A 71,137-nucleotide genomic window follows, 5' to 3' on the forward strand; every position below is an offset into this window, starting at 1 on the left:
GGAGAACCGCAAGCTCCACCACCATGCCATCGTGCTACCAGAGCTCTTCCTCAACTTCTCCTCTCCCCTTGCTGGATCAAGAAAGAGGAGACGTCCCCGGGCTGTACGTGTGTTGAACGCGGAGGCGCCGTTGTTCGGCGCTTAGATCGGAATCAACCGCGATCTAAATCGCTGCGAGTATGACTCCTTCATCCGCGTTCTTGTAACGCTTCCGTTTCGCGATCTTCAAGGGTATGAAGATGCACTCCCCCTCTCTCGTTTCTACTATCTCCTAGATTGATCTTGGTGACACGTAGGAAATTTTTGAATTATTGCTACGATCCCCAACAATGGGGGCTCCCTTCTTAACGGTCTATAATGACACCGCCGCCAAGACTTCTTTGTCGCCACCCATCAACCACAATTAGTCTTGGGAGATGGTAGACCTCTCGCTTTTTGGTATCTTGATGCCGGGGGGTGTATGGGTCTAGACTAGCTTTGCGCCAGGAGTGTATTTTCTTGTGTTACATTGACCAACTACTTTGCTTCCTATCTTATTGGCATGTAATATATAAGTCTCATGTGGTCACCTAAACATGTATGCTACTTTTGCATTTACGTTTCATGTTTATGATTTACTGCATCTTTTGAGGTCATTGACATGTACATTGCGATTGTTTGTGCGTTAGTAATGAGCATATATATTATTTTATGGTTTTTATTATTTATGCCACTGGTTGTATCTCACTACTCAGTTTTGTCACTAGGAATTTCAACTGCTCAAAAATGCCATCTTCGTTAGGTGATGCTCAAAAATGCCACTCGACACCATGATTGTCAGCTCAAATCTCGTTTGCCATGTCATAATGACCAAAATACCTATAGACCAACATGTCGGCTCCCCCTCTTATCTCAGTACAATAAAGTGTGGGTCCCACTTGATCCCAACAGCGTTCTTATTTTCTCTAAAATTATTCGCTTGCTTACTCCTAACAAATGGGGTCCACACTTGTCATTGTGGGATAGAGAGAGCTGACATGTGGGTATAGGGGTATTTTTGTCATATAACATGGTCAACGAGTTTGACCTGACAATGACGATGTCTAATAGCATTTCTGAGCAAACTTCTAATGGAACGATGACATGTTTGAGACATCTAATGGCATTTTTGAGAAAACATCTCACGGAACGATGGCATTTTTGAGCAGTTGTAATTTCTAATGGCAAAACTGAATAGTGAGACATAACTAGTGGCATAAATGATAAAAACCCATTTTTTTTATTCTCTATGCACTCCACCGGATTTGCACACTATAGAAGAGTTTCTAATATACCCAAATGATCATGCATTTACATTCCACAAGAAAATTATTAATAATGCACAAATTTAAAGGGAGCTTTTGTATAGCACATGATTCTCAAGATCATGATTACATTTTGTGCGAAGATTTGATCTATATTGTAATCGATTACCAAAATGAGGAAGATTGAAAGTGCATCCTGATCCCCTAGATGGATTTTGTTAATTAATGTCACCATGCGCCTCAATGGACTTGATGGAATGGACGTGAGTGAGTTTTCTTTCAACCACCCCCAATTGGTAAGGCCCGCATGGATAGAATTGGGCCAAACAAGTCTCCTCCCCATTGTTGATGATGTGGCAAAGTGACAGGTCGCACATAGAAAGAAATGAGCCATGGGAGGCGACAACGAGGTGAAGACTTGACAAATACTTAGGCTATCGTCGCGCAGGGGCTTTAGTCCAATTTCTTCGCTGGAGTTGGTGGTACATCCATAATTTGAACAGGAGATGGATAGTGGCACAAACCTAATTTTTCCTTCTTTTTTCTGCACATCATAGTAATCTATATAAGGTTAGAACAAAAATTACAGACACACACTTCGTACACCGATGTACATGTAAAAGAAATTCGTAGTTTCCCAAAATATGAAAGCGAACAAAAGCAACCACTTTTTGTTCAAAAAAAAACCAGTTAGGTGGACAGTACATTTTCCGACTACAGAGCACACATTGGGTTCACTGCTTCGTTCGACTGAAATCATTGGGATAGTCAAGACAGAAGCATAGAGCACTATAACAGAATTCTACCGACCCATTGGCTGTTGATATCAAACAGCATATTCCTCGCATTTGTTTGACCATATTGGTCACATTACAGTGAACATAAAATGTGCCAGCATTCTTTCAAACACATTAAGAAAATGCTTGTTTAAGTGTAGTGACAGTAGGTAGGTTACATCTGTGATTGCATTGCACGTTCAGATATGTACAGCAACAAGCTAGTGCTAGGGCTACTCTGCTGACGCGATGTGTTGCAGCATGAACGACCTTGTCTTGCCATCTGGTGTTAGCCCAATGCTCCGCATTTTTGTGTACACCCTCCTGGCTAATCTGATCTTGCCACGCAAACAAAGCCCGTGTATGACCGTGTTGTAGATCGAAGAATCTGGAGCGACCTCCTGCAATGTTCAGAAACTTTCAGTATGGAAATGAATGGTGATTCTAAAGAACCAAGTTTGACAAAATCAAAAACATGAGCGCCAAATCTCAAACAGTTAGCTTAAATGGTTACATATATGACAGTTACTGCTGATATCCAGTATGCATAGCCAAAATGTCGAGTCTAAACTTCATTAAAGGTTTAATTCAATTGTAGCTTACGACCATGCAATCTATCAGTTCTTTTAGGCTAGCAAATGTGAATGCCAAAAAGTCAAGTAGAAAATAAAGCCATGTGTGCCGAAGTGAATTTCATTTGTGCAAAGAACAGAAGTCCACTTGGAACAACAAATTCAGAAATATAAGCACTCACACAGTTATGTGCGAGAGGACTTCCTTTCATATTGCGAATGAAGACTAAGAAAATCAAAGCCTAGGCAAGAAGCTATTTAAGATTTTCATTTGATATAACCCATACTCCTGAAACTTGCTGCTCACTCTCAGTATGGAAGAACCTTACTACAGCAGACAACAGACTTATATCTCAGCTTAACAGTGTTGATTTTCTTAGTCAATTGACCCTGGAGATTGCAACTTTTCCATAATGGTAATGTAGCTTTGAAGAATTGAGAATCGAAGCACCAAATGTTTAGATACTAGAACACTAGAGTAGTCCATAGTAATGCTATGGAAAATTCAAAATCATTACCAGCTAGCTCAACAGAAATAAAACAACAAAGAACAAAATAGTACCTCCAGTATATCCTCTACTTCGTCCCAAAGAGATCCCCAAATGCAAGCTCTTATAACAGATAAATGCGTGAATGTGTCCGGTGAGCACCTCTCATGAGTCATACGCCGGTACACTTTCAGAGCGACTTTTGGCTCACAAGCAACCTCACAAGCACGTATCACGTGATTGTAAGAGACCGCTGAAATTTGCAGTCCGCTTTTTTCCATCATCCACAGCAATTGCAAAGCATGCTCCCACTGACCAAGTCTTTCACAAGACATCAAAGCTATGTTGTAGAGATGACTGTTTAAGACAGACGGATTCTTGGATTTAATTCCTTGGAAAAGCTCTAGGGCGTCCCAGCATCGACCAGACCTATACAGTGCTGACAGCAATGCGCTCCATGTATATTGATCAGGCTCAAGTCCTGAAGATGTTAGAAGATGGTACATCCTAAAGGCGAGCTCGTCTTCACCAGCCTTCCCAAGTGAGTTGATAACCGAATTAAACACAATGATATTGGGCTTCATGCCAGCACTCAACATTCTCCTAAATGTGGCCAGCGCAAACTCCCACCTCCCTTCTTTGGTGCACGAGGCAATGATGGCCTTCATTATGTCTTCACTTGGATCAAGCCCCCCGCGGAGCATTTCCTCATAAGCAGCAATTGCTAACTCAGACTGTCCACATTGCACAAATGTGCTAACCAACAGATCGTAAGTCATCAAGGTTCCACTCAAAGAGTTCTCCGCTAGCCTTCCCCACAGTTTCTCCACTTGCCTCCAGTCTTTCGCTCTTCCGCACGCAGATATCATAGTGTTGTAAACAATCACATCAAGGGTTTCCCTCGATTCATTGCACTCTTCAATCTCACTGAACATTTGCAAGGCAGAGATATAGCCCTCGGTCCTGGCAACAGCCTTGAGTATCAAGGTGTATGTATGGCCAGTTGCCAACCCTTTCCCCTTCATGAACTCATACATCTTCATTGCGTCCACGGAGGAACCTCTGCGGACAAAACTGGCCAAAAGGGAGTTACAGGCGTGCGCGTTGGGCTGAAGGCCTGACGCAAGCATTGAATCAAACAGCTCTATGGCACTCCTGACCTTGTTGGATTGGCTCAGCTTCATCAGCCTTCTGGACAGCAGTTCCTCGTCCCTCTCTTCTAGGAAGTGCAGCCTTGATCCCTCACGCTCGAATTTATCCGCCGGCTCTGAAGCTGACGCTGATGGCACGCTTCTCGCGCCCACAGGGTCCTTCTCCACGGCAGCCGGCCTCGCCGGACGCCGCCGGAGCCCGTGCCTCTGGTGGTAATCGAAACCAGCAGCACCAGGTCGCTCGTCCTCCACGCCCCGGATCCCCAGGCCGGCCTCTTCCTTGCCGGTGACATCAGATTCGAGGACGCACGGGGCCGCTCTGCAAACACACGCCCCTCTCGCCGTCACCGTGCCGCCGCTTACCGGACGGGCGTCACCTCTGCTCCGGCCGCCGGTCGCTGGACGGACTCTCGTGCCCTGGCCGCCCTTCACGCTACGGCGAGGCAGCTCCTGGCTGAAGGAACCGCAGCTTGTGCTGCAGCCGCTCCAAACCGCAGCCATACCCGCGCCAAATGCAAATGGGATACAGGGCTTCCAATCACCAGACTCGAGCAGTGGACGGAGCACCTTGGGCAGACCCGGCAGCCGCGCCCGCCGCGCTGGCGAACCTCCGGCCGGAAGGGCTCGCAGCGCCGCCGCGCCGAGAATGAATCCGCGCTAGGGCTCAGAGAAAAGGTTGACGTCGATGCGCGTAGCTGGGGTGATGGGTGGAGATGAAGCTGCGGGAATGGAGGGGAATCAATCGAAGCCGAGGCCTCGCCGTCCCAACAGAGAAGCTCGCGCGCGAGGCGCCTCCGGTGAGGAGGCGGAGAAGGGGGAGTGTGCCTTATCCCCTTTTCCGTTTCTCTATCTCGCTTTACAGTGGGCCCCCCCGAACATATATCTTCCTTTTACCTCGGGTTTCTTTTGATTCCATTTCAAACATAGGAGTAGAATTTGAAGTTCTCTAACACTGCGTTTGGTTCCATTTCAAACGAGGTTCTGAATTGGATTTGGTATCCCCTAAATTCCAATTCGGTTGTATGGCATGCGCACTGAAACAGTCGCCGGAAATCACACGAATACAGGGACGAAATCGTTTGCACGCACGGAGTTTCCGAGCCCTTCGGCTTTGACTTGGCTGAAAATCTCCCCTTCCGCAAAAGGTAATGCTTCGCTCCTTCTTTTCCCCCGCTCCGCCGCTTGACCTGGAAAAGAGGAGGCGCCAAGCTAGCCGGCGACGGCGCCTTGGGACCTCTCCTCGTCGGCCCTCCTCCTCCTCCTCCTCCTCCTCCTACTACTACTACTACTACTACTCCGGCACATGCATCCCCGCTGCCGCAGCTCGTTCTCTTCATCCCTTTGGTTGTCCCATCTCCTCTGTCACCCCAGCTCCTCCATGGACGCCACGACCTAGTCCTAGTCTTCTGCCGCCGCTCCTCCTCCTCTACCCCTGCTCCGGCGTCCCTCCCATGCCACCAGGCCCTCTCCTCCTCAGCCTTCAGTTCCCATCTCCTATGCTCGTTGCCATCTCCTCTGCCGCCAGATCCCTTCCTATGCCCTCTCCTTCTTCCCCTTCCATTGCTCCACTTCTCCCTCTTTCTTTCCCAGACAATTCAAGTAGTTTGTCAGCACCCGAGTTTATCATATTTCCCCACTCCTTTTTGAAATTTGTTTTGTACAAGTGTTCTTCTTTGGTGAAATCTGCAACTTTTGTTTTGTACTCTGTTCTACATAGTTCTGTACAAGTTACTTCCTGTAATTGCTCACTCGAGAGGTCATGGTTAGTTCAGGTGGAGAGACGATAAAATGCTCGCGTACAGATGGACGATTCATTCAATAGTCACACATTGTACAAACATTGATTTGATGCAAAAAGAACAAAGCACTATGTAATTCCATAGTTTGCCATCCAAACAGGATTTGGTATTGAAACCTCACCAAGATTCCATGAGCCAATTCAATGAGCATCCAAACAAGCGAATTTGTATTCATGTCCATTACAATTTCCTTGTTGAATTGGTATTGAAACCAATTCAATACGAAGGCTTCCAATACAGACATCCAAACGCAGCGTAAGAAGGCTTTATATCTACTATTTCTCCAGAACAAATACATTGAGATATTTGGAATCTGCCATAGTACATGCAATTGTAATTATATTAAATTCGAACCGAAGCTTGCCCCGAATGGATAGGGAAACGAGGTGGACAGTGTGGTAGCGGCAATGGCACGGAAGCTGAGGGAGGCAATTACTGATGTTATTTGTTTGCGAGCCGGAGTCGCCGGTCAAGGTAGATGTCATCTTCAGAGTGGTTAGACTCATTGAAGTGATGACTTGTCGGCCACCGAAAGTGGGATGACCATGGACGGAGATAGGACCAACGATGGCTACAACTTAGGTAGGAAAAGGATGACGAGAGGTTGCCATGTTGTTCACCACGACCGAGGAAGACTATTGATGGGATAAGGTCGAGTGGGAGCTATCGAAAGGTATGTCAAAGCCAAGCGTGGGTTGAGAAAATATAAAGCTCCTCTTTGCATCGCGGCGACGTCCCGCCTTATCTGGTAGTTGTGGTTATGAAAACACCGGCTTTGTCTTCAATGGTGACATCCCATCACTCTGAAACCTTTGTGCATCTTCGCTTATTCCTATAGATTTAAGAGCCTCCCAATATCTCCATATATATTGTAAGATTCCAAACTTTGAAACTTGTACAACCATGACAAAATATCATCCAATAAATGTCCCTCGTCTAGTAAACTTTGAATGCATAGCAATTTGTACCATACTTGATGAAAGAAAAACTATACAGCTTGTCCAAGCACTGAAGCACGCCACCTATCTGAACTTCTCCAGCAAACAACTTCAAAGTCCTTGGATAGTATATAGTATCCAAACCTTTCCCTCGACGGCTAGAGAAACTCTCCCTTCCAAGCTTCATCGAAAAGTCTGTGGATTCGCCTCCACTTTGCTTGACGCTTTGATATCCCATCGCTGGGAGGGGAATCTCGACGCCTCCGCTTCTCTAGTAGTTTGGGTTAGGGTTTTTTAGCGCTTCTTCTTTGAGTTTGTCTTCCAAACTCCGGTCCTCCTCAAGTTCGTCTCGTGAATGTAGTCCACTAAGCTCCGATGAAGATTCCTATTATTAGGGATACAATGGGAAAAACAACACAACGAAGAATGAAAACAAGCAGGAGACACAAGATTTAACGTGGAAAACTCCTCCAACACGAAGAGGAAAAAACCACGGGCGCCAACCAGCAAAACTTCACTATATCGGGGGAGGTTACAAACGTCGGCGAATTTACAACTGATCAACTCATCCCCTGCAGCGGTTTACAAAGGATATATTTAACATAGGTGACCTAAGTCAATACTGATATGTAGACCCAAGCCTACTGGCGACGGGCCTCGCTGCTGGTCAGTAGTTAGCCTTTATCTTTACACTTGAATTTGGATCATAGCATAACACCTATTGTCTCCTTGAGGTGATGAGGTTAGGGTTTCTCGTCACACGTGTGTGATGGCGAGATTTGGTGTCAAATGCTTCAGATTTATTCAAGGGTTCAACGGCGATGATTACGGCTCTAGGGCGTCGACCCTTTACTTTGGCTTAAGGTGGTTTGAAGAAGTTATATAGTGCCTGAAGCCTAGCGTCACGCCAAGTCACTCATGCTGATTTTGAACTACCCTTGAAATCTTGGACGAGAATATGTAGGCTAGTGTGATATTGCTAAAACTTACTGTCTACTATAACGAGTTTTGCCCGGCTCTAGCGAGGAAGGGGCCATGATGGCGGTGCTCTTCTGCTCGCTCCAGTGATTGTAGTCGTCGCTAGTGGTCCACGGACCTGGTTGAAATTTTTATTACCTCTAGTGTTCTTTGTACTGTCATGATTGAGGATGAATAGATAGGAAATTTTATGCAAAAAGAATATATTGCTAAAATTTTTACGTAGTCAAAAACGTCAAAATTAGATGGGACTCACCACAAAATTAGAAGTTGCTAAATTCTCTATTCTTTCTCCTCATGGGCATTGGAGTTGTCACCTTTCCACTTCCACCCTAGGTGAGAGGTGGTAGCATGCATGGCATCAATATCTTTGGATTTGGCATCAGCGTACAGAGCTGCTCCGCTCCTGCATCCCTAATCCAAGGACTTTGAACTTGCTTCTCCGGTAAGTTTGGATAGGTAATCTGCTCGGACGAGTTGCAAAGAGCTCGTTTCCCGACTATAGTATGAACTGTCGCGCATTCGAACTCTGCTATGCGGAGGGGGGGGGGGGTATTTGATGATATGTTACTATGGTGTACAAAGTTTAGAAATTGTTGATGACAATTGTCAGTGTGTATCATGAGCTAATTTCATCTCCTACTTGCAAAATAAAAATATCACAATGACTTACAAGGGCATTAAATGTCGTGGACTCGATTCCTCCATGGAATCTCACAACCGTGATCTTTTGAGATCGAAGTCTTCCATCAACGTGGACGTACAATATCACCATCTATTGGAACCACAGGTCAAAAACCTTTCGTGTCACCACTGCGTTTCGAATCTCCTAAACTCTACTCCTTACATTCTTGCACTTGCATATTTTTTACATTCCACTGTCTATACTCTAGAAATGCATGTGTAAGGTGTGCTTGTAGTACCCTAGCCTTTGCCAAAATCTACCTAAATGCCAAACATGTTAAAATTGGTCACTAGCTCGCGCTAGTTGTCTATTCACCCCCCCCCCCCCCCCCCCCCGCACCCCCCTCCCCCCTCTAGACACTCCTTTGGATCCTAGAGAGGTGGTATCATTGGCCTCAGCGCACAGAGCAGAGCTGCTCCGCTCCTGCATCCCTAATCCAAAGACTTCGAACTTGCTTGTCAGATAAGTTTAGATAGATAATCTGCTGGGACGAGTTGCAAAGAGCTCGTTTTTCGACTATACTATGAATTGTCGTGTGATATTTTACTACGGTTATACAAAGTTTAGAGATTGTTGATTACAATTGGCAGTGTATCTTAATCTAATTTCATCTCCTACTTAAAAAGTAAAAATATGAAGAACTTACAAGGGTACATCAACTGTCGTGACTTGTCGCTTTTCTTTTGGTCTACTGGTCGTGTGCGTGCATCGTCTGGTGCAAAGGTGACGAGAGTTTGCTCTGCATTTTGTAACCTGGTAGCTCTTTTTCGAGAACAAAATCTTGGAAGTTGGAAATCGGAGCCCCTTCTTCGGACAGAAGGTACTAAAGAAAGGATCCTACCGCACTAAAGAAAGAGCAGAGTGGCAAATCTAGCATCCATGGAACAGATCCAGCACTGACGATAAAACAATTAAAAAAACAGAAACTTGAAAGGAACAGGCTCAACGTCGAACTGACACGTGTAACTGGCCAGCAAATTAGAATCCATTATCCAAAGAAAGTGTCCCATTAGCTATGTACAGAGCACGAGAATCATGCATAATTAGGCAGGGGTAATGCACGAGAAGATGCTAATTTGCATTAAGGAAAGCTGTTATTCCCAGGCTAGCTGTCATATTTGACTTGAGCCGAAGGCAGAAGGTGGGATTCTTCTTGGAGGGCAGCGCAAACCCAAAAGGGGATGGATTCTTGAAGGCTTCCATGAAGGTAAAGCAATCCCATCTCGAAGGCTCCAATACATATGCTCTTTGCCTGCCTCCAAGACAACAGTTCCCTTGCCCTCTTCCAACCATCTCCTCCCCCCTCTCGTCTTCCTCCCTTCACCACCTCCAGGTACAAGTAAGCCATAGTTAATGCAAGGCTTGGTGCCCCTTGGAGCTGCTGCTTCTCTACAAATACATTGCGCGCCATGGACGGCGACTTGAAGGCGCTGAGGTAAAGAACTGCGGCATCTAGAGCCGGGCCTGCTAAAAGCTTGGTTGATTAACTGTGAGCTTCTTCTGATCTTCTCCATGCTTAAGTTTGATTTCCTCTCGGAACAATAACTTTTATGTCTTTCTGCTCTCAAAAAAATATTTTATGTTCTTCGTCTTTTCAAGGGCTTCAAAGTTTTCCAGGCCAACATATTAGTTGATCCTTCCCTTTTATTCTACTAGTTTGCTTGTTCTTAGAATCATCCTTTTGTAGGGTTCAGTTTTCTGGAGTAGAAAAGAGAGACAAAGGTGGGGAAGCTTCTACAATACTGCCACAAGAAAACTCGGCTCCTGGAAGAGGTATGTGACCAGATTTGTTCTTTCAGCTTAATAAACATACAATTTGCAAAAGAATAATAATAGATTGTTATGTTATTTTTGTTCAGTAAGAAGTACATTCCACTTATATTCCTATCCTATAGCACTATGATCAAATCAGTTAATCCACACTGTAAAACATAAATTATGGAACCGTCAGATATTCAGATGCTATGAGCAAGGAAACTACTCTTCAAACATATTCATGTCAGAAACCAGCTATAGGTTTTTCCTAATTGAATTCGTGCTGAACTGAATTTTTGTTAGAAGAAACAAATCCATCATGATGAACCAAACAAACAAAAAAAAAGGTACAAAGAATCTGACTGGCATCCCACCTTCCAGCGCAAATGGATAGCGGAGACGAATACAACGCTATATTCGCAGCCACAATTGCCGCAGCGGCATACGCAATCGCAGCAGAAGAAGAGAAACAGAAGGCCAGCCCTGTTCAGCTGCCATCCAAGAGAGGTGAAAGCATAAGAAAGCCTACAGGAGGCAGCAAGATCTCAAGATGGTTCAGTGCCAAAGAGCGTGCAGAAGATGCTGACGAGGGACCAGGTATTCTTATCTATTTCCCACTTAACACAATCCCTTGTCACCTCTACTGTACCAAAACCTCTTATAACAATGTCGCATCGTGTTATCGTTTCAGCCAACGTATCGGTAAGGAGGCCGCTGAAACCAGAACAGAGGAAGCCCGGAGGCACGGGTTCAGACCAGAAGGTGCCATTGCCACTTCCACCAAAGATGCATGATTCTTCTGTGGGAGCAAAAAAGGCTCCAGGATCCTCCAGAAAATCACCAGAGAAGAAAGGAAGCAAGAGGTTTGAGCAGGAGCAGGCAGTTCAGAGGGTACCAACCGCTGTCAGGCCAGCAACATCATATCAGTCTAGGCGGAACGACGATGGCGCAGCAGGAGTAACTGCTATTGCCGGCACACAAAGCAAGGCTGATGCATGGGAGAAGGAAAGGCTTGCTAGAGTCAGGGAGGAGTGAGTATAAATATTTTAGTTTTTGCTAATTATTTGATGCAGCTACACCTAACATAACCGCCGAATTTAGGTACGAAAAGATGATGGAAACCATAGCCGAGTGGGAGACTGAGAAGAAGGTGAAGGCCAAGCGCCAAAAAGAACAGAAAGAGGTTTTTGTTGATTCGAAAGCATAATTTGATAGAGCAGAGCAGCATGTTTCTCTTTTTTTAGAAGAATAGGGCACTGTGTTTTTCATTGTTATTATTAATTATTTTATTTGCGGGGGTATAATAATCCTTTTGTGCAAAACCAAATCATTATCATGATTCATGATGCAATTAGTTACTAAAATGACGGGGCTGAAGGAACTGAGAATTTGCTAAATTGCAGGTTGCGTTGGACAGAAAGAGAGCGAAACAACTGGCAGAGTACAATCAGGAAATGACAAGGATCAACAAAATCGCTGGAGGAGCAAGGTCAATGGCAGGGGAAAGGAAATACGAGGATGAGAAAAAGATCAGAGAGAAGGCCAAGAAGATACGATCAACAGGAAAGTCTCCCCGTGGATGCTGCTTTTGAGACATTGCCATTCTACAAAATTTGAAACGAAATGGACGGCATGACTTGAATGTGATATAAGTCTCACAACAGCCATGTACTGTATCGTATTATAAAATGTATTTGGTTTGATGAGTGATAAGAGTGTAGAGTTGCATCCAACATGCAATTGCATTGTATCAGGATCAACATAAGAAAGTTTGAAGGGTGTGGATGATGAAAAGTACCATGGAATTATCTGTGCATGCATCTTCAAGATGAAGCAGGGACTGTAAGAAAATAAGCATTGCAACAGCACACGTTTAGGAGCTCCCCTGCATCCAAGGCCAATAACATACAAATAAACCCACCAGGATAGCAAATTCAAACCCAAGATTAAGAGCAGCATGCTTGTAACAAGTTTCAAACCAACACTCTTGTATTATAGAACTTCGTAAATCCAAGCCAACAAAAGCACACTTGGTTTTGTTTTCTTGGTGTCTCAATCGATTTACATTGAAATATAATTGAAAGCACTATCTGCATGAAGCCCCTTGGCTATGCACTGTAATAATCCAAACCTTTGGGCAAATGTTACTTCTCGCCACAAGAGATGCAACACGCAAGCTATACAAAAATACTCTTCACTAAATCCAGTTTCGGAGGAAAAAGAAAGAAGATTCCAGAACATTAATGAGAAAATTTGGCGATTCCGTAATATGTGCATATATAATCTACAATGGCTCATCCCGTGCCTTTTCATCTTCATCTTGAGCTAAATATGGTGAGTTACCTGCCTGTGGTGTAGTGGGATTGCCGTCCTGGAGAAGTATCACTGTTTCAAAAGCACCAACCAAAGCTTTTACCTTGCTTTTCCTAGACTCCACAAGCTTGCTTGCAGTTTCTTCTATTACATTGTTGAATAGCCCCTGCGCATCTTTCTTGTCTTGTGTATCTTGATGCCTCAGTTTCACTGAAGGAGATTCCAAGTCAGGCTCAGTAGGAACACCATTATTTCTGGTATTCCTCTTAAAAATCCTTCTCACTAGCTGACCTTCACCATTTGCAACTTCATTGGCAGCTCTTCTTCTAAATATGAGTCTTCTCGGGCCATTACTGTCTGGGGTGAGTTCTACAATTTTACCCCTTTTAAACTTCAATTTGTAAGGTGTGGTACTAGCATCATCTGGGTGAAGTGATGAGATCCTTTGCAGCCTTTGGCCTTTAGCCTTTGAAGAGTCATCATTTGGGTTGATTGCTTCTCCTTCATCTTCTGCATCAAACTCATCTAATTCAATTAACTCATAATCATATTCTTCATAATTTTCATCATCTGATAGTTCTTCCACTAACTGTTGAGCAACAATCATTGATTTCAGTTCATCCTGTTGAAAGGAGCCATTGTTATGGACACTTGCTAACTCATCATTTTGTAGATTAGAATCAGTTAGCACAGACTTTGATTGCTCCGTAAGTTCACCATCTGATGAAGCTTCTAAAATTGATTGGCAATGAGATGTACTATTAATATTCTCAACATCGTCAATTTCAGCAGCCTCGACATTTTCAGCTACATTTCCTGTAGTGCAATCAAGGCAAGACTCCGGAGGCCCTTGAAGGTCTTCATGAGCTCCCATGTCCTCCCTACTTTCAGTGATTACAGACTCCACACTAGCATTGACTTTCACTCCATCAGCTTCAACTTCTGGCGTACTTTCAGCTAATACAGAATCATATACATCTGCATTTTGCACAGCTGTCAGTTGTTTAGGTAGCTGGCAGAGAGCTGCAGCATCTGCTCGGATGTCTTCATCCGTTGAAGCTCGATTATCAGCAGAATTCTTCTCCGGTTGCATATGCTCTAGGTAAGGTTTACTGAGCATAGTCTTGAGTGCCTGATTATCAAATGATCGCTGCAATTCAACAGCAACGGGGAGTTCAGAGACCAATGGTTCGCTCACTTCATTACTTCCCACTACATCATCCTCTAAACTGAATCTACTTGTTTCTTTTCGTGCTGGTCGAGATTCTTCTACATATTCTGTGGCATGTGAAGATAGTTCTGCTAACGCTGACTCCACCAGATGGCCTGTAATAGATGAACCTTGCACATCCTCTTCGTCTGTTTCAACAGGAGTCAAGTCAGATTGGACAGACGATGATGAGGACATGTCCAAGTCATCATCTGAACTTATTCTGCTTTCTTCTTCTGGTGCTGTTTGAGAAATGTCTCCATATTCTGTGGCATCTGGAAACAGCTCCACTACTGTTGACTCCACATTATAGCTTGTAACACATGAATTTTGCACATCATCTTCTTGTAATTCAACAGAGGCAATAAACTCGTCTTCAATGGAGAATGGTGTTCTGGGCACATCTGAGCGTTCCTTGCCGTTGATACTTGCATTGCTGGACCTCATCGAACTTCTTCCAGTCTTACCAGTATTGCTTGTGTGCTTGCCAGTAATAATTGCTGGTGAAGAAGGAAGCTTTCCTTTCAGAGTACTTTTATCTTTTGAAGATACAAGATTATTAGAAGCCTGAGATGACACAGGAACTTTCTTAATCGAGTTGAGTTTAGTAGGAAGTGAAGCTGGTTTCTTAACTAACGGTTGCTTGACAGTCGTGTCCTTCTCCACAGTTCTAGCTTTTTCCTGCAGTGTCTTCTCTGGCAATTTCGAACCCTTAACTGGCATTGCTGCTTTTTTATCAAGATTGGGTACTCCGCTGGAATACCTTGGATTAGCCAAAGTCCTCTGTGCAACCATTGGATGTTTCTTTCTGCCATCAGAGTTCACATTTTTATGATCAGCTGATAAAGCAATACGTGGGACCAAGTGTTCCGATGATTCAGTGCCTCTCAAATTTGCTGATTTTATCTTGTGAACAACACGATCAGCTTCACCCAGTGATATACTCGACTTGACTAGTGAAACATTTCTTCTGTTCCTGACATCCTTGGGTGTATCTAAGATAACTGATCCATGCAGTGTCAAATTATTTGGATGAGTTGGAAGTTTCTTTCTTCTCCCTCCTAAAAGCAGAAGCTTTTCTTCAGAAGGATTCCTGTGTCCATGCTTGCATAAATCATGGCATGAGCCTGTAGAAGGTCTTAGGTAGCGTGATACCGTCTTCTCGTTCTTTTTTGAAGAATATGAAGCTGAAGCTGAGCTCGTAGGAGTGGTGGTACCAAATGAATTTCTACTTTCCAAAACTTTGGACATCGAGGCCTCCCGGTAGCTGAGATAGCGCTTGTCTCAGCTGAGTGTTATTCCTTTTGAATTGGAGAATATCTAGACTGCTGTAATAAAGAGCATGTGTTATTAATCAGAACTTGCATAACCACATCCAAAGAGTCAACAAAAAAATAGAAAAAAAGGTAATTCTAAAAAAAAGTTAGCATCACAGAACTGTACCAAATCCAATCACTTAAATAACCACACAAATTTGAGATACCTAATCTTATCTGTGAACACTGCACGCTCTAGAGTAAGGAAGTATGCATCATCTTAAATTACAGTTATGGTCATCTGAATAGCATGTGTGCGAGTTGATCCCAACCGCTTACTGGCATCGAACTTTTTTGTATGCAAAAAACATGTTCCACCTCATCCTAGTTATTAACTTTCAAAAGAATTTATAGCCTGACAATTGATATGCTGCTGCTGTTGTTGGGGGCAAACAGTACCATAACAAGGCAAATGGAAATTCTTCCTACAAGGTTGAAGTGTTTGAAGCCAAACTGAAAGATTAAAGAAAAAAAAGTCTTAAGCACAACCTAGATAAAACGCCGTCACATGAGTAGCAGGGTAGCATTACCTCCCAAAAGAAGATATCGAGAAGTTCGATGTTCACACCTCTGACAATAATTGTTGAAGAGTGTATCCAAATCCAATTCCCGAGGAAAATAATAGGCCTGAAAGTGCAAGGGGACAAGGTCATTTTGGCATCAATAATGTCAATATCCACTGTTCACATATTAATTGAGTATAAAGAACAATAAAGTGCCCATCCTCGCAACTAGCTTGCACTATCATTTATTTCCTCACCAACTGTTATTGTACCAGCTGCACTACTGAATTTTTTCTTTATAAAAATGAAAAGAAAAGGACGATCATAAAGATATTGGCAAGCTCTTACGACTGAAATGATGGAAATGGAACAGAGTATGACAGAACACCTATTTCTTTGATATAACAGAAGGGCAATCAAGAATTACAAGTTCAACTGTCCATGTCTAATAGTAGAACAAAAGAGTTGATCCAACTCCAAAAACCAACTACCCCTGTCTTGCCTGATACTGAATGAATCCAAATATATTAATGACAGTATACTATACAAATACAAGAGCAGAAGTGACAACCAAAAAGTCCATACGCAATGATTATATGTATCTTACTGTACTTATTCTTAAGCTGCCCTCCAAGACCCCTTCCTATGTTTCCAAGGAAATAAAAATCCCCAGGATCCCACTTCCCATCAAACGTTTCGCACCCAATTACTGATCATTAACAACAACAGGACCAGCTTTTTTCTAGCCAAGCTGGCATAGATCCAACAGTTCCACCCCCACTGTTTTCCAGCTAGGAACTGCGAGGACAAAAAAGCACAAGCTGCCAACCAAAACCCCTACGGAGAGAAGAGAAACCTACGCTGGTCAGCTCAAACGTGGCTGACAGTCTGACACCTTTTCGACGGAATCTTGTAATCTTGCATTTGACAGTAATAAGATTAGCAAGTTAATAATCAGACCATTGGAGCAAAACAGTTCCTCGCGACCGCGAAATTTGGGAACAAGGGCGACTTAATTGGGAATTTAGGAAGAATTAAGTGTAATCAGCAAATGAACAGAATATATATTTTTTCTAGAAGAAGATGATCTAAATTTTTTTCTAGAAGAAAGCATAGGTTTTGCAGGTTCCCATTGTAATCGTGGGGGGAAGGGGGTGAGCTGAAACGGGAAGAAACAGATCGACAGACCGGTCAATGCAAATATTGCGCGTTCATATTTTCTCCAACGCGAAATCCCCTCTTGCCCGCGACACGTTTGGCTCGACCTGACCAGCCCCCGACGAACCTCAACTCACACACATGGCCGAATCCAGATAAGCGGTCGCGGAAGGGGAAGCACGCGAATCAAACCCACACCCAACGAAGCAGGCAGGAGATACTGGCGCGAAGATCATGAATACCTTGGGGAGACAGAGGCCGGATCGGAGCCTCCTCCCGGTCGGCCTCCCTTCCCCGCGGCGAGTCGCCTGAGCGGAGGCGGCAGTGGGCGAGGAAGGAGGAGGAGGAGGCGGTGGCGGTGGCGGCGACGCAGGCAGGCAGCTGGGCTGGGCAGGCAAAGGCAGGCGGGCGGGCTCCCCCTCCCCCTTCTCGAGGAAGGAAGGAAGGAAGTCGTGCGCGCAACAACCGTCTGCTTCACTATTGCGCGTAGCGTATCGTCTTCGCGGCGTTGTTTTTGCTGTCTGCCTGCCTGCCTTCCCCGCGGCACGCCGCAGATCTGGTGCGGGGCCCGGTTACAAGCAGTGTGAGCGAAGGCTTTTAGCAAAAAAAAAGGAAGAGAAAAACAGCTGGGGAAGGGGACGCAAGCGAACGTCATTTGACGGCAGTTTTAGTTGTCAAAAATAAAATCAAACAACGGTAGTTTTACAAAGAAGCTGTCATGTCGCTCTGAAAAAACCAGTCCGTGTATATAAGCACTTGTGTCTGTACTGATGTTAAAAAAAAACAATCCACCCGTGCCACCCTCTCCGGCAAACATTCGCCGGTTATGAGCGCCCTTTAGCAAAGATCTTTTTTTCTTAAAACAACTGCAGACGCACTCATACATATGCATACACCATACCATATGAGCATCTCTGAGAGACTGAGCTAGCATCTCGAGTCTATGGGAACGTCTCCTTCAGCTAAACGAACATCACCGGAAAGCCTCAAATAAATCTAAAAAAATGCGAGCAGTAGTGAGTCTAGTACTTGAATACTGATGAGCTGATTCCATCACAAAAAACCAAAACCTAACCATCTGAGTTAGGCTCATTTTATGGTTTTTAGCAAAGATCTAAACATCGGGGTAGACAAATCGGATACCGCCCAGGACCAAAAACGTCACCCAACCGACTCCTTTAAAGTCAGTCAATATGCTCGCACTATCTAGCACCTCTCAAACCCAGCTCATATGTGGCACGGGTATCGAGACGCTTGTATGTGCTCGTACGCATTCACCATGTCAGACTGACGGGCGAGACCCAGCAACAACCCATTGGTCCGCCGGGAAGGTTATCGGTGCGAAGACCACATTCATGTCGCCGCTCTGGCGTGCCGCCCGAGGGGTCAAGAACTCGGTTATTTAAGCTAGACAACGAGGGCAAGCCCTCCTCCCACTTCCTATTGTCTGTGCCGCCACCGCTTCCTTGTCCTCATCCCCTTCCGATCTGACCTCGCCGGCCACCCTAGTCCATCAAAAGGTGATGTATTACAAACTGTTGAAGTAGGAGCGCTAGGCAGAGATAGTAGCCGAGATGCGCATAATCGATGCATGTCGCGCCGCTCGCATTGTGGAGGAAGAGGAGGTGGTGGCAGCAGAGGACAAGGCCGTCGTGTAGGAGGAGGCGGGCATGGAGGAGGTGGAGGTAGAGTTCCACCTCACCCAAGCCGCGGAAACGCATTTGAAGGTCGAGCATGCGGGCGCTACCACCTTTGCGAACCTTGTCGCCGATCTCATTCTTGTGGCCGAAAACCAGGCCATCTTAAAGTTGTTCCAGTCTAAGTAGGAGGTGGCGGTGAACCTCCGCCTTATCCACATCCACGACATGAGTGGAAAGATAACAATGGTTTGCATTGGGTCCTAGTTTTTGGAAACAACATGGATCCTCTTTGTCGCCATGCTCGGCCCATGTGCGAAGACTTTTTTGGGCTTCTGCCTCATAAGGGGGACTCGTCCATGCTAGGTTTGAAAGGATATTGTGTCTTATTTGAGGCACAAGGATTTGTGGCACGTATGTTTTAAGGCACCGAGTCCCTCGCATGTGCTTTTATTTTTGGCTTCCTATTTTTAAACTGTTATATCTTTTGAATAAAAAATCTAGATTAAGTTATTTTCCGTATTCATATTTCCCGTGATGAGGGCTTTCAAACAAGATTCATTTTAAATACGTTTTGACAAATTTTGAAAATAAATGTTAAGTGTCAACTCTTGAAACGTAGTATGAGCGAGCAATAAAATCATGTTTTTTGTGCCTACGACCGACAAAAAAAAAGTCTTAAAATTTTATCTATGAAACTTGGTAAGAATAAGCGAGAAAATCGCAAGTTTCAACGATTGAAACTCAAGATTTATTGTGCCTTCGCGCGTGATCACGCTACTTCGTGAATCGCGAGGCAATCGAACGGCCCGGTAGAGCTTGACAGGAGCGTGCTCCGGCACGTGCGTGTCCTGCAAATTTCCACTATTTGAGCTGGATCAAAAATCCAAGAGTTTCCGTATGCTAGAGGTGATGACTTTATTGTTTTGTTGCTCTAAATGTTCCTCGCCAGGAAGTACTGTTCTGGTTTACTTTTGGCACTACCCACTTGGGCTCTGAAGAGTTTGCGTAATCTGGCCGACTGTTAGAGATCCAATTTTACGATTTATTTCAGTCTTACCATCAAATTTTCGTGCAAGGTGTGCATATATTGGTAGCTTCTTCAACTTCGACGTGGCTGTGTGTGCTACAGTATTACGTATTTCCTAAAATTAGACTAGTCACCGAAGAATCAATCAAACACCACCACGTCGATGGTCTTGGTCAAAATTGGGTGACGATGCAGATCAGCCACACCTCCACGCCTGCTAAACCAGCTGGTGACTGAGGTCGCGACGATACCAATCCATCAAACACGTATCATCGCATCGGGTCGATCGCGTGCGACTTGCATTGCACTCGCACGTCGTTTAGATACTCCATCAGCAGATCTGATCGATACCGCTCGTCTCGTGCAGGAGTGCTCTCTAGAATTTCAGCTGCCCCGCGAATTATTAGTTATTGATTACGTGTACTCCTCAAGGCGAACAAAAGCCGACGTGCCGAAAGCTAGCAAACGCCAATCCTCGGAGCAATCAGCACGTAGTACCCATGTAGGATATGTCGGTACATGTTAATTACCATTGCTTTGATCAAAAAATCATTAGGATGTGAGATGTTTAATTAGTCCGCTGCTAAAGCATAGGGGGCGCTTGAACCACGTCACATTAAAAAAAAGGATGCTTGGAGGCCAAGCAACAGAAAATGAGAGGAAGACGAGTGGGGAATCTGAGAGTTGGTTTTGGTCGGTCAGTGCTGGGTCAGAGGGAGTGATGGCCTTTACTTCTTTCCGCCGTCCATTTCATTTTGTTGTAGCAGCCTATGTTTGGTTGGCACATTTGGTTATAAAAACTTATACTAATAGCTTACGCTAAGGAATATAACGACTCTGGTGAAATGCGATATACGGTGAAATTTGGTTCACTGTGCCTGGTCAAACGTGCAAGTTACTACTATTTGTTTTGCAGCCAAGACAAGTTTTGTGCAATTTAAAAGTAGATAATATATCCTCAGCTAGTCAGCTTTGAATCCCGTTGTAAATAGAAAATGTTAAATGAAGACCGAGCTTCATGGAGGCTGTAATTTAAAAACTTCAAAATTCAAACTTCTCAGACTTACAAAATTCTAAAGAAAAACACATATGCCTGGATACATAATGTACACTTGTGCAAATTTTCAGGTTGAAATAAGTTAAAATGAGAGATACACAAAAAGAAAAATAACTAGGGCTTTTAGCATACACATTGTTCATCCTTAAAGTCCATGATTTTTTTGTGCTGCTCACAATTCAAGGTATTTCACCCTGAAATTTTACACACATACACATTTACATCCTTGTATACATGTCTATTTTGAAATTGTATACATGTGAAATTCTCCGTGTCTATTTTTAAACTGGAAAGTTTGAATTTTGAATTTTTCAAAATTAAGGCTCCAAGGAGCTCGTTCTAAAAAATGGTCTACTCGTTGTAAATTTCATCTGAATATGATAGTAGTTGTTGGCTACTAAAAATGTGCCTCCAGGCTTTGCTGTTGAGCCCAAGGATTCGCTTCCCTCTACCTGCTGCTCTGGCGACAGGTGGTGGGGAAGGGGATTCCGATGCCTTCGCTCCAGCTAGTATTTTAGGTTAGTAGGGTTTTTTTAGTCCAAGTGACGCACCCAGGCGGATGGCGGTGCTTCTTATTTGAATTTGTCTTATGAGTTTCAATCCTTCCCGCATTCGTCCATCTGGATGTAGTCGACGAAGCCTCGACATAGAATCATGTCATTTTCTTGGGTCAGCGAGATTAGGGTTTCTCGTCGTGCATACACGAAGGTGAGATTTGATGCCAGATGCTTCAGTTCTATTTAAGGGTTCAATGACGATGACATCGGCTCCAGGGTGCTGGTCCTTAGTGGCACGTGCACGAAGATTTTCTAGTTTTCATCAACAAGGTTAAGCCGGCTTCCGTAGAGGAGCGGCGACAACGATGTGTCAGTGACTCATTCTAACGGCGGTAGTGGTCATTCGATGGTCTAGAGACCTTGATATAAATTTTATTATGATCGGGGTGCATTTTTTTTAAAGGATTCAGGTCTATTAGAAAAGTTCATTATAAGTATAAAACACGCGTTTTATACTTTCGATGAACTTTTATAATAGACCTTTAAAAAAAATGCTACACGATACAAACACTTTTTGGTGCCTTTCGGGGAACATGGAGCTCCAGACGCGAAGAAGGACCGTGGCTATGTATCGCTTGCTGCGATACACAACACAGTGTCGCCTACAGTACTCCGTAAATGGCCGGCCCAGTGCGCGGGAGGAGCAACACCTGTGCTCCATGAATTTTTTTTCTCTTTACCTTTTTTTTTCTCTGATGAAATTTATTTATATAACAAAAATGGAAATAATTTTTATTAAATTATACAAATTCTCACTACAAATTCCAAAAATGTTAACGCGGTGTTAAGATATTGTTGATAGCATAAAAAAATCGTGAAAACAAAAAATGTCCCTAGTTTAAAAACAATTTATGGGGAACTTACAAAATGTTTGTGTTATACAAAAAAATGTTTCATACCATTAAAAAATTATTTGATATTTTATAAAAATATTCACATATTTTAAAATTATGTACGTGGCATTTTTAGGAATGTTTATACAATGTAAAAAAAGTTTGCATAGTATAAAAAATATTTTGTACCATTCAAAAAAAATGTACATTACATTCTAAACAAATATTCTCGCATTTTCAAAAAGCTGGCCATGAAATTTAAAAAATTATAATGTAAAGAATTTTTCGTGTGGTTTAAAAAATGTTTCATGCCAACTTAAAAAATCAATATGTATTTGAAAAATGTTTAACATGTATAGAAAAAAAAATGCTCGAAGCATGTATTTGAAATAATATGTACATCTTATATTTGAAAAATACTCAATGTGTATCAAAAAAGTTTCACATGTATATGAAATGTACAATGTGTTTTTAGAAAAGTAGACATGTACTAGAAAAAGGAAAAGATATAATGAAAAAATCCGAAGAAAACCTGAGAGGAAATGCCAAAAGAACAGAAAACCAAAGAAACTAGAGTAAAGAAACACAATAAAACAGAAAATGAAAAAAAAAACCCAAAGAAACACGGTGAAAACATAGAAAACAGATAAAAAACGAAAAAACCCAAAGAAACAAACAGAAAATCAAAATTGTACATCTGTCTCGCGGTGAAGAAGGTGAGAGCCCGCTACTTTGATCTCTTTCCCGCTGATCGTGATACCCACCCTGTGACATGATAAATTCCAACATGCTTCTATACTGAAAAAGAATTTCACCCCGTTTTATATATAAAGCAACGATCATCAATAATTTGAAATAGACACACGGCACCACAACGCACATCCAAGACATGATACGTAAGCGTTGAGCGCAACAACATCATTCCAAGCACTACAAGAGCAACCGGGGTACTCAGCCGTGAACACGCCGCCGCGAAAAGATGGAGCCGCCCACATACTTGTATTTCACTCCTATATTGTCTCTGCCTTTTATTACTAGGACACCGATAACTGCCACACGTGTGGTGTATCGGGTGGTTGTGCCGCACGCCATGTGTGGTACGGAGACGATCCCGCCCGCACGACCGCGTCCGGGCGCGCGCAGCCACAGGCCGCACGTCCGGTGTGTGGCAAAATCGCCCACATGTCCGGGCAAACGACCGCACTGCCCGCACGACCCAGCACGCCAGTCATCCCGCCCTCCTTTCGATCCCCAGTCCGACCCGCCGCCATCTTCTCCTACCTCTCGATCCCCTACCTCCATCGCCTTTCTTCTCTGGTTGCCATGGCAACCAGAGCAGATCCACAGCGCCTTCCCACCGCTAACCACCCCCAACCCCGCCCTTTAAGACGACCAGCTAAAAACAGGTGAATCTCCGATCTCCTGTTTCTCGTCCTTCTTCTGGCCAGAAATTTGAAATTACAAATTTGCCAACGAAGATGGCGACTGGATCCACGCTATCAGGGAAAAACACCCCACGGATTTGTGTGTGTTCGCATTTGACAACCAACATACGCCAGATCTGCCATGTACTATGCTAGAGTTGAGCTAAGATTCTCGGTTGGCTTGGTGCGAATAGTTGGTAATGAAGGATGCGTAGGAATCACTAAAAAAGGGAGAGAAAGGAGAAATTTGGCGTAGGGAGGTAGGAAAAATAATTGCCACTTGTGTCTAACATCAGTTGCCACCTATCATTGCCCTTAACTGCCACCATGTTATCTTGTTGCTTGCCATCCTATTTTATTGGTTGTTGCCATCGCTTCAAAATGATAGCTGGCACCCAGATTTCAGAAAAGAGAGTAGATGTGCGTGTCCTACTTGCCATGATGTGTTGGTTGCCTACGCAGGAAATGTGATAAGATTGCCATGTTATCTTCTACGTGCAAACAGCAAGAATGCATTTTTTGCGGATTGTTGATGCGTTCTTGTTCATGCAGTGACTGAAAACACATTGGCAGAAACAAAACGGGGAAGAATGAATCACGAAGATGGCACTGATCCTTGGTTTTCTCAAAGGCTGGAAACGTCCCCTTGGGATGCAGCAGAGTACAGTCAACTCATTTCTATAGGGTTGTTGCTGCCACTACTAGAGCAGTACGCGGGCATCGGTACAATGCATGATAACAAAAAAAGAACATTTGCCATGTTCGCGGCGATAAAGATGTCATTCTACTTATGTCTTATAATGTCATTTTTCGCAAGTTCTTATGACCAAAACACATTCAGGGGGGCACCATGGCAAGTTCAGTCACATGGCGCTAACACTGACAAATGTACGGGCAACCAACTTCAAGTAGCTAATGTGGCAAATCAAGGTAACGCATACGCAAAAGAAACATACTGGTGTGGACATGAAAATTAAACTTGCAAAGGATGGCAAAAGACTCACGAGTTATATCGGAAAAAATGTAGGACCTTCCATGCAACACGTGGCATCAGGCGGCAACCATGTTCCTGCCATCGACGTCATACACATGTGAGTCCATGAAGTGAAGTTGTGGACAGTGAATTAGGAGAATTAGCATAGCTGACTGATGCAGTTGCCATGCCTGGACAGCTGCAGTTGCCATGCCTGGACAACTGCAGTTGCCATGTGTCATAAAATGTGATTGCAAATGTCTAAAACAACTGTGGACGACATGGGTGAACAAACAATGTGTGGCATGGATGCACCGCTACATATGCCATGTTGAACAAACTATAGTTGTCATGCATTGTCTAGCTACTAACATGATCACAGGTTGTTATGGTGGAACCATATCGGCAAACGTCTCATGGCAAGCTTCACAGTTGCAGGACAACGCTATTGCAGATAGAGCACATCAAATTGGAATGACAGACCACATAAGATCAGCACATGCGGCACAACAAGGTAAAAAATGTGAACCAAAAAACAGTGCATTTGCATTTGTGGGAATAGCATCATTAGCATGTGAGGAAAAGTAGATTTGTAACGTGGTGGTGGAAAAAACAAACAAAAAATGCTACCAAGTGGTCACGTGCAAAAGAGTCATCTATTGTCTTCGGGTTTTGCCAATTGATATACGAGTGTGTGCAACATTCATGATTGATCGCATTTGCCTAGTGAGCTCGAACCTAGAATACAAGTTTTGATGCTAGAAGATATTGGTTGCAATGTCTTGGCAACAGTAGTTGCCATGTATGTTGGACTGTAGCTGCCATGGCTATAGAACCCAAGTTTTGATGCTAGAAGATGCTGGTTGCCATGTATTGGCAACAGTGGTTGTCATGTTTGTTAGACTGTAGCTGCCATGACTGGAGAACTACAGTTGCCATGCATGGCCATATGTAGATTCCACAGCTTGTTGTGTGAATGATGTCATGCCAAATCACATGCAGTTGCTAATATTTCGTTACGATAAACATGCCATCCAAGCAAAGTGCTTACGCTCGTAACTGTTTTTTTATTGCATGACCTTCAACTACAATCAACAGCAGCGCGGGAACATCTACCGTGGGAAGCTCTGAGCGCACGGAAGAAGCGTTCCACCAGCCATCCAATAATCATGCCACAAACAACGCAGAGTCAGTGTCGAAAATGGCAATGGTTCCAGCAATGCCGACAGTCACACCTTTGCACACCAGCACAAGCAACACTCAAGCAGATGAAACAGCCGCCGATACTGAAGTGAATGATGAAACTGATGATGAAGCACAAGGGGATGCAAAAGATGGGCAATCAGAAATCATGGTACCTCAGCCACCGTGTGTTGGGCAGATATTTGATTCGTTCGAAGATGCCAAGGAATTCTACCAGAGATATGCAATGTTCCATGGGATTGCGGTCAACACCGAATACCATAGGAAAATTAAAAAAACTAACGAGTACAGCAGAGGTGCTACAAGGCCCGAAGGAACAAGAAGGGTAAAGGTGTTGCCCTGTCGTTCCGGAACGAAAGAGAGGTATCATTGTCAAGACGGAATGCCCTGTCCGGTGTAAGCTAAACGTAGATGGAGCACGGTGGGTGGTCACTGAATATTTTGACGAGCACAACCACGAACTCATAAAGAAGTTTGACCTGGTAAAATTTCTGAGCGCCCACAGAGGATTCACTCCCCTCGAGAAGAAATTCATAAAGCTGCTACATGATTGTAACGTCGGTCCATCAAGAATGGTCCAAATACTGTCCCTCATCCACAGCGGAGATGATAGGCTGAGTAGCATGCCCTACATACCGGCAGACATCACAAACCTAAAGGCAAAGTACCGTAGAGAGAGCAGGTTGGCTGACATAGAAGACACGATAGCCTACTTCGATGAGAAAGCAAAAGCAGATCCAAATTTCTTCTACAGGATAAGATTGGACGATGAGGACCGTGTCAGGAACATGTATTGGGTGGATGGTGCTGCAAGAAGAGCCTACAAACATTTCCGAGATTGCATTTCGTTCGACGCGACATATCTCACTAATACGTACAAGATGCCATGCGCTCCATTCATAGGAATAAATAACCACAATCAGTCATTGCAGTTCGGATGCGGGCTTGTTCGGAACGAAGACACGGATGGGTACACTTGGCTGTTCAAAACCTTCTTAGAGTGCATGGGTGGACTTGCTCCGATGAACATAATAACAGACCAGGATTTTAGCATGCGTGCAGGCATAGAGGAGATCTTTTCGTGGGCAGTGCACAGGCACTGTAGGTGGCACATTATAAAGAAGGCTGAGGAGACGCTAGGACCGTTATTTGCTGACCGTCCAGAGCTGCACAAGGCATTCGAACTGTGCGTGGACCACAGCTTGACGGTGGAGGAGTTTGAACGGAGCTGGATGGCTATGATTGAAACATATCAAGTCCAAGACAACGAGACGCTTGCTAGCCTATGGGAGAAGCGAATGTACTGGGTGCCGACCTACTTCATGCAGTGCTTCTTCCCATTTCTGCAGACTACGCAGCGTAGCGAGGGGTTCAATGCAGTTCTGAAGCGGTACGTGAGCCCTGGCAACTCATTGCTGCAGTTTGCCAAGTAATACACGGCTTTGCAACAAAAAATACCGGGATCTGAGCTACAGCAGGAAGCAAACACCGTGCTCAAGCAACCTAAATTGCTAACATATTTACCAATGGAGAGGCAGATGAGCAAGACTGCTGGGTTCTACGGTAGGGTGCGTCGACTGCAAATTAAAATTTTCCTATACGCAGAACAACCAAGAACATGCTATGGGAGATGGATCACAGTTTGTTACCACTAGACGCGCTAGTGTTGTGCAGCGGAAGAAGAGTTGGGGCAGCGCGTCCGCGTGGATCGTCTCCTCCTCGTCCGATCTCCCTCGTGCAGCCGGTAATCGGTTCCCACGTATAGGTTCACCGGAGCGGCGCAAGTGCACTGCCTCTAACGGTATCCGCGCGTGCAGGAGGAACATCGTGCGGAGAACTACTAGGTCCGATCACACAACCGGCGGCGAGTGGAGGTGTCTATTCGCAACACATGCAAACCCTAGTGACAGCGCCGAAGCGATCAACCGCATGAGTATGCCGCACCCCACTTTATATAGGTGTCCGTCGCGGGCTCAATACTTGGGTCTCGCACGGACCCTAAAGCCCATAAGTCTACTCGGCCACAATCCGAATACAGCTCGGATCACATCCGACCAGTGTTCTCAAATCCAACCTCGTAGGTTCCTTCCCTTGAGCGCACGACCCCTTAGGTTCAAGCCGGCTTGGTCGCAGTTCGGATCACATCCAGACTACATGGCTGGTAGCAGCCTCTAGCAAGGCGTGCCGACCACCAAGCTGACGATGAAGCTAGTTAGGCGAACCTGTACATCACACTTCCATTCCTTTTGCCACACGATATATGTTGTCGGGCTCAAGGCGAGTCTGTCATCCTTGTGCTAGCCCGACCTCTTTCTCGTTCCAGTGATGCCGACCACAAACCAGATTATCTCATAATCCTTGTCGCATGGCCATGCTTATCCTGGTCGGATCACACGAGGGGCCCAGAGTATATCTCTCCTGATCGGAGGGGAAAATCCCATCTTGCTCGACCATGTCTCGCAGCATGGGCCTGGACAAGCCCGAAACCTACCTTTGTAACTACCCAGTAACGGAGTAGCATTTGGTTGGCCCAAAGCAAGTCTGTTACCATCCCGAGTACATGCGCCAGCTCAGGTCTTAGGACATAGAACGTATGTTGTACTAGAGACTCACAGATGACATATCGCTGCGTCTCATAGTTGGGTCTGTCCGACTCGGACCTTATCTCAACTCGGATCCGACTATGTCGGATCCGACCAGATCCTTTTGAGTCCATATTATTCGGTTAGCATACAATGCCCCATGGCTAGTGAGACCAAGCCATCGACAGTGTCATATGGTAGTCTAGATGGTTGCGCGTCCACACATCCCTTTCGACTAGGGACCTTTTAGGACGTTCATCATACAATGCATAGTCCCACAAACAAGTCACGTACTTGCTGATACACATCATTGATAATGTCCAAGGACTATCTTTATTCATAAACACGTAGGAAATATCATCATACATGATTGCCTCTAGGTCATATCTCCAACAGTCTCCCACTTGCACTAGAGTCAATCAAATAGACGTCGAATGCCCATAGCTCTAACGTGCCCCTCATGCTTGGATTGTGGAAGCAGCTTAGTCAATGGATCTGCAACATTTGCATCCGTGTGAATTTTGCATAACTCAACATCACCATTCTTTACGATCTTTCGTATCAGGTGATATTTCTGTTCTATGTGTCTGGTCTTGTGGTGATGCCTCGGCTCCTTGGCTTGTGCGATGGCACCGGAATTATCACAATAAAGGTCCAACGATTTTACCGAGGTTGGGAAAATACCAAGATCATCCAGAAAGTTCCGGATCCAAACACCTTCCTTTGCAGCTTCACAAGCCGCAATGTATTCGGCTTCTGTGGTAGAATCGGCCACAGTATCTTGCTTGGAACTCATCCAGCTCACTGCTCCTCCGTTCATGACATACACGAATCCGGACTGTGATCAACAATCATCTCTGACGGTTTGGAAACTAGCATCGGCGTAACCCCTTATGACGAGCTTTTCCTCACCTCCATAAACTAGGAACATCTCTTTAGTCCTTTTCAGGTACTTCAAAATAGTCTTTACCGCTGCCCAGTGACTCTCACCTGGGTTGGCCTGGTATCTACTTGTTAGGCTTATTGCAAAAGCAACATCAGGCCATGTACATATCATGGCATACATGATGGATCCAATTGCCGAGGCATACGAAATCCGACTCATCCCGCTTCGCTCATCAGATGTCGAAGGACTCTGAGTCTCTCTTAGCCTTATACCATGTGAGACAGGCAAGAACCCTTTCTTAGCCTCACTCATGTTGAACCGCTTCAACACTTTATCTATGTACGTGCTTTGGCTCAAGCCGAGCAGCCTCCTCGATCTATCTCTATAGATCTTGATGCCTAAAATGTAAACTGCCTCACCAAGGTCCTTCATTGAAAACTTGCCATTCAATGATTCCTTGACTGAGTTCAGTATCGAAACATAATTTCTGATTAGTAGTATGTCATCCACATACAAGATCAAAAACACAATCGAGCTCCCACTTAACTGCTTGTATAAACAAGCGTCCTCATCGCTTTTGATGAAACCGAGACCAGTGACGACCTCATCAAAACGAATGTTCCAACTCCGAGATGCTTGCCTCAACCCATAAATGGATCTCTTGAGCTTGCATACTTTACTAGTGCTGGTCGGATCGACAAAACCCTCGGGCTGTATCATATACACGTCCTCGGTAAATTTCCATGAAGGAAAGCCGTTTTGACATCCATCTGCCATATCTCGTAATCGAAATATGCAGCTATAGCTAGTACGATCCTTACTGACTTCAGCTTCGCTAACGGCGAGTAAGTCTCGTCGTAGTCAATTCCTTGAACTTGTCCATAACCTTTAGCGACAAGCCGAGCTTTGTGGATCTGAACATTTCCATCCACATCGGTTTTCTTCTTAAAGACCCATTTGCAGCCAATGGCCTTTATGCCAGGCGGCGGATCAACCAAGTCCCAGACTTGATTTTCATCCATGGACTTTAACTCAGATCTCATGGCCTCTAACCATGCCCCGGAATTTGGGCTCACCATCGCTTCCGCATACGTGGTCGGCTCGTCGCTTTCTAGCAACAATACATCACGCACTCTGCGCAATCTTTCCGACCTCCATGGTTCTGGTGCCACTTCCACTACGGGTTCCCTGACTGACTCCGGTATGATCTCATCACTCGCCGAGCCATCCCCGAGTGGTACTCGAATTTCTTCGAGTCGGACCGTCCTCCCACCGGCCTCCCGACTGAGAAACTCTTTCTCAAGGAAAACCCCGTTTCGAGCAACAAACACTTTGTTCTCCTCCTAGTTGTAGAAGCTATATCCCAAGGTTTCCCTTGGATATCCCACGAATATGCATTTGTCCGACTTGGGTGTAAGCTTGTCTGACATAAGTCGCTTGCAAAATGCTTCACAACCCCAAATCTTTAGAGAAGACAAACTGGGAGTCTTCCCGGTCCACATCTCATGTGGTGTCTTATCTACGGATTTTGATGGTACCCTGCTAAGTGTGAAAGCTGCAGTTTCTAGAGCGTATCCCCAGAATGACAAGGGTAAATCCGATTTGCTCATCATAGATCGAACCATGTCCAACAAGGTACGATTCCTCTGTTCCGATACACCATTTCTCTGTGGCGTACCCGGAGGTGTGAGCTAAGGTACTATACCTCTACTTTTCAGATGATCATCAAACTCCTGGCTCATGTACTCACCTCCACGATCAGATCATAGAAGTTTTATAGTCTTGCCGAGCTGATTCTCAACCTCATTTTGAAACTCTTTAAACTTTTCAAAAGTTTCCGACTTGTTGATACGTCTCCAACGTATCTATAATTTATGAAGTATTCATGCTATTGTATCATCCATCTAGGAAGTTTTATATGCATTTATATGCTATTTTATATGATTTTTGGGACTAACCTATTAACCTAGAGCCCAGTGCCAGTTTCTGTTTTTTCGTTGTTTTTGAGTATCGCAGAAAAGGAAAACCAAACGGAGTCCAATTGACCTGAAACTTGATGGAGCTTATTTTTGGACCAGAAGAAGGCCGTGAAGTAAAAGAACTTGGACAGAAGAGTCTCGGGCTGCCAACGAGGGTGGGGGGCGCGCCCACCCCCTGGGCGCGCCCCCCTGCCTCGTGGACACCCCGGAGACCCCCCTGCCTTGTTCCCGACTCCAACACCTCTTATATAACCCAAAACTTCCAGAAAGAAACCTAGATCGGGAGTTCCGCCGCCAGAAGCCTCCGTAGCCACCGAAAACCAATCTAGGCCCTCTCTGGCACCCTGCCGGAGGGGGCCATCATCACCGAAGGGCATGGAGGAGGATCCCGGAGGGGCCATCATCACCATGAAGTCCAAGGACCAGAGGGAGAACCTCTCCCCATCCAGGGGGAGGCCATGGAGGAGGAAGCAGAAGGGGGGGGACTTCTCCTCCTCTCTCTCGATGGTACCGGAGTGCCATCGGGAGGGGAATCATCGCCGTGGTGATCGTCTTCATAAACATCACCATCATCATCACCATCCTCGTCTCTTTTACGCGGTCCACTCTCCCGCACCCCGCTGTAATCCCTACTTGAACATGGTGCTTTATGCCACATATTATGATCCAATGATGTGTTGCCATCCTATGATGTTTTGAGTAGATATCTTTTGTCTTTAGGTTCATTGATGATCTAGATTGGTACGAGTTGTATGTTTTTATTTTGGTGTTGTCTTATGGTGCCCTCCATGTCGTGCAAGCGTGAGGGATTCCCGCTGTAGGGTGTTGCAATACGTTCATGATTCGCTTATAGTGGGTTGGTGAGTGACCGAAACACAAACCCGAGTAAGGGGATTGTTGTGTATGGGATAAAGGGGACTTGATGCTTTAATGCTATGGTTGGGTTTTACCTTAATGATCTTTAGTATTTGCGGATTCTTGCTAGAGTTCCAATCATAAGTGCATATGATCCAAGAAGAGAAAGTATGTTAGCTTATGCCTCTCCCTCATATGAAATTGCAATGACGACTATCGGTCTTGTTAACAATTGCCTAGGACAATTCCGCACACCGATCCACCATTATTCCACACTCGCTATTTATAATATTTAGTAATATATTCTAACTTTATAATAACAACACCTACTTTCATATTTTATCTCTCCGATATCATGCAAAGTTATCCACTTCATACCCACAACGTAGTTTTATTTCTCGTTGCTAGTTGGAAGGAAATGTTCGGTGTACGTAGAGTCGTATCAGTGGCAGATAGGGCTTGAGAGAATATTGATCTTACCTTTAGCTCCTTGTGGGTTCGACACTACATACTTATCACTTCCACCATTGGAAATTGCTATGATGATTCCCTGCACTTGGGGATTATCAAGCTCTTTTCCGGCACCGTTGCCGGGGAGCAATAGCGTGGGGTTGATATTCTTGTGTGTGCTTGTTTGCTTTCCTTCACTAAGTAGATTTTGTTTTTCCTTTTTTTCTTTCTGTTTAGTTGTAGGTGAAACATACAAAAAGAATTAAAAGAATGAAAATACAAAAAAATTACTTGCCTCTCATACCTAAAAAGTTTTTCAAAAAGAGAAGTGATTGGAAAGTTATGCATTGAAGAAGTGAGGGTCGACCTTGAGCACTCGTGTTCATGCTCACGGAAACAATGTAGAATTTTTCATGAAAGTTTCACTGTAAATAATTATCCCCTTATATATATATCCATTGTATTATAAAAATAATGTGCCAAGCTTTGGTTTTAGGATGATTAGATTGCTTGTTTACTATGTGCAGAACAAAAACAGAAACTTTGGCTGTAGCGCGTGATTTTACATTTTTTACTGGAAAGTAAAATGGGTCTGAAACTTTTTGCACATTACTTCTGTACAAATTTTTAAAATTTTCAGATTTATTTCATAATTTTTGGAGTTACAGAAGTTTACTAAACCTCCAGATTACTACAGACTGTCCTGTTTTAGACAGATTCTGTTTTTCGTGTGTTGTTTGCTTATTTTGATGCATCTATGGCTAGTATCGGAGGGTATGAACCATAGAGAAGTTGGAATACAGTAGATATAGTTCTAATATGAAATTGGAATGAGTTTGAAACAGTACCTAAAGATAGTGATTTGCTTTATTACACTAATGGATCTCACAAAGTTTTTGTTAAAGTTTTGTGTGGATGAAGTGTTCGAAGAACGAGGAGTTACTGATGTGAGAAGAATAAAGAGAGGCAAGAGCTCAAGCTTGGGGATTCCCAAGGCACCCCAAGTAAATATTTCAGAGGATACTCAAGCATCTAAGCTTGGGGATGCCCCGGTTGGCATCCCATCTTTCTTCTTCAACAATTATCGGTATACCTCGGTTTTTGCTTTGTTCACATAATTTGTGTCCTTTGTGTTTTTATTTTCCTTAAGAACCATGCTAGTATGAGATGTCCCTTCATCAATTTATAGAATACTTCATGTGCTTCACTTATATCTTCTAAGTATGATTGTATAGAATTGCTCTTTGAGCTTCACTTAAATCTTTTGAGTATGGCTTTATAGAATGCTTCGTGTGCTTCACTTATACATTTTGAGCTTGGATGTTGGTTAGTCTATATTAATTGGAGAATGCTCCATGAACTTCACTTATATCTTTTGGAGTATGAATAATACTATCATCTAAAGCGGGTTTGGAAGAGTGTCATTTATTGAATTCATAACCCAGACTCATCAAGCATGAGGCAGAAATAATATTCCGACTAAGTGTAGGAATGTAATAACAATTATTCAATTCCAAAATAAATCCAGAAGGAAGCTGGAGCTGCATCGTGCCAACCTCCAACACAGAAACTCTTGCTTTGTTGCCGACCCTGATGTCAATCTCCCCTTGTGCCACACACCTAGTTCTTACCAGCCCCTGCATCGAGTTGCAAATGTGAACAACCGATCCGGTATCAAATACCCAAGAGCTGCTAGATATGTCAGCAAGGTAAATGTCTATAACATATGCAACAAGTGTACCTTTGCCTGAAACAGCATTCCCCGCCTTCTTGCCATGCTCTGCAAGCCACTTGCTACAGTTCCTCTTCCAGTGACCAGTTTCCTTGCAATGATAGCAAATGGTCTTTGAGTCCGGTCCAGACTTCGGCGCAGCGGCAGAGGTTACTGTCTCCGTGCTCTTTGCCTTAGCCTTTTTCTTGGACCAACTCTTCTTGAACTTAGCCGATTTCTGCACCATCAACACTTGATGCATGCCTTTCTTAATATCCTGCTCTGCCACTTTGAGCATCCCATGCAATTCAGTGAGCTTCTTATCCATGCCATGCATATGATAGTTCGAGATGAACATCCCATAGCTGGGCGGAAGAGAACCTAGAACTGCATTAGTAGCCAGCTCATCCAAGAGCGGGAAGCCCAACCGATCCAAAGCTTGCACATATCCGATCATCTTGATCACATGTGGGCTCAGTGGATCACCTTCCTTCATCTTACAATCCATCAAGGATCGCCAGACGTTGAACCTTTCAGTCCTAGCCTGCACCTGAACATGCTCTTGAGACTCTCGATCATATTGAAAGCCCCAACGTCTTTGAAATGCTGCTGCAAATTGGGCTCCATACAAGCCAGCATGAGGCAGCTAATCTCGTTTGATTCATCAACGAGTTTCTGGTAGGCATTCTTGGTTGTGGTACTAGCATTATCGGCAGGTTCCTCTGGAAGCGGATCCTCTAGAACATGTTCCTTTTTGTCATGCTTGAGAACAATTCTCAAATTTCTATACCAGGTAGTAAAGTTTGTTCCATTCAGTTTATCCTTTTCTAGAATTGATTTCAATGCAAAGTTGGGTTGAGCAGGTGGTGCCATTGATCTACAACAGAAAAATATGCAATCACTAAGCATGTGTTTATGTAGAGTAATTATAGCCTTAAACAGAAATACTCCCACTGAAGTCAGCATCCCTCCGCAAACTGTCAGTGATTCAGGATCCGACTAGCACATGCGACTAGTTAGCTTTAGCATCACTGCTAGACAACATGCCTATCCGGTAAGCAACTCCTTGCTAATCGTATCTCTATACGACTCCTGTCGGTCGGGTAGGTATCTCATACCCCGACTCCCGACCTCTTTTGCCACAAGGCCCAAAACCGTTTTGATAGCCTTCTCAAGTTAACCTAATGCAGTGCATGTCCGTGTCCGACACGAACCCTTCAGTTCAAGGACACCTAGCAGCACCCCAATTTTATGAGCCCACTACTAGACGTACTTGACGTGCGAAGGTGCAACATCGTGAATGGCAATTTACTTGATATTCATGAGGGATCTTTCTACCATTCTAACATGCATAGAAACAAAGAAGCATAACAATCACAAGTAAAACATATATTGTGAAATAGTATGGCTCCTTCATGGATGTTCTTCCAGGTCGGCTCCAACTCCGATGACCATCTAGAAACTCCATCTTGTTTGTCACGTCGGGCCGCCAAGCCGCCAACCTGATCTCTATTATCCAACTACTACAACTAGTAATGAATTTTACATAGAGTCATAAGTCGACACGCAGGTCGTTATACAATATAATGACAACACTTTGGCTCCTGTCGGCTGACAAACATGACACACATGCCATGTATAATTTACACACATGCATCACATACACATGAGCCATACTATTCACATCAAACCCTGCGAAATAAAGTTATGCATAGAATTGCATTCTACCGGTTTGAGTGATCATGTACGAAATACAAGGCGCTGCGCACACAGCGGTCCCGCTAACCGGTTAGCGGGCGGGGTTTGAAGGGGCAGCGCCCCTCGCGGGTGCGGGTAGCGCCCGACGTTTTCAGAAATCACAGATTACATCTGAACTCGATCACGCTGAATTCTCTAATCTGACCGATCTTATCAATCATCGCGAGTCCGATTCGGATTTACGTTCCACTGTTAACCCCGATGGCGGATACCGACCTGTAGGGGTAGGTTGTGTCACGACCTCATCGACTCTGATCATCAGAAAACATAGCCTCAGTGATCCCCATCTGTAGTTAATCACATCAACCGTGCACATAGCCAATCTCATCAACGATAACAGATCTCATCTATCGCCTCCACATATCTAATATGCATACGATCTGAATCCAAATCCTATAACCTGGCTCTGATACCACTGTTGGGTTCTACGGTAGGGTGCGTCGACTACAAATTAAAATTTTCCTATGCGCAGAACAACCAAGAACATGCTATGGGAGATGGATCACAGTTCGTTACCACTAGACGTGCAGTGTCGTGCAGCGGAAGAAGAGTTGGGGCAGCGTGTCCGCGTGGATCGTCTCCTCCTCGTCCGATCTCCCTCGTACAGCCGGTAATCGGTTCCCACGTACAGGTTCGCCAGAGCGGCGCAAGTGCACCGCCTCTAATGGTATCCGCGCGTGCAGGAGGTACGTCGTGCGGTGGACTACTAGGTCCGATCACACAATCGGCGGCGAGTGGAGATGTCTATTCATGATGTCTACTACACAACCTTCTTCTTGTAGACATTGTTGGGCCTCCAAGTGCAGAGGTTTGTAGGACAGTAGCAAATTTCCCTCAAGTGGATGACCTAAGGTTTATCAATCCGTAGGAGGCGTAGGATGAAGATGGTCTCTCTCAAGCAACCCTGCAACCAAATAACAAAGAGTCTCTTGTGTCCCCAACACACCCAATACAATGGTAAATTGTATAGGTGCACTAGTTCGGCGAAGAGATGGTGATACAAGTGCAATATGGATAGTAGATAATAGTTTTTGTAATCTGAAAATATAAAAACAGCAAGGTAACTAATGATAAAAGTGAGCACAAACAGTATTGCAATGCTAGGAAACAAGGCCTAGGGTTCATACTTTCACTAGTGTAAGTCCTCTCAACAATACTATCATAATTGGATCACATAACTATCCCTCAACATGCAACAAAGAGTCACTCCAAAGTTACTAATAGCGGAGAACGAACGAAGAGATTATGGTAGGGTACGAAACCACCTCAAAGTTATTCTTTCCAATCAATCAGTTGGGCTATTCCTATAAGTGTCACAAACAACCCTAGAGTTCATACTAGAATAACACCTTAAGACACAAATCAACCAAAACCCTAATGTCACCTAGATACCCCAATGTCACCTCAAGTATCCGTGGGTAAGATTATACGATATCCATCACACAATCTCAGATTCATCTATTCAACCAACACAAAGGACCCCAAAGAGTGCCCCAAAGTTCTACTGGAGAATCACGACGAAAACGTGTGCCAACCCCTATGCATAGGTTCATGGGTGGAACCCGCAAGTTGATCACCAAAACATACATCAAGTGAAACATGTGGTATCCCATTGTCACCACAGATACGCACGGCAAGACATACATCAAGTGTTCTCAAATCTTTAAGACTCAATCGGATAAGATAACTTCAAAGGGGAAACTCAATTCATTACAAGAGAGTAGAGGGGGGAAGATACATCATAGGATCCAAATATAATAGCAAAGCTCGCGATACATCAAGATCATATCATCTCAAGAACACGAGAGAGAGATCAAACACATAGCTACTGGTACATACCCTCAGCCCCGAGGGAGAACTACTCCATCCTCGTCATGGAGAGCGCCGGGATGATGAAGATGGCCACCGGAGAAGGATTCCCCCTCCGGCAGGTGATACGTCTCGAACGTATCTATAATTTTTGATTGCTCCATGCTATATTATCTACTGTTTTGGACTATATTGGGCTTTATTTTCCACTTTTATATTATTTTTGGGACTACCCTATTAACCGGAGGCCCAGCCCAGAACTGCTGTTTTTTTGCCTATGTCAGTGTTTCAAAGAAACGGAATATCAAATGGAGTCCAAACGGAATAAAACCTTCGGGAACGTGATTTTCTCACCGAACGTGATCCAGGAGACTTGGACCCTACGCCAAGGCATCAGAGAGGCGGTCACGAGGGTGGGGGGCGCCCCCCCTAGGGCGCGCCCCCTGCCTCATGGGCCCCTCGGAGCTCCACCGACGTACTCCTTCCTCCTATATATACCTACGTACCCCCAAACGAACAGATATGGAGCCAAAAACCTAATTCCACTGCCGCAACTTTCTGTATCCACGAGATCCCATCTTGGGGCCTGTTCCGGAGCTCCGCCGGAGAGGGCCGTCATCACGGAGGGCTTCTATATCATCATAGCCTCTCCGATGAAGTGTGAGTAGTTTACCTCAGACCTTCGGGTCCATAGTTAGTAGCTAGATGGCTTCTTCTCTCTTTTTGGATCTCAATACAAAGTTCTCCCCCTCTCTTGTGGAGATCTATTTGATGTAATCTTCTTTTTGCGGTGTGTTTGTTGAGACCGATGAATTGTGGGTTTATGATCAAGTCTATCTATGAATAATATTTGAATCTTCTCTGAATTCTTTTATGTATGATTGGTTATCTTTGCAAGTCTCTTTGAATTATCCGTTTGGTTTGGCCAACTAGATTGGTAGTTCTTGCCATGGGAAAAGTGCTTAGCTTTGGGTTCAATCTTGCGGTGTCCTTTCCCAGTGACAGAAGGGGCAGCAAGGCACGTATTGTATCGTTGCCATCGAGGATAACAAGATGGGGTTTATTTCATATTGCATGAATTTATCTCTCTACATCATGTCATCTTGCTTAAGGCGTTACTCTGTTTTTAACTTAATACTCTAGATGCATGCTGGATAGCGGTCGATGAGTGGAGTAATAGTAGTATATGCAGAATCGTTTTGGTCTACTTGTCACGGATGTGATGCCTATATACATGATCATGCCTAGATATTCTCATAACTATGCTCAATTCTGTCAATTGCTCAACAGTAATTTGTTCACCCACCGTAGAATACTTATGCTCCTGAGAGAAGCCATTAGTGAAACCTATGGCCCCCGGGTCTATTCTCATCATATCAATCTCCATCACTTTAATCTTGTTTTGCTTTTTTACTTTGCCTTTACTTTTTACTTTGCATCTCTATACCAAAAATACCAAAAATATTATATCTATCAGATCTCACTCTCGTAAGTGACCGTGAAGGGATTGACAACCCCTAATCACGTTGGTTGCGAGTAGCTATCGTTTTGTGCAGGTACGAGGGACTTGAGCGTGGCCTCCTACTGGATTGATACCTTGGTTCTCAAAAACTGATGGAAATACTTACGCTACTCTGCTGCATCATCCCTTCCTCTTTGAGGAAAACCAACGCAAGCTCAAGAGGTAGCAAGAAGGATTTCTGGCGCCGTTGTCGGGGAGGTTCGCGCAAGTCAAGATTTGACTCCCGACAACAAGCCATTTCTGGCGCCGTTGCCGGGGGGTCTACGCAAAAAGTCAACATACCAAGTACCCATCACAATCCCTATCTCTTGCATTACATTATTTGCCATTTGCCTCTCGTTTTCCTCTCCCCCACTTCACCCTTGTCATTTTATTCGCCCTCTCTCTCTCTCTATCCTCCCTCTCTATTTGCCTCTTTGCCCGTTTGCTCTTGTCTGCTCGTGTGCTAGTTTGCTTGTTTGTCGCGATGGCTCAAGATAATAGTAAATTGTGTGACTTCACCAATACCAACAACAATGATTTTATTAGCACTCCGATTGCTCCTCTTACCGATGCTGAATCTTGTGAAATTAATACTGCTTTGTTGAATCTTGTTATGAAAGATCAATTCGCCGGCCTTCCTAGTGAAGATGCCGCTACTCATCTGAATAGCTTCGTTGATTTATGTGATATGCAAAAGAAAAAAAGGTGTCGATAATGATGTCGTTAAATTGAAGCTATTTCCTTTTTCGCTTAGAGATCGTGCTAAAGCTTGGTTTTCGTCTTTGCCTAAAAATAGTATTGATTCTTGGAACAAGTGCAAAGATGCTTTTATCTCTAAGTATTTCCCTCCCGCTAAGATCATCTCTCTTAGAAACGATATTATGAACTTTAAGCAACTTGATCATGAACATGTTGCACAAGCTTGGGAGAGAATGAAATTAATGATACGTAATTGCCCTACTCATGGTTTGAATTTGTGGATCATTATACAATTTTTTTATGCCGGATTGAATTTTGCTTCTAGAAATCTTTTAGATTCGGACGTGGGAGGCACTTTTATGGAAATCACTTTAGGAGATGCTACTAAACTCCTAGATAATATTATGGTTAATTATTCTCAATGGCATACTGAAAGATCTTCTAATAAAAAAGTGCATGCGATAGAAGAAATCAATGTTTTGAGTGGAAAGATGGATGAACTTATGAAATTATTTGCTACTAAGAGTGTTTATTCTGATCCTAATGATATGCCTTTGTCTACTTTGATTGAGAATAACAATGAATCTATGGATGTGAATTTTTTTGGTAGGAATAATTTTGGTAACAACGCTTATAGAGGGAATTTTAATCCTAGGCCATATCCTAGTAATCCTTCTAATAATTATGGGAATTCCTACAACAACTCTTATGGAAATTATAATAATATGCCCTCTGAATTTGAGAATAGTGTTAAAGAGTTTATGAATTCACAAAATAATTTTAATGCTTTGCTTGAAGAGAAATTGCTTAAAGTTGATGATTTGGCTAGAAACATTGATAGAATTTCTCTTGAGATTGATTCTTTAAAGCTTAGATCTATTCCTCCTAAGCATGATATCAATGAGTCTCTCAAAGCCATGAGAATTTCCATTGATGAGTGCAAGGAAAGAACCACTAGGATGCGTGCTTCCAAAGATGCCTTTATTAAAGCGTGTTCTTCCAATTCCTATGAAAATCAAGATGAAGATCTAAAAGTTATTGATGTGTCCCCTATTAAATCTTTGTTTTGCAATATGAATCTTGATGAAACTGAATATGATCTTCCTTTACCTAGAAGGCGTTCTAAAAATCCGGAGTATTTAGATCTTTATGATGAAATTGATGAAAGTGGGATTGAAAGAAATAAAAATCTAGATGTTGCTAAACCCACTATATTGTATTTCAAGGAATTTAATTATGAAAGTTGCTCTTTAATTGATTGTATTTCCTTGTTGCAATCCGTGCTAAATTCTCCACATGCTTATAGTCAAAAGAAAGCCTTCACCGAACATATTGTTGATGCCTTGATGCAATCTTATGAAGAAAAACTTGAGTTGAAAGTTTCTATCCCTAGAAAACTCTATGATGAGTGGGAACCGACTATTAAAATTAAAATTAAATATTATGAGTTTTATTCTTTGTGTGATTTGGGTGCTAGTGTCTCCACTATTCCCAAGACTTTGTGTGCTAGATTTCCGTAATTTTGATGATTGCTCTCTAAACTTGCATCTTGCGGATTCTACTATTAAGAAACCTATGGGAAGGATTAATGATGTTCTTATTGTTGCAAATAGGAATTATGTGCCCGTAGATTTCATTGTTCTTGATATAGATTGCAATCCTTCTTGCCCTATTATTCTTGGTAGACCTTTCCTTAGAACGGTTGGTGCGATTATTGATATGAAGGAAGGGAATATTAGATTTAAATTTCCATTAAAAAAGGGCATGGAACACTTTCCAAGAAAGAAAATAGAATTGCCATATGAAACTATCATGAGAACCACTTATGGATTGCCTACCAAAGATGGCAATACCTAGATCTATCCTTGCTTTTATGCCTAGCTAGGGGCGTTAAACGATAGCGCTTGTTGGGAGGCAACCCAATTTTATTTTTATTCCTTGCTTTTTTCTCCTGTTTAGTAATAAATAAATTATCTAGCTTGTTTTTTGGTTGTGCTTTTTGTGTTTAATTAGTGTTTGTGCCAAGTAGAACCGTTGGGAAGACTTGGGGAAAGTCTTGTTGAACTTGCTGTAAAAAACAGAAACTTTAGCGCTCACGAGAACTGTTGTAATTTTTATTTGAAGAGTTCTATTTAGTTAATTATTTGTGCAGATGATTAATAGATAAATTCCTCACGTCCAGAAATTTATTTTAGAATTTTTGGGGTTCCAGATCTTGCGCTAGCTACAGATTACTACAGACTGTTCTGTTTTTGACAGATTCTGTTTTTCGTCTGTTGTTTGCTTATTTTGATGAATCTATGGTTAGTAAAATAGTTTATAATCCATAGAGAAGTTGGAATACAGTAGGTTTAACACCAATATAAATAAATAATGAGTTCATTACAGTACCTTGAAGTGGTCTTTTGTTTTCTTTCGCTAACGGAGCTCACGAGTTTTCTACTTTAAGTTTTGTGTTGTGAAGTTTTCAAGTTTTGGGTGAATTCTTGTGATGGATTATGGAACAAGGAGTGGCAAGAGCCTAAGATTGGGGATGCCCATGGCACCCCCAAGAAAATCCAAGGACACCAAAAAGTCAAAGCTTGGGGATGCCCCGGAAGGCATCCCCTCTTTCGTCCACTTCCATCGGTAATTTACTTGGAGCTACATTTTTATTCACCAACATGATATGTGTTTTGCTTGGAGCGTCGTGTATTATTTGTGTCTTTGTGTTTTAGTGTGCCACAATCATCCTTGCTGTACACACCTTTTGAGAGAGCCATATATGAATTAGAATTTGATAGAATACTCTATGTGCTTCACTTATATCTTTTGAGCTATGTACTTTTGCTCTATGTGCTTCACTTATATCTTTTTGAGCATTATAATTTTGCTCTATGTGCTTCACTTATATCTTTTGAGCGCTATGTAATTTTGCTCTATGTGCTTCACTTATATCTTTTAGCGTTATAATTTTGCTCTATGTGCTTCACTTAGATCTTTTAGAGCACGGTGGTGGATTTGTTTTAAAGAAACTATTGATCTCTCATGCTTCACTTAAATTATTTTGAGAGTCTTAATATCATGGTAATTTGCTTAATAATAATATTCTTGGTATTCAAGATTTGTGAAACTTTCTTTTGAGTGTGTTGAATACTAAGAAAAGATTGAAACATGATAATTGTTTTGAGATATGGAGATGATAATATTAAAGTCATGCTAGTTGAGTAGTTGTGAATTTAAAGAATACTTGTGTTAAAGTTTGTGATTCCCGTAGCATGCACGTATGGTGCCGTTATGTGATGAAGTCGGAGCATGATTTATTTATTGATTGTCTTCCTTATGAGTGGCGGTCGGGGACGAGCGATGGTCTTTTCCTACCAATCTACCCCCCCTAGGAGCATGCGCGCAATACTTTGCTTTGATAACTTCTAGATTTTTGCAAAAAGTATATGAGTTCTTTATGACTAATGTTGAGTCCATGGATTATACGCACTCTCACCTTTCCACCTTTGCTAGCCTCTCTAATACAGCGCACCTTTTGCCAGTATCATACACCCACCATATACCTTCCTCAAAACTGCCACCATACCTACCTATTATGGCATTTCCATAGCCATTCCGAGATATATTGCCATGCAACTTTCCACCGTTCCGTTTATCATGACACATTCATCATTGTCATATTGCATATCCCAGTACACCGCCGGAGGCATTCATATAGAGCCATATTTTGTTCTAAGTATCGAGTTGTAATTTTTGAGTTGTAAGAAAAATAAAAGTGTGATGATCATCATTTTTAGAGCATTGTCCCAAGTGAGGAAAGAATGATGGAGACTATGATTCCCCCATAAGTCGGGATGAGACTCCGGATGAAAAATAAATAAAAGAGGCCAAAGAAGCCCAAATAAAAAGAGGCCATAAAAAGGGGAGAAAAGGCCCAAATAAAAAATATAATAAAAGAAAAAGAGAGAAGGGACAATGTTACTATCCTTTTACCACACTTGTGCTTCAAAGTAGCACCATGATCTTCATAGTAGAGAGTCTCTCATGTTATCACTTTCATATACTAGTGGGAATCTTTCATTATAGAACTTGGCTTGTATATTCCAATGATGGGCTTCCTCAAATTGCCCTAGGTCTTCATGAGCAAGCAAGTTGGATGCGCACCCACTTAGTTTCTTTTGATGAGCTTTCATATACTTATAGCTCTAGTGCATCCGTTGCATGGCAATCCCTACTCACTCACATTGATATCTATTGATGGGCATCTCCATAGCTCGTCGATACGCCTAGTTGATGTGAGACTATCTTCTCCTTTTTGTCTTCTCCACAACCACCATTCTATCCCACCAATAGTGCTATACCCATGGATCACGCTCATGTATTGCGTGAAGATTGAAAAAGTTTTGAAAAAGTTAGAGTATGAAACAATTGCTTGGCTTATCATCGGGGTTGTGCATGATTTAAATACTTTGTGTGGTGAAGATAGAGCATAGCCAGACTATATGATTTTGTAGGGATAACTTTCTTTGGCCATGTTATTTTGAGAAGACATAATTGCTTTGTTAGTATGCTTGAAGTATTATTATTTTTTATGTCAATATAAACTTTTGTACTGAATCTTTCGAATCTGAATATTCATATCACAATTAAGAAGATTTGCATTGAAATTATGCCAAGTAGCACTCCGCATCAAAAATTCTCTTTTTATCATTTACCTACTCGAGGACGAGCAGGAATTAAGCTTGGGGATGCCTGATACGTCTCCAATGTATATATATTATTTTTGATTGCTCCATGCTATGTTATCTACTGTTTTGGACTATATTGGGCTTTATTTTCCACTTTTATATTATTTTTTGGGACTAACCTATTAACCGGAGGCCCAACCCAGAATTGTTTTTTTTACCTATTTCAGTGTTTCGAAGAAACGGAATATCAAACGGAGTCCAAACGGAATAAAACCTTCGGGAACGTGATTTTCTCACCGAACGTGATCCAGGAGACTTGGACCCTATGCCAAGGCATCAGAGAGGCGGTCACGAGGGTGGGGGGCGCCCCCCTAGGGTGCACCCCCTGCCTCGTGGGCCCCTCGGAGCTCCACCGACGTACTCCTTCCTCCTATATATACCTACGTACCCCCAAACGAACAGATACGGAGCCAAAAACCTAATTCCACCGCCGCAACTTTCTGTATCCACGAGATCCCATCTTGGGGCCTGTTCCGGAGCTCTGCCGAAGAGGGCCGTCGTCACGGAGGGCTTCTACATCATCATAGCCTCTCCGATGAAGTGTGAGTAGTTTACCTCAGACCTTCGGGTCCATAGTTAGTAGCTAGATGGCTTCTTCTCTCTTTTTGGATCTCAATACAAAGTTCTCCCCCTCTCTTGTGGAGATCTATTCGATGTAATCTTCCTTTTGCAGTGTGTTTGTTGAGACCGATGAATTGTGGGTTTATGATCAAGTCTATCTATGAATAATATTTGAATCTTCTCTGAATTCTTTTATGTATGATTGGTTATCTTTGCAAGTCTCTTCGAATTATCCGTTTGGTTTGGCCAACTAGATTGGTAGTTCTTGCCATGGGAGAAGTGCTTAGCTTTGGGTTCGATCTTGCGGTGTCCTTTCCCAGTGACAGAAGGGGCAGCAAGGCACGTATTGTATCGTTGCCATCGAGGATAACAAGATGGGGTTTATTTCATATTGCATGAATTTATCTCTCTACATCATGTCATCTTGCTTAAGGCGTTACTCCGTTTTTAACTTAATACTCTAGATGCATGCTGGATAGCGGTCGATGAGTGGAGTAATAGTAGTAGATGCAGAATCGTTTCGGTCTACTTGTCACGGACGTGATGCCTATATACATGATCATGCCTAGATATTCTCATAACTATGCTCAATTCTGTCAATTTCTCAACAGTAATTTGTTCACCCACCGTAGAATACTTATGCTCTTGAGAGAAGCCACTAGTGAAACCTATGGCCCCCGGGTATATTCTCATCATATCAATCTCCATCACTTTAATCTTGTTTTGCTTTTTTACTTTGCCTTTACTTTTTACTTTGCATCTCTATACCAAAAATATTATATCTATCAGATCTCACTCTCGTAAGTGACCGTGAAGGGATTGACAACCCCTAATCACGTTGGTTGCGAGTAGCTATCGTTTTGTGCAGGCACGAGGGACTTGAGCGTGGCCTCCTACTGGATTGATACCTTGGTTCTCAAAAACTGAGGGAAATACTCATGCTACTCTGCTGCATCATCCCTTCCTCTTCGGGGAAAACCAACGCAAGCTTAAGAGGTAGCAACAGGGTGCCGGAACGGGTCTAGATTGGTTTTTGGTGGCTATGGAGGCTTCTGGCGGTGGAACTCCCGATCTATTGTGCGTTCTGGAAGTTTTATGATACGTAGGTATATATGGGTGAAAGAAGCATGTCGGTGGACCGAAGGGGGGCCACGAGGGAGGGGGCGCGCCCTAGGGGCGTGGGCGCGCCCCCCACCCTCGTGGGCACCTCCCGTCTTTCCTAACATGCACTCCAAGCTTTTCTGGTAGCTTTCCTTCCAAAAATAACTTCTCTAGTTGATTTCGTTCCGTTTCGACTCCGTTTGATATTCCTTTTCTTCGAAACACCGAAATAGGCAAAAAACAGCAATTCTGGGCTGGGCCTCCGGTCAATAGGTTAGTCCCAAAAATAATATAAAAGTGGATAATAAGGCCCAATATTGCCCAAAGCAGTAGATAACATAGCATGGAGCAATCAAAAATTATAGATACGTTGGAGACGTATCAATTCGCAACACATGCAAACCCTAGTGACAGCGCCGAAGCGATCAACCGCATGAGTATGCCGCATCCCACTTTATATAGGTGTCCGTCGTGGGCTCAATACTTGGGCCTCGCACGGACCCTAAAGCCCATAAGTCTACTCGGCCACAATCGGAATACAGCTCGGATCACATCCGACTAGTGTCCTCGGATCCAACCTCGTAGGTTCATTCCCTTAAGCGCGTGACCCCTTAGGTTCAAGCCGTCTTGGTCGCAGTTCGGATCACATCCGGACTACATGGCTGGTAGCGGCCTCTAGCAAGGCGTGCCGGCCACCAAGCTGACGATGAAGCTGGTTAGGCGAACCTGTACATCACACTTCCATTCCTTTTGCCACACGATATATGTTGTCGGGCTCAAGGCGAGTCTGTCATCCTTGTGCTAGCCCGACCTCTTTCTCGTTCCAGTGATGCCGACTGATACACCCATTTTGCATCATGCTGTTATATCAATATTTATTGCATTATGGGTTGTTATTACACATTATGTCACAATACTTATGCCTATTCTCTCTTATTTTACAAGGTTTACATAAGAGGGAGAATGCCGACAGCTGGGATTCTGGGCTGGAAAAGGAGCAAATATTAGAGACCTATTCTGCACAGCTCCAAAAGTCCTGAAACTCCACGGAAGACGTTTTCCAAATATATAAAAATACTAAGAGCAAGAACTTCACCAGGGGGCCACACCCTGCCCACGAGGGTGGGGGCGCGCCCTACCCCCTCGGCGCGCCCCTACCTCGTCGGCCCCTTGGTGGCCCTCCGGTGACCATCTTCTGCTATATGAAGTCTTTCGATGGGAAAAAATCATAAGCCATATTCTCGGACGAAACTCCGCCGCCATGAGGCGGAACCAATCTAGGGCTCTGGCGGAGCTGTTCTGCCGGGGAAACTTCCCTCCTGGAGGGGGAAATCATCGCCATCGTCATCACCAACGCTCCTCTCATCGGGAGAGAGCAATCTCCATCAACATCTTCATCAGCACCATCTATATCAAAACCCTAGTTCATCTCTTGTATCCAATTCTTGTCTCCGATCCGGGATTGGTGCTAGTAGGTTGCTAGTAGTGTTAATTACTCCTTGTAGTTAATGCTAGTTGGTTCAATTGGTGGAAGATCATATGTTCAGATCCTATATGCATATTAATACCCCTCTGATTATGAACATGTTTATGCTTTGTGAGTAGTTACTTTTGTTCCTGAGGACATGGGAGAAGTCTTGCTATTAGTAGTCATGTGAATTTGGTATTCGTTCGATATTTTGATGAGATGTATGTTGTCTCTCCTCTAGTGGTGTTATGTGAACATCGACTACATGACACTTCACCATTATTTGGGCCTATAGGAAGGCATTGGGAAGTAATAAGTAGATGATGGGTTGCTAGAGTGACAGAAGCTTAAACCCTAGTTTATGCGTTGCTTCGTAAGGGGCTGATTTGGATCCATATGTTTCATGCTATGGTTAGGTCTACCTTAATACTTTTATTGTAGTTGCGGATGCTTACAATAGAGGTTAATCATAAGTGGGATGCTTGTCCAAGTAAGGGCAGTACCCAAGCAGCGGTCAACCCACATACCAAATTATCAAAGTACCGAACGCGAATCATATGAACGTGATGAAAACTAGCTTGACGATATTCCCATGTGTCCTCGGGAGCGCTTTACATCATATAAGAGTTTGTCCAGGCTTGTCCTTTGCTACAAAAAGGATTGGGCCACCTTGCTTCACCTTATTTACTTTTGTTACTTGTTGCTCGTTACAAATTATCTTATCATAAAACTATTTGTTACCACTTATTTCAGTACTTGCAGAGAATACCTTGCTGGAAACCGCTTATCATTTCCTTCTGCTCCTCGTTGGGTTCGGCACTCTTACTTATCGAAAGGACTACGATAGATCCCCTATACTTGTGGGTCATCAATACTCTTTTCTAGCGTCGTTGCCGGGGAGTGAAGCGCCTTTGGTAGGTGGAATTTGGTAAGGAAAAATTTATATAGTGTGCTGAAATTTACTATCACTTGTTACCATGGAAAGTAATCCTCTGAGGGGCTTGTTCGGGGTATCTTCACCCCGACCAATAGAGCAAAGAGTTGCTCCTCAATGTACTGAACCTACTGAAAATGAAAATGAAATTGAAAATGCTTGCTTTGAAGTTCCTTCGGGTATGATAGAAATGCTGCTAGCTAATCCTTTTTTAGGAGATGGAACAAAACATCCTGATGAACATCTGATATATGTGGATGAAGTTTGTGGATTATTTAAGCTTGCAGGTGTACCCGGAGATGTTGTTAAGAAGAAGGTCTTCCCTTTATCTTTGAGGGGAGATGCATCGACATGGTATAGGCTATGTGATGATATGGGGTCTTGGAATTATAAATGATTGAAATTGGAATTTCATCAGAAGTTTTATCCTATGCATCTTGTTCATCGTGATCGCAATTATATATATAATTTTTGGCCTCGCAAAGGAGAAAGCATCGCTCAAGCTTGGGGGAAGCTTAAATCAATGTTATATTCATGCCCCAATCATGAGCTCTCAAGAGAAATGATTATTCAAAAAATTTATGCTCGGCTTTTTGGTAACAATTGCACCATGCTTGATACTTCTTGTGCTGGCTCTTTTATGATGAAGACTATTGAATCCAAATGGGATTTATTGGAAAGAATTAAACGCAACTCTGAAGATTGGGATCTCGACAATGGTAAGGAGTCAGGTATGACACCTAGTTTTGATTGTGTTAAATCTTTTATGGATACCGATATTTTTCGTAAATTTAGCACTAAATATGGACTTGACTCTGAGATAGTAGCTCTTTCTGTGAATCTTTTGCTGCCTATGTTGATCTCCCCAAGGAGAAGTAGTTTAAATATCATCCTCGCATAGAAGTAAAAGTAGTTGCACCTATTAAAGTTGAAGAAAAGACTATCACTTATAATGATCCTATTGTTCCTACTTCTTATGTTGAGAAACCATCTTTCCCTGTTAGGATAAAGGATCATGCTAATGCTTCAACTGTGGTTCGTAAAAGCAACATTAAAACATATACACCTCCTGAGCAAGTTAAAGTTGAACCTAATATTGCTATCGTTAACGATCTCTTGTCTGATAATATTGATGGGCATGTTATTTATTTCTGTGATGAAACTGCTAGAATTGCTAAACCCCATGATAAAGATAAACCTTGACTTGTGGTAGGCATGCCTGTTATTTCTGTTAAAATAGGAGATCATTGTTATCATGGCTTATGTGATATGGGTGCTTGTGCTAGTTCAATACCTTATTCCTTATATAAAGAAGTTATGCATGATATTGCACCTGTTGAGATGGAAGATATTGATGTCACAATTAAACTTGCCAATAGAGATACTATTTCACCAATGGGAATTGTTAGAGATGTTGAAGTCTTGTGTGGGAAAACTAAATATCCTGCTGATTTTCTTGTTCTTGGTTCCCCACAAGATAGCTTTTGTCCCATTATATTTGGTAGACCCTTCATAAATACTGTTAATGCTACCATAGATTGCAAAAGAGATGTTGTTACTATCGGTTTAGATGTTATGACTCATGAATTTAATTTTTCCAAATTTAGTAGACAACACCGTGAAGAAGAATTACCTAGTAAGGATGAAATTATTTGTCTTGCTTCTATTGCCGTACCTCCTAGTGATCCTTTAGAACATTACTTGCTAGACCATGAAAATGATATGTTTATGAATGAAAGAAGGGAATTAGATGAAGTATTCTTTAAACAGGAACCTATTCTGAAAAACAATTTACCTGTTGAAATCCTAGGGGATCCCCCTCCACCCAAGGGTGATCCCGTGTTTGAGCTTAAACCGTTACCTGATACTCTTAAATATGCTTATCTTGATGAGAAAAAGATATATCCTATTATTATTAGTGCTAACCCTTTAGAGCATGAAGAAGAGAGATTATTGAAAACTCTGAAGAAGCACCGCGCTGCTATTGGGTGTACTCTTGATGATCTTAAGGGCATTAGTCCCACTCTATGTCAACATAAAATTAATTTGGAAGAAGATGCTAAACCAGTTCGTGATCATCAACGCCGGCTGAATCCTAAAATGAAAGAAGTGGTAAGAAAGGAGATACTAAAGCTCCTTGAGGCAGGTATAATTTATCCCGTTGCTGATAGTCAATGGGTAAGCCCTGTCCATTGTGTCCCTAAGAAGGGAGGTATTACTGTTGTTCCTAATGATAAAGATGGAATGATTCCTCAAAGAATTATTATAGGTTATAGGATGGTAATTGCTTTCCGCAAATTAAATAAGGCTACTAAAAAGGATCATTACCCCTTACCTTTTATTGATCAAATGCTAGAAAGATTATCCAAACATACACATTTTTTCTTTCTAGATGTTTATTCTGGTTTCTCTCAAATACCTGTGTCAGCCAAAGATCATTCAAAGACTACTTTTACATGCCCTTTTGGTAGTTTTGCTTATAGACGTATGCCTTTTGGTTTATGTAATGCACCTGCTACCTTTCAAAGATGCATGATGGCTATATTCTCTGACTTTTGTGAAAAGATTTGTGAGGTTTTCATGGACGACTTTTCCGTCTATGGATCTTCTTTTGATGATTGCTTGAGCAACCTTGATTGAGTTTTGCAGAGATGTGAAGAAACTAATCTTGTCTTGAATTGGGAAAAGTGCCACTTTATGGTTAATGAAGGTATTGTCTTGGGGCATAAAGTTTCTGAAAGAGGTATTGAGGTTGATAAAGCCAAGGTTGATGCTATTGAAAAGATGCCATGTCCCAAGGACATCAAAGGTATAAGAAGTTTCCTTGGTCATGCAGGTTTTTATAGGAGGTTCATTAAGGACTTCTCAAAAATCTCTCAGCCTCTGACTAATTTATTACAAAAAGATATACCATTTGTCTTTGATGATGATTGTGTAGAAGCATTTGAAATACTTAAGAAAGCATTGATCTCTGCACCTATTGTTCAGCCACCTGATTGGAATTTACCATTTGAAATTATGTGTGATGGAAGTGATTATGTTGTAGGTGCTGTTCTAGGACAAAGAGTTGATAAGAAATTAAATGTTATCCAATATGCTAGCAAAACTCTAGACAATGCTCAAAGAAATTATGCTACTACTGAAAAAGAATTCTTAGCAGTTGTATTTGCTTGTGATAAGTTTAGACCTTATATTGTTGATTCTAAAGTAACTATTCACATTGATCATGCTGCTATTAAATACCTTATGGAAAAGAAAGATGCTAAACCTAGACTTATTAGATGGGTTCTCTTGCTACAAGAATTTGATTTGCACATTGTCGATAGAAAAGGAGCTGAGAACCCCGTTGCAGACAACTTGTCTAGGTTAGAAAATGTGCTTGATGACCCACTACATATTAATGATAGCTTTCCTGATGAGCAATTAAATGTCATAAATGCTTCTCATACTGCTCCATGGTATCCTGATTATGCTAATTACATTGTTGCTAAGTTTATACCACCTAGTTTCACATACCAGCAAAATAAAAAGTTCTTCTATGATTTGAGGCATTACTTTTCGGATGACCCACATCTTTATAAAGAAGGAGTAGATGGTGTTATTAGACGTTGTGTACCTGAGCATGAACAGGAACAAATCCTACGCAAGTGTCACTCCGAAGCTTATGGAGGACACCATGCTGGAGATAGAACTGCACATAAGGTACTGCAATCTGGTTTTTATTGGCCTACTCTCTTCAAGGATGCCTGTAAGTTTGTATTATCTTGTGATGAATGTCAAAGAATTGGTAATATTAGTAGACGTCAGGAAATGCCTATGAATTATTCACTTGTTATTGAACCATTTGATGTTTGGGGTTTTGATTATATGGGACCTTTTCCTGCCTCTAATGGATATACACATATTTTAGTTGTTGTTGATTAAGTTACTAAGTGGGTAGAAGTTATTCCCACTAGTAGTGCTGATCATAACACTTCTATTAAAATGCTTAAAGAAGTTATTTTTCCGAGGTTTGGAGTCCCTAGATATTTAATGACTGATGGTGGTTCACATTTTATTCATGGTTCTTTCCATAAAATGCTTGCTAAATATGACGTCAATCATAGAATTGCATCTCCGTATCACCCATGGTCTAGTGGTCAAGTAGAATTGAGTAATAGAGAACTCAAATTAATTTTGCAAAAGACTGTCAATAGGTCTAGAAAGAATTGTTCCAAGAAACTTAATGATGCATTATGGGCCTATAGAACTGCATATAAAAATCCTATGGGTATGTCTCCGTATAAAATGGTATATGGAAAAGCATGTCACTTACCTCTCGAACTAGAACACAAGGCTTATTGGGCTATTAAAGAACTTAATTATGATTTTAAACTTTCCGGTGAGAAGAGGTTATTTGATATTAGCTCACCTGATCAATGGAGAACCCAAGCCTATGAAAATGCCAAGTTGTTTAAAGAAAAGGTTAAAAGATGGCATGACAAAAGGATACAAAAGCGTGAGTTTAATGTAGGTGATTATGTATTGCTATACAACTCTCGTTTAAGATTTTTTGGAGGAAAACTTCTCTCTAAATGGGAAGGTCCTTACGTTATCGAGGAGGTCTACCATTCCGGTGCCATAAAGATCAACAACTTCGAAGGCACAAATCCGAAGGTGGTGAACGGTCAAAGAATCAAACACTATATATCTCAGGTAATCCCATAAATGTTGAAACCAATGTATTGAAACTGTAACCCCGGAGGAATACATAAGGGACACTTTCCGGAACGTTTCAGACTCCGAAAAGGAATAGGTATGTGGTACGTTAAGTAAACCGACTCCAAAATAGTTTTAAGGCAATATTTCTCCATTTTGGAATATTTAGAAAAATAGAAAAATAAGCAGCAGCCCGCGAAGGACACGAAGGCTCCACGAGGGTGGAGGGCGCCCCCCTACCTCATGGGCACCTCGTGTGCTCTCCGGACTCCGTTTTCGTACACGACACATATTTGGTCGGTAAAAATTCATTATATAATCTCCTGGGGGTTTTGACTCCCGTATCATGCAAAAATCTCCTGTCTTTGTTTCGAGCTGTTTTTCTGGCAGATCCAGGTCATCATGTCGTCTTCAAGTGCCCCCAAGGACTAGTTCTTTGAGAAGGTCATCAACCCCTACCTCGCAAAAGTGCTGCAACACCCTCAAACCATAGAGATGCGTGAGGGGTTGTTGCACATCCGCGATGCTGAGGGACCAAGGAAGACCGAAAGCACGGAGGCCAGGCTCGAGGCATTGGAGCAAGAAGTTTTCAAGTGTCAGGAGATGGTGGAGCATGGACTTGATTCCAATCACATTATGATCACGGAGTTCACCAACAACCACAAGCTGGACGTCAAGGACATTGGGGAGGCCATCTTCAAGCTTCATGAGAAAATCGAGCACCTCCAAGCCCAGATTTATGGCCTGCAAAACCAAAACTGTGAGTATGAATATAGATTCAAGAGGATGAGTTTGGCTGCAGATTTAAGGTTTCAGGAGACTCGATCATCCTTCTATGATGGTGAGCCTATGCCCTGGAAGAAGGACGACAAGCCTACGCCATCAACAAAATCACCACCGGCTCCACCAACAAAGAAGAATTGAGTATCTGGTATGGGCACTCCACTTGGAAACTGCCAAGCTTGGGGGAGTGCCCCGGTATCGTATCACCATCACTTTTATCTTTACCATTTTTCTTAGTTCGATCCTTTTGGTAATATCTTGATCTAGTAGAATAAAAGTTCTTAGTATGATCTAGTTGTGAGTTTTGCTTTATAATCCTTCTATGTAATCGAGTCAGTGAGCTATATAATAAAGATTAGTGTTGAGTTAAGGGCTTGATTATTTTTCTATGATCCTAAGTGAATAAAAGAAAAAGAGAAAGAAATAAAAGAAACAAAGAGATCATATGGATCTCATGGAGAGTAATGAGCTCACATAGAAAAAGTATGATGAATAAAAGTTGTTGAGAGTTGACAAGCATAGTCTTGGTCATCGTTGCAATTAATAGGAAGTAATAAAGAAAGAGAGGTCTTCACATATAGATATACTATCTTAGACATCTTTTATGATTGTGAGCACTCATTAAAATATGACATGCTAAAAGAGTTACATTGGACAAGGAAGACAACATAATGGGTTATGTTTTCTTACATCTGAGATAAATTATATTGTCATGGATCATCCAACATGGTTGAGCTTGCCTTTCTCCCTCGTGCTAGCCAAATTCATTGCACCAAGTAGAGATACTACTTGTGCTTCCAAACACCCTTAAACCAGTCTTGCCATAAGAGTCCCCCATATCTACCTATGGATTGAGTAAGATCCATCAAGTAAGTTGTCATCGGTGCAAGCAATAAAAATTGATCTCTAAATATGTATGATTGATTGGTGTGGAGGAAATAAGCTTTATACGATCGTGTGATATGGAAGTAATAAAAGTGACAGACTGCATAATAAAGGTCCATATCACAAGTGGCAATATAAAGTGACGTTCTTTCGCATTAAGATTTTGTGCATCCAACCATAAAAGCGCATGACAACCTCTGCTTCCCTCTGCGAAGGGCCTATTTTTTACTTTTATCCCCTACCTTGCATAAGAGTCATGGTGATCTTCACCCTTCCTTTTTACATTTTATCCTTTGGCAAGCACAGTATGTTGGAAAGATCCTGGTATATATGGATAATTGGATGTGAGTTTTCATGAACTATTACTGTTGACATTACCCTTGAGGTAAAACGTTGGGAGGCAAAACTATAAGCCCCTATCTTTCTCTGTGTCCAATTAAAACTCCATACCCATAAGTATTGCGGGAGTGTCAGCAATTGTGAAAGACTATATGATAGTTGAGTATGTGGACTTGCTGAAAAGCTCTTATACATTGACTCTTTCCTATGTTATGATAAATTGCAATTGCTTCAATGACTGAGATTATAGTTTGTTAGTTTTCAATGAAGTTTACGATTCATACTTGATATTGTGATTGAATTATTACCCTAGCACTAGAGATTATATGACAAGAATTATATAAGTTGCTGTTCTAAGAATGATCATGATGCCCTCATGTCCGTATTTTATTTTTATCGACACCTCTATCTCTAAACATGTGGACATATTTTTTGATTTCGGCTTTTCGCTTGAGGACAAGCGAGGTCTAAGCTTGGGGGAGTTGATACGTCCATTTTGCATCATGCTTTTATATCAATATTTATTGCATTATGGGCTGTTATTACACATTATGTCACAATACTTATGCCTATTCTCTCTTATTTTACAAGGTTTACATAAGAGGGAGAATGCCGGCAGCTGGGATTCTGGGCTAGAAAAGGAGCAAATATTAGAGACCTATTCTACACAGCTCCAAAAGTCCTGAAACTCCACGGAAGACGTTTTCCAAATATATAAAAAATACTGAGAGCAAGAACTTCACCAGGGGGGCCACACCCTGCCCACGAGGGTGGGGGCGCGCCCTACCCCCTCGGCGCGCCCCTACCTCGTCGGCCCCCTGGTGGCCCTCCGGTGACCATCTTCTGCTATATGAAGTCTTTCGATGGGAAAAAATCATAAGCCATCTTCTCAGACAAAACTCCGCCGCCATGAGGCAGAACCAATCTAGGGCTCTGGCAGAGCTGTTCTGCCTGGGAAATCATCGCCATTGTCATCACCAATGCTCCTCTCATTGGGAGAGGGCAATCTCCATCAACATCTTCATCAGAACCATCTCATCTCAAAACCCTAGTTCATCTCTTGTATCTAATTCTTGTCTCCAAGTCCGGGATTGGTGCTAGTAGGTTGCTAGTAGTGTTAATTACTCCTTATAGTTGATGCTAGTTGGTTCAATTGGTGGAAGATCATATGTTCAGATCCTATATGCATATTAATACCCCTCTGATTATGAACATGTTTATGCTTTGTGAGTAGTTACTTTTGTTCCTGAGGACATGGGAGAAGTCTTGCTATTAGTAGTCATGTGAATTTGGTATTCGTTCGATATTTTGATGAGATGTATGTTGTCTCTCCTCTAGTGGTGTTATGTGAACGTTGACTACATGACACTTCACCATTATTTGGGCCTATAGGAAGGCATTGGGAAGTAATAAGTAGATGATGGGTTGCTAGAGTGACAGAAGCTTAAACCCTAGTTTATGCGTTGCTTCGTAAGGGGCTGATTTGGATCCATATGTTTCATGCTATGGTTAGGTCTACCTTAATACTTTTGTTGTAGTTGCGGATGCTTGCAACAGAGGTTAATCATAAGTGGGATGCTTGTCCAAGTAAGGGCAGTACCCAAGCACCGGTCCACCCACATACGAAATTATCAAAGTATCGAAAGTGAATCATATGAACATGATGAAAACTAGCTTGACGATATTCCCATGTGTCCTCGGGAGCGTTTTACATCATATAAGAGTTTGTCCAGGCTTGTCCTTTGCTACAAAAAGGATTGGGCCACCTTGTTGCACCTTATTTACTTTTGTTACTTGTTGCTCGTTACAAATTATTTTATCACAAAACTATTTGTTACCACTTATTTCAGTACTTGCGGAGAATACCTTGCTGGAAATCGCTTATCATTTCCTTCTGCTCCTTGTTGGGTTCGACACTCTTACTTATCGAAAGGATTATGATAGATCCCCTATACTTGTGGGTCATCACCAACCACAAACCAGATTATCTCATAATCCTTGTCGCATGGCCATGCTTATCCTGGTCGGATCACACGAGGGGCCCAGAGTATATCTCTCCTGATCGGAGGGGAAAATCCTATCTTGCTCGACCATGTCTCGTAGCATGGGTCTGGACAAGCCCGAAACCTATCTTGGTAACTACCCAGTCACAGAGTAGCATTTGGTTGTCCCAAAGCAAGTATGTTACCATCCTAAGTACATGCGCCAGCTCATGTCTTAGGACATAGAATGTATGTTGTACTAGAGACTCATAGATGACATGCCGCTACGTCTCATAGTCGGGTCTGTCCGACTCGGACCTTATCTCAACTCGGATCCGACTACGTCGAATCCGACCAGATCCTTTCGAGTCCATATTCTCCAGTTAGCATCCAATGCCCCTAGTGAGACCAAGCCATCGACCATGTCATATGCTACTCTAGATGGTTGCGCATCCACACAGCCCTTTCGACTAGGGACCTTTTAGGACGTTCATCATACAATGCATAGTCCCACAAACAAGTCACGTACTTGCTGATACACATCATTGATAATGTCCAAGGACTATCTTTATTCATAAACACATAGGAAATATCATCATACATGATTGCCTCTAGGGCATATCTCCAACAAAGACATATACCAACAAGATTTTTAACAAGTCAGTAGTGTTACAGTCTTATTTGCAAAAGCATGAAGATAGTAGGTGCCATATAGAATGCAATGCAGTTGCCACTTTTTTTAACTGCTGATATGTTGAAAGTAGGCATTGAGTACAGGGTAACCATGATATGTAGTTGCCATGTTTAATGAACTGCAATTGCCATGTGAAGTCAAATACAGTTGCCATGTTTAATAAACTACAGTTGCCATGTTTAATGAACTGTAGTTGCCATGTTTAATGAACTGGAGTTGCCCTGTGAAATCAACTAAAGTTGCCATGTTTAATGAACTGTAGTTCCATTTGCCATGATGGTATGGAATGCACTTGCCAATTGAAAAATGTTATGCATTTTCCATGTGAAAAAATAGCATGCGGTTGCCGTAGCCATCATTCATTTTAGATGTCTTTCCTACATTACAGCCTACAACAACTTAAGGTGCTACAAAACATCATATAAGAGTTTAACAAAACCACAAAAAACATGCAGATTCCGGGAAAAAATAAAGCGTACCAGCATGTACACGGCTTACCAGGTGGACGAACTTACGTTCAAGGTGTGTTCTCTTTTGGGCATGTCGGATTCAGAACCTGAAGACCCAGACAAAGGAAGGGACTACTTTGTGAAGGCCTCGATAAGTGAAGGTGAATACTACTGCCAATGCTGCAAATTCGAACGGACAATCCCGTCACATACTAAAAGTAATGGACATGAACGCGGGGACACGAATGCCCCGCCATTTCATACGACGGCGATGGACTTGGGACGCTGACGACGCATTGGGGCCACAAACATCAAATGTAGTTTTTGCTGTGCATGATGAGAGACCAGAGTCAACCATGGAAGCCGTGAGGCACGTTGTGTTGACAAAGAACTATGCTGAACTAATAGATGAAGCGTGCAAGAGTGATGAGACAACGAGGGTTGCAGAAAAACACAAGAAGGCCCTGAAAAGAGAGCTTGATGAGATCAAGAAGAGGAAGGCTGAGGAAGCCTTACACAGGTTCCCCCGCACCTCGAGTGTGCCTTCGTCCACGGGGCCATCATCTGAAAACTCAGAGGTAGGACCTGGAACAGCAAGCACACAAACCCAAGTCAGGAACTGTCAAGACCGGGTTTTCGGGATATTAATTTCCCAGAAAATGGCCCTTGTGCTCACCAACCCCAGGATTACTGTTAGCTGATGAGGCACCAACTTGATACAAAAACTCCAAGAAAAAATACAAGATATGTAGTACAAGACCATTCTGGCCTATGAGTACAACAAATGGTTTCTAGTGGTTGATGGCGGAAGCAGTTTGCGGATCATCAGCGTCTATGGGACTCCATTTCCCACAGGAACAGCTGACCTGGATAACTCATATCTTCACGAGGCTGCTATCACCATTGCGTAGGCTCCGGGGTTGTCATCGCGACGCTCCTCTCCACGCAAGAAATCTGGCCAAGACAATAGCCAGGGACAAGCCAGTGAGTACTTTTGAATGTACTCGCAAACATTATGAACACATGTATAATATAACAAATGATCATCATGCTCTGAAATATTTTATGATCTCACGTTAGTCAAAAAATAAATATCCATGATGCACGCAAGCAGGTTATTCACATACAACATGAATATGTAATAAGGGAGTAGAAAAAGGATGCACCGATCGGGTGTCTGAAGCGACCCCTCGAAGGGTTAATAATATAAAGCATGCCTCAGTCGGGCGTCTGAGCGACGTCACATAAAGGGCTTATAAAGGAAATAAGCAGCAAACATGCCACAGTCGGGCGTCTGTGCGACACCACATAAAGGGCTTATAAAGTAAGTAAATAACAAGCATGCCACAGTCGGGCGTCTCAGCGACACCACATAAAGGGCTTATAAAATAAGTAAATAACCAACATGCCACAGTCGGGCGTCTCAGTGACACCACATAAAGGGCTTATAAAATACTCCCTCCGGTCCTTTTTACTCTGCATATTAGGTTTGTCCAAAGTCAATCTCATCCAACTTTTACCAAGTTTATATAAAAAATTATAGACATTCACATAACAACACCAATATCATTAGATTCATCTTGGAATATATTTTCATATTATATTTATTAGATATTATAGATGCTAATAATTTTTAATATAAATTTGGTCAAACTTAGCAAAGTTTGACTTTCGGCAAATCCAATGTGCAGAGTAAAAAGGACCGGAGGGAGTAAATGAATAACAAGCGTGCCACAGTCGGGCGTCTCCGCAACACCACATAAAGGGCTTATATGAGAGTAATCACAGTGAATACCCAGGAGGTAGAACCGTCCCAAGGATGCTCAATAATTCAAACAATGTAAATGGTTAGTTCATAATAATAATAATCATAGTCATCACGAGTCACAAGTCATGATCCATGTTTTGGTTTAGTAATTGTTCCTCTGAAGACCGACACTAAGACTGACACTTGACCCATCCCAGACTGTAGTCCTTAACCATGGACACGGCTATTCGAATAGATATAATCTCTGCAGAGGGTGTACTCTTTACCCACGAGTAACGGATTCCTTTAGTCCATCGGGACTAATTCCATCTACGGTCTTTTAATTGAAAACACACCTGACTGCACACACCAGCCTAACTTACCGATGTCTGGAATCACCCACGACACCCGTTAAGCGAAACTCTAAGTGGGGAGGCTACAACCTCGACTAGCATGGGATCACAAAATTTATAACGCACGCAAACTAGGGGAGCTACCCCCTTCGGCTCCAACAGAAACACCCATGCCCCCGGACCAGGTGGCATGCCTACCGGATGCAGCCGGTATCTTCCACCATGGCCTCTCTGTACGGTGTGTGCTAGGAAGGGATTGACAACTGACTGAACCGTACCCTACCTATGACAGGGACAAGTGGTAGTACGAGACAAGTATGGGAGTTACTGGAACAAGACTCAATCTATGGTTGACTCAGGAGGTTAAAGCATTACCTGCATGATAAGCATAAGAAGTATATTTCATACCAATCAGACAGAATCACCGCTCATCGTACCCCACCATGCCTTACCGGACATAACCGTCTCGACGAAGAACTAGGGACAAGCTCGTGTCTACCCAAGACAGAGGCTTTCCCGGATTCCTTCCGGTGGGCATGAAAGGCATAAGAGGGTGATTACTATCACAAGCATATCAAATTTTAACCGCACGAAATCTTCATTTGCGCACTCATGAGTATGATCATATCGTCACATAAAATATCGAATACTTCGTGTCAAGATGGTGTTGTACCATATCAAACAACACACAACAATATTATGCCAGGGTTCAGAATGCTTGCCTTCAAGAGTATGCAAGTGGGGGTGCACTTTTTGAAAGTTTCCTTCTTTCTCCAAAAATCCTATTTAAGAGAATTTCGAATTAACACATAGTTTCAAAACCATACAAAAAAGTTGCTTGGAAAATTTTCAAATAAATATGAAAATAAACTAGACATAATTTGAGAAACAATAGAAAAAGAATCAAGTCAATTGGACTTATATTTAAAAAGTTATAGCTAGTCAAAGTTTAGTCAAAACTCTGTTTTTAAATAAAACATAAAAAGAAAACGTTTCGAATAAGGATACGTTTTCGAGACGGAGGATACGTACTTCTGGGTTTACGCCTCCACTTAAACCAGCGCAGGCTGGCTTGGGGTCACTGACAGTGGGTCCCTTGGGCCCACTGGTCAGGTTTGACCAGTCACTCGTGCCTCCCTCTCCTCTGGCCGAGCAGAGGCGGGCTCCGGCGATCGCCGTTGACGAACGGTGGCTTCCCACGGAATTCCGAGGGCAGGGGTGGATCCACTAGTCCAGGGCGGTCCTCTCGGTAGTCGACAGGTTGGCGGGGACGAAGGGAGTCGCCGGCAGCGAGCTCTGCGGTGGACGACGTCTCGGGAGAATTTGGGGTTTCGAGCTATGGTGGTTCCCGGTCGAAGCTGAGGGGTGGGGTGGCTCCGCAAGGTCAAGGGGAAGAGGATGGGAGCACTGGATGGATGGGGGAGGTCCTGCTTGCGACGAATTGAATCGTAGCGTGGCGGCGGCCGAACTGGCCGGAGATGAGGAAGACGGCCTCCCTCTGTCGATGGCTGGCTATGGGAGCGCTAGGGTATGGTACGAGGTTGCCTGAGGGTCTGGACGAGCTCGGGGCTCCTTTTTATAGCATGACTAGGTCGGTTCCGCGGCGGTCGTGGATAGGATCAACGGCGGCAGTGGATAGGAATGGCGAACCGCTGTTCTGTAGCTTGCAGCGCGACGTGTCGAGGCTGGGGATGGCGGCAGAGGCTAGCAGACAAGCGAGCACTGCTTCAGGGGCAAGAGTGGCTCGGGCGGCGCCGTCCATGGCAGGAGCCTGCTGTGGCCGGCCGCTAGCTGCGATGGCCGACCTGACGGTGGCGCAGTGGGGCTCCAGGGGGTGGCTTTGGATGGCTCCGATGAGTGGATGAGGACGGGCGTGGCTCTGCAGGCGAGCAAGGGCCAGGGCGCGGGGCAAGCGAACATGGCGGCTCGGTGCATGCGCGTGTAAAACATGCGCTCTGGGCGCGCCAGAGCATGCATGCCAGGTGCTCGACGCAATGACAACGCGTTCTAGGCCTCTCTGATGCCTCTGCAACTAAACAGGACTAGGCTAATGACTATATGAGAGCTAATAGACATGCTGGTAAGGCCATTAGAGCAACTTCCTAATGCAAGTCTAAAAGCATGCCAAAACTGGCCATGCTCCTAACCCGCTCGACAGAATTCCATGGGCATCTAGGCACCTCTTGGGGTGGCCAAAAACTCCAGACCAAAGTCTCTTTAGATGACTAAGAGGGTGGCAAGGTTAGTTTGTCAAGAACAAAAACTTGTTAGTGCAAGTTTTTGAGAAAACCAAATCTGGACAGAATGAAAAGGGCATCATTGCATGGACCAAAAATACTCCAATGGGTCCAATCTCCTGGACTTAAGGGGTTGGTTGGGTGGACTATAAGCAAGAAAAAGCTCATGTGCACTAGAGCAAAATAAACTAGGGTTGCAGTAGAAAATGCCAAACTGGACCAGCGAGCAAAAGAGGATGGTTTGCTCAAAATTTTCAAAGAACATTAATGGGTTTTTGCATAAAGTTGAATTATATACTACTACTAACATCCCCTAATTTTGGTGGAAGCTTTAAAGAAATATTTAAATAGGTTGTAGTGCAATTTTACAAACTGGATCAGATTTGAAAATTTGGGGTAGAGCTCAAAATTTCCAAATGACTAAAAGAGATTTTTGCATAAAAGTGATGTGGGAGCATCCCATGACATCTCCAAATTTTGGTGAAATTTATAACTAATTTTATCAAAGGGTTGTAGTGCAAAAGAGGCTCCAAAACTCATGAAAAATCATTTTTAAAGCAATAAAGCTCAGGGAAAATAATTATGCAAATAAATCCACTGATAAAAGAAATGTTTTTCTTGAGAGGGTAAACAGGCCCAACAATATTTTTGAAAAGTTTTCACTTGGGGTGAAAACTCCACAATATCAAGGAAAAGAGTGGTTTTGAAATCAAAAGATAATTCCACAAAAATGAAAATTTAATTTCTTGGCAAAATTTTAATAAACAAATCATGGTTAAAAATTTTGGGGTGTTACAGGAACCCGCCTCGTTCCATCACAAAAGGGCGTCCAAAAGAGATAAGACACAAATTGGGATTGGAGATTCAAGCAAAACACAAGAAAGCAAAGAAAGGGGCGGGCAATCCGTAAGCAGCATTGGAGCACTGTGACTTGCTTTGTTGGTGACATTTTTTGTAAGATAGATGTTCTAAATTTTTAAAAATGGGAGAATGACTCTGGAGGGGCATCATAATTTGGGAAAAATGCCATGAATGAATGACTGTAGTTGCCCCGTGTGTGGTACTGAATTTGCCATACCTTTTCTACTGAATCTGCCATGCATGTTCCACTGAATCTGCCATGCCTTTTCCACTGAATTTGCCATGTTAGTTCTACTAAATATGCCATGTTATTTATACTGAGTCTGCCATCGCATAGATTTCTGTGTTCAGTCAACGCATTTTAGTCCACACATGTTGTATTATGTGCAAACTGTGGAAAACAAGTTGAAACAATCACGTGCAAAAACAGCACGGTTACAGCTATGTACGAACTACACTGCTAACCGATATAGTTAGCAATGCAAAAAAACCCCAAAAAGCCAAACGGAAAAGAACGATAACTTTCATTAACCGTGTTGATCAACTACATTTGACATGTTTTCAGACATCATAGACGCATTCAAGACACCAAACTGGTACTACCAACCACGAACGCATGATAATACTGAAAAACATAAACGTAGTTGCTGTCACACGTAAGTAGGTTCACATACACACATATATTACAAAAATATTCAAATGTCGCTCACACACCACCACTATATACTAGGCTACGGGGAGATGCATTCATAACTTAGCGCACGAACATAGTTTTGAAAGAACAAGGTAATACCTTACATTCCTCGGCAACAGAATGTAAGGTGGGCGTGCGGTATGGAGCACCACGTGATCACTTGTATTTCTTGTTGGCTTTCTTGACAACTTCCTCTATGAACTCTTGTGCGTTGGACCGCGTGTTGAAATCTTCATTCATCAACCAATTCCATGTATATATTTTACGGAGCTCAACGACCATTGCAGATGTGACGACAGGGACCCGTCGGCCTTCTCACTTTGCAAGGTATTCCAACATGTGAAAGCCATAGTCATGCCTATAAAGAAAAGAATCAGGTCAACTCAATAGAACACAGAAAATCATCAACTTCAATGCAGAGGTGACAAAAAGGGTTTAGGGATTGGTGTAGAGGACACATGAAAAAGATAGTAATTACCAGTTTCCTTGCTTCGTAGTCGCGACATACTCGATTGGAAAATGACCGATCTGGACCCTTGAGTTTTCATAGTGACGGTTCCATGTCTCTTTGAGGTTGTTGATGAAGTATTCAACATGTGTAGTAAGGTCTGCATCAGCTTCTGAACGCATTAAATCAAGCACCTCAAAACGTTGGTTCTTCAGGTCAAGGCAAATCGCGTAGTGGTGACCACACTTGTCATGTGGGCCCTGTGGTGAAGCTCTTGGAACATGGGGAACATTACCTACAAAAGTAAAAAAAAGAGAAAAAAGCAGAGTTGAAATCAAAAAACAGCAAAATGATGTAGTAGGAACAATGATTTAAAAAGATATTGTCGGCTGCAATTAGAGGTACATGAATGACAAAGCAGCGAGTGTCCAAAAAATGCGCCCAAAAGGAATGTTTATTTGCCATGTTTAATTGAAAGAAGTTGCCATCCATGTATGAACAAGTTGCCAACTATTCTAATTGAATTTGCCACATAAGTTGCATTAAAAAAAGCAGTCAAACTTATTTTACGTGGCAGCTGTTGCCACATGAAACATCTGTCACAAAAAATAGTATGTAGCCCACATGTGAAGCATAGCTACTGACAAAAACATAACATGGGATAAAAAATGTGCAAAGAAGGAAGGAATACTCACACATTTCTTCATTGTGAGCTTAAAATCACCATGCGCAGCAAAATGCTTCCTCGGGATTTTGTGGTGGAAGTCACCATCCCATATTTTGCAGGTCATGCTGTACTGCATGATTGTTTTGTCGGGAGACATATCCATATGCCTGTTGATGAAGTCAATCCCACATGCAACTACATACTTCGACATTTTGCCGAGTGTCCTCACAGACTCGACAAGATCACCGAGGTCAACGTACGTCGTATCGCATTGTATGATCTTGGTTCTGTCCAAACATGAGCTGTATGAAAATGATATAATATGAAAGAATCATGTCTACTAAGCAAAAAAAGAAACAAATCGTAAACAGAGCATCTATAGAATAGCAAAAAGGAAGAGAAATAAAGAGGAAAGCAAATGAGGGGTTATGCGGTGTGGTCATTACGCTTTCAGATCCTTCATGTGCTTGCTGTTAGACCTCGCATTTCCAAAGCGCTTGACAATATCGTACAGCTGATTCTGATCCTTTGTGGCCTTGACTTCTGCCTCATAGTCATCCGCAGGTGGTGCGTGAACTACCCTATGCTGCCTCACGGAACTAGGGGTGGCACTTCTAACGGTATCCTCAGATACCGACTCAGCAGGCACGTTAGAACTTGATTACCCCTGACCTCGTGAGGACCTCCTCTCTAATGCTGTCTCCTCAATCCTGCGGTAAGCTTCATCAAGTGACGGCGTAATCTACTCAGGGGTGGCTGCAAGGATCAAAAAAGTGGGTTAGGATACCTGGGAAATAAAACAAGTTTAGTGTGCAAAGAAATGATGTAGAATGTGAAATGTATGTGCATAAAATAGGGAGTTGCCATGTGGAGGCAACTCCAGTTGCCATGTGTAGTGCACTGTAGTTGCCATGTGGCAACAACTCCAGTTGCTATGTGGGTTGAACTGCAGTTGCCATGTTGTATCAACTCCAGTTGCCATGTGCTCGCCGAGTGAAAAATGCAACATGGCAACACAATGTAGGTGACATTGTGCAGCAAAATCCAGTTGCCATGTTCAACAGATAAGATTTGCCATCACCAGTGAGAAGCCAAAAAAGCTTGGGACAAAATTCAGACTAAAAAAATGTGTACAACAAAATGATAAATGCAGAAAAAATGTACCTTGCACAATCGGCTCTGCAAACTTCACAGCCTTCCTGCCCTCATCCATTGGCTGCACCATCATTGGGGCCATGCCTGCCGGGAAAGCAAAGGTAACTGGCATAGGATCGTGTGCCACTGACTGATGCCAAGGCTAAAGCTTGGTGGGGTGAAGGCCATTGGGTGCCCCTCCTGCCTACTAGCCGGACCACGAACAACTGGCGGGGCAGAATCCAGGGGTGAAAGATCAACAAACATTTCTGCCTTGTCTGCTGCAGAATCATCCGGCTTATTAGTAGGACTGGGCATGTGGTCAGCGGTATCAGTCGCAACTTTCTTGCCAATCTTCTTGTTTGGGCTGTAGGGGACACCAGTGTTGACTGGGAGCTTAGAAGTGTGCAAATTTAAGTTGGGGTTCTCCACGGCGGGTAAAGACGCAGTCTGCTCCGGACATTCACCTCCGTCAGTCGTGCCCGACTTGCCACCTGGGTCAGTTGTACTCTGGTCTTCCATTTTCTCCATAACATTGCTTTCGACAGGTGGTGGGAACAGTGTGGACGCAGGCACGTAACCAAAGTCATCTCTGCTGCTCCTAGCTACAGCTGGTGCGTTGGGTATATCTGCAGATTGCTTGTGGGGGCTACGACGCCTAGGTGGAAGACCAGCTCATGAAACGGTCGCCTTAGCAACCTCTGGAACACCAGAAGCTGGAGCTATTGTGCCAAGACTCTCACATGTGGATGGCATATCAGTCTGAACTGTCGCCTCAGCCCCTTCTTTCGTGGACACAGAAGTGCCACCACCTACGCGCTTGGAATCCGTATCAGATGAGCGGGAAACTTCCTTGCTTAGGTTGATCTCGGGGGCGTCCACTTCAACACTTACTGATCGGGTGGCATGGCTCACAGCAGCATCCTTCACTGCCAATAGAGTGGGCAATATCTCAGCAGTCCTGGCAGATACAGACTCATCACTCCCAGATGTACGGATGCCTGTTGTTGTAGCCTACACATCTGCAACCGGCGGAGATGGTCGTCCGCTTGCATCAGAGCTAGTGGGAACAGTGGACGGTGCATCAGCAGCTTTGTCGACTCGCGCCTCATGAGAATCTGAGTTGCCATCTGTCGACAGCTTTGAGTGTATGCGTTCGAGTGGGTCTCTGGGGTTCTGCTTGGTCATGCGTGTGGTAGTCTTCTTCACCCTGCAAAAAAGCACATGAACAGTGTTAAAAATTAAACAAAATAGTTGCGATGGTAGCCATCTTGAAAAATGAAAAAAAATGTGTGATGTGCCAGAGCTTCCATTTCAGAACTAGGTATGGGATGAGCACACAAGACAATGTAGAATAAGAATTGCCATGTAAGTGGAATAAGAATTGCCATGTGGCCTAGCTAGCAGTTGTCATGTAAGTGGAATAAGAATTGCCATGTGGCCTAGCGAGCAGTTGCCATGCAGAACAAACAGGAGTTGCCATGCAGTAAAAAAAGATCATGAGAAAATAGCAGTTGCCACTAAAAAGGGTGTATATTATCTACAATGCATCAGGCAAAAATGTAGCACTATGACAATGAAAAAACAGGATAACCTACTTGACTGTCTTCCTCACGTCTGCCAACACGATAGGGTCCCCGGTGTTGGACGTCGACGTATGAGGAGACGACCTAATGGAAGGGGTGTCACCAGCAATGGGGGCACCCTTGTTCAATCGGGCAGAAACACGGGTTGGCGTTGGGGCTTGTTTCTTCATATCTGCTCGTCCACCAACTGTCGCCTCACTGCACGTATAAAGAGATGGCAAAAAAAAGGTACCAAGTGTCAGACACGAAAATCGTTGCCACGCTCAGCAAACAAATGAAAAAAAGGGTCGGTCTTTTAAAAAGGAGAGACAAACAAAACAGTAAATAGATGTCGAACCTCCTCCTAGCAGCTAAGGGATCGGTCCTAGACCTCTTGCCAGCAGAGCCCTGCCCAACATCCTCTGGAGCCCTGCCCCTCTATGAGGGTGACACCCCCTTTTCTCTCGCAAGCGTCTAGTCTTTGACATTCTCCGGTGGGGGGCATCTGGTGCAGCCTTGTCCTTCTTACCGCCTGCACGAACTTCAACATCTTCATCATCATCGGGTTCATGTTGCACGTTCTCCATGTCATCATCATCCTTGTCGAGACTAGCATCTCCATCTAGATCATCTTGCGTGTCAGGAAGCTCCTGGGAGCTGTTGTAGTCGTATCGGCCACGGCAACCGGTTGGCCGATGTGTCCGTTTTGCAACGAATGGAGTGAACTGCCTTGCAACCGCGTCACTGTCTGAGCCATTAAGGGACGTCCAACCCTCAACCAACTTCCCGAGCAAGCCGGTCATTCCGGAAGCAAACTGCCCAATTAGATGCTCAACAGGTGCCCTCATCTGTGCACGAAACAAGAAAGTAATAGGAACAAACCATATTAGAGGCACGTGTGCAAGATCAAAATAAACCAAAACAACCATAGAGATATATCAAAAAAGAATAAGAAATAGAAAAACAACTTGAAAAAACAAAAATAAAAATCCTTGATTACCTCAGCAGGATAAGACGGAGCTGAGTGCACGTCCATCCACTTGCCAAAGTTTTGAGGCCCACCAAACACGTTGTAGTCTATAGCATGCTTGGCCATCAGCTAGAAATCATGAAAAATAGCTAGGATGTAAGAGAGATAATAAGGAACACTAACTAACAGTTCATGTATTGCAAAAAAAAAGGGAGATAATAGAAGTTTCAACACGGATGGCGGAGTTTCCATGTGGTGTCAAACATGGGTGGCATGAGCAGACAACCATGGCTAACCAGGTATTCATCTCTTGTTAGCCACAAATGGTTTCGTACGGAGTATTTTTTCATATGTTATGCAGCATCAAAAATTGAAAAATGTCGTGCAAAAAGAAAGGAGGCAGAACTAACCTGTAGTTTCTCATGTTTTGTATCAGTTATCTTGTCTGTGGCGAGCACAACCTTGACAACATTGTACGTCCACGCCGAGACAGCAAACTTATGTGGAGGTGGCAGGCCTCCTATCCCAATAAAATCAACGGTGGACAGATCAAGACGATCCACGTACATGAGCTGGTGTACACAATTTGAAAGAAAAATATGTCAGTTGCCATCATCCTATGTTAAAAAAGTAGCTAATGCATATTCCTTTAGTCATCAAGTTGAATGGGATGAAAGAAATAAAGAGTTGTCATCTATCTGTGTTAGTTGCCACCCTGTTATAATGATACTCGCCAGAAGGTCAACATCATGGTTGCCATGCATATTGTATAAACAGAGAGTGGATGTATGAAATGAACATTTTTTGTGTGTGTGCTGTTGAAAAATGCTATTGCCTTGAAGGCAGCAACCACGGATGCCATTGATCAAACAGAAGTCACCTTCACACGTAAACAAAATCACATAAAAAACAAATGAAAAACAAAACGGGTTGTCATGCATGATCTTGTACGGTTCACACTAATCAACAGCTCACATGTTTCATTTGGGAAAACATTCAACATGGTAAGAGTGTTTGCAAAGGAGTAGGGAAAAAATACCATTAAATGGAGTCGACAACCCTTCTGGAACATCTTGTTTGAGAATGCGTCATGTAGGAAGTCCGCGATGAATTTACACCAATTCATGTTTTTCACATCTTTCAGCTTCGCCTGCACGACACAAATTTCAGGACAAGAAGTTGCCATGTCAGCATTCAAAAATGAGGAAAACATCAAAAAACTGGCAGTGACTAGCTTATAGACGACATCAGAGTCAACAGATTAAAGGAAGAAAGGAGTAGAGATAGATCATTCACCAGGATGGGGAAGCACTTGTTGCTTAGGCGAAGAGAAGTGGTAGGCGCAAAAACAGCTGATATCAAGTACATCAGGAGCTTCATCTTAAAAACCTCGCCATGAGTTTTCATGCCCTCCAGCGAAGTTTCCAGCACAGTCGTGTTCGGCATGGATGCCATCCTAGGAAACAAACGGGCAAACAACGTTTCCTCAGTCTTATTATTGACCTCATACGGGACTTTGATATCTCCATGGGGCACACCCATAGTGCAGAACACGGATTCCTCGTCCAACGGCAGTCTTCCATGTCCCGATATCACAAATTCCCTGGAGGCAGGATCGTAAGTCTCACCGAGCTAGTCACATACAGGGTTCACTAGGTTCTTGCATCGAACATCCATCAGAGCCTGCATCCCCATCTCAGCAGCACCTCCCTTCTGCTCGTCAGTAAAGCCCTCGGTCAATATAGTCAGGCATTCTTGCGAAGCCCTATTGCGACAACATTTCTTCTTCTGCATAACAGACAAATGATGATTTGTTGCCATGTTTCAGTGTCATGAAAATTTAGTTCCTAACAGACGACTGCAAACTCAACGTGACATTCAAAAACATATGGGGGGTGGAAAGTTACCTCATCGCCATCTTTTGTCCGTCCAGTTGCGCGATTCTATTGCGGTAACTCCATG

The 71,137-nt window shown here is 43.1% G+C and overlaps 5 protein-coding genes across 11 annotated transcripts; 2 read left to right on the top strand and 3 right to left on the bottom strand.

Moving 5' to 3' along the window:
- Positions 1 to 2,103: 2,103 nt before the first annotated feature.
- Positions 2,104 to 5,131, bottom strand: EMB2076 (Pentatricopeptide repeat (PPR) superfamily protein). The gene is made up of 2 exons (XM_048716104.2): positions 3,194 to 5,131; positions 2,104 to 2,460 (listed from the first exon to the last, which is right to left on the bottom strand). Exons 1-2 carry the CDS (start codon positions 4,769 to 4,771, stop codon positions 2,293 to 2,295), a joined length of 1,746 nt encoding a protein of 581 aa, XP_048572061.1. The 5' UTR covers positions 4,772 to 5,131; the 3' UTR covers positions 2,104 to 2,292.
- On the bottom strand, positions 2,444 to 17,465 carry LOC125552514 (uncharacterized). 5 transcript variants are annotated; one of them, XM_087518787.1, is made up of 5 exons: positions 17,168 to 17,465; positions 15,795 to 15,891; positions 12,769 to 15,273; positions 12,224 to 12,310; positions 2,444 to 2,460 (listed from the first exon to the last, which is right to left on the bottom strand). In XM_087518787.1, exons 3-4 carry the CDS (start codon positions 15,197 to 15,199, stop codon positions 12,249 to 12,251), a joined length of 2,493 nt encoding a protein of 830 aa, XP_087374913.1. In that variant the 5' UTR covers positions 15,200 to 15,273; positions 15,795 to 15,891; positions 17,168 to 17,465; the 3' UTR covers positions 2,444 to 2,460; positions 12,224 to 12,248. The 5 variants fall into 5 exon arrangements, with proteins under 5 accessions (XP_087374913.1, XP_087374912.1, XP_087374914.1 ...); XM_087518786.1 differs by having other exon boundaries at positions 12,769 to 15,276; XM_048716102.2 differs by lacking the exon at positions 2,444 to 2,460 and adding an exon at positions 6,978 to 7,392 and having other exon boundaries at positions 12,769 to 15,276.
- On the top strand, positions 9,786 to 12,241 carry LOC125552516 (uncharacterized). Of its 3 annotated transcripts, none has more exons than XM_048716107.2 (6): positions 9,786 to 10,105; positions 10,358 to 10,443; positions 10,807 to 11,022; positions 11,117 to 11,456; positions 11,527 to 11,575; positions 11,829 to 12,241. In XM_048716107.2, the coding sequence occupies exons 1-6, from the start codon at positions 10,080 to 10,082 to the stop codon at positions 12,015 to 12,017; spliced, it is 906 nt and encodes a 301-aa protein (XP_048572064.1). In that variant the 5' UTR covers positions 9,786 to 10,079; the 3' UTR covers positions 12,018 to 12,241. The 3 variants fall into 3 exon arrangements, with proteins under 3 accessions (XP_048572064.1, XP_048572065.1, XP_048572063.1); XM_048716108.2 differs by having other exon boundaries at positions 9,789 to 10,159; positions 11,527 to 11,608; XM_048716106.2 differs by having other exon boundaries at positions 9,789 to 10,105; positions 11,527 to 11,608.
- An 8,172-nt stretch (positions 17,466 to 25,637) lies between the features above and the next one.
- LOC147976432 (protein FAR1-RELATED SEQUENCE 5-like) lies at positions 25,638 to 27,072 on the top strand. The gene is made up of 2 exons (XM_087520857.1): positions 25,638 to 25,935; positions 26,051 to 27,072. The coding sequence occupies exons 1-2, from the start codon at positions 25,638 to 25,640 to the stop codon at positions 27,070 to 27,072; spliced, it is 1,320 nt and encodes a 439-aa protein (XP_087376983.1).
- Positions 27,073 to 69,528: 42,456 nt separating this feature from the next.
- LOC147976433 (uncharacterized) lies at positions 69,529 to 70,630 on the bottom strand. The gene is made up of 3 exons (XM_087520858.1): positions 70,472 to 70,630; positions 70,215 to 70,325; positions 69,529 to 69,747 (listed from the first exon to the last, which is right to left on the bottom strand). Exons 1-3 carry the CDS (start codon positions 70,628 to 70,630, stop codon positions 69,529 to 69,531), a joined length of 489 nt encoding a protein of 162 aa, XP_087376984.1.
- Positions 70,631 to 71,137: the final 507 nt, after the last annotated feature.

This window comes from Triticum urartu, chromosome 4A (genome assembly GCF_056163025.1).
Source record: "Triticum urartu cultivar PI428250 chromosome 4A, HENAU_Tu73, whole genome shotgun sequence".
NCBI lineage: Eukaryota > Viridiplantae > Streptophyta > Magnoliopsida > Poales > Poaceae > Triticum > Triticum urartu.

What these genes read in the sequence shown, in the direction of transcription:
- EMB2076 (XM_048716104.2), bottom strand. Translation starts at nt 4,771, where the DNA reads ATGGCTGCGGTTTGGAGCGGCTGCAGCACAAGCTGCGGTTCCTTCAGC. An exon ending in AAGTAGAGGATATACTGGAG is followed by an intron (nt 2,461 to 3,193) that starts GTACTATTTTGT and finishes TGAACATTGCAG; the next exon opens with GAGGTCGCTCCAGATTCTTC.
- LOC125552516 (XM_048716106.2), top strand. Translation starts at nt 10,080, where the DNA reads ATGGACGGCGACTTGAAGGCGCTGAG. An exon ending in AGATGCTGACGAGGGACCAG is followed by an intron (nt 11,023 to 11,116) that starts GTATTCTTATCT and finishes TTATCGTTTCAG; the next exon opens with CCAACGTATCGGTAAGGAGG. An exon ending in CTTGCTAGAGTCAGGGAGGA is followed by an intron (nt 11,457 to 11,526) that starts GTGAGTATAAAT and finishes CGCCGAATTTAG; the next exon opens with GTACGAAAAGATGATGGAAA.
- LOC125552514 (XM_087518787.1), bottom strand. Translation starts at nt 15,199, where the DNA reads ATGTCCAAAGTTTTGGAAAGTAGAAATTCATTTGGTACCACCACTCCT. An exon ending in TCCCACTACACCACAGGCAG is followed by an intron (nt 12,311 to 12,768) that starts GTAACTCACCAT and finishes CCTTGGATGCAG; the next exon opens with GGGAGCTCCTAAACGTGTGC.
- LOC147976432 (XM_087520857.1), top strand. Translation starts at nt 25,638, where the DNA reads ATGGCAATGGTTCCAGCAATGCCGACAGTCACACCTTTGCACACCAGC. An exon ending in AACTAACGAGTACAGCAGAG is followed by an intron (nt 25,936 to 26,050) that starts GTGCTACAAGGC and finishes AGCTAAACGTAG; the next exon opens with ATGGAGCACGGTGGGTGGTC.
- LOC147976433 (XM_087520858.1), bottom strand. Translation starts at nt 70,630, where the DNA reads ATGGCATCCATGCCGAACACGACTGTGCTGGAAACTTCGCTGGAGGGC. An exon ending in ACAAGTGCTTCCCCATCCTG is followed by an intron (nt 70,326 to 70,471) that starts GTGAATGATCTA and finishes TGTGTCGTGCAG; the next exon opens with GCGAAGCTGAAAGATGTGAA. An exon ending in GTTGTCGACTCCATTTAATG is followed by an intron (nt 69,748 to 70,214) that starts GTATTTTTTCCC and finishes TGTGTACACCAG; the next exon opens with CTCATGTACGTGGATCGTCT.